At 46.8% G+C, this 61138-nt stretch overlaps 1 protein-coding gene across 4 annotated transcripts; it reads left to right on the top strand.

Annotated features, from left to right (window-relative positions):
• The first annotated feature begins 7858 nt into the window (after positions 1 to 7858).
• Positions 7859 to 31579, top strand: LOC144722959 (uncharacterized). 4 transcript variants are annotated; one of them, XM_078601413.1, is made up of 10 exons: positions 7859 to 8036; positions 16116 to 16281; positions 19484 to 19525; positions 20684 to 20834; positions 21736 to 21845; positions 23202 to 23368; positions 25808 to 25827; positions 26129 to 26265; positions 27645 to 27847; positions 29497 to 31579. In XM_078601413.1, exons 2-10 carry the CDS (start codon positions 16142 to 16144, stop codon positions 31443 to 31445), a joined length of 2919 nt encoding a protein of 972 aa, XP_078457539.1. In that variant the 5' UTR covers positions 7859 to 8036; positions 16116 to 16141; the 3' UTR covers positions 31446 to 31579. The 4 variants fall into 4 exon arrangements, with proteins under 4 accessions (XP_078457539.1, XP_078457537.1, XP_078457538.1 ...); XM_078601411.1 differs by having other exon boundaries at positions 7870 to 8109; XM_078601412.1 differs by having other exon boundaries at positions 7957 to 8109; positions 16119 to 16281.
• Positions 31580 to 61138: the final 29559 nt, after the last annotated feature.

Here is a 61138-nt window from a genome sequence, read left to right on the forward strand (position 1 = left end):
CATGTGTTGTGTTATTTAATTTTTCTACCTACGTGACCTTGCCGAACGAACCAAAGAGTATGGATTCCTGCGGTCACGAAAGCTTCAAATCAAGACCGAATAGGCATCATTGACGCAATTCGATGTGGCCTTAACGTTCGTAGAGCTACATCGTAATTAGAGCGGCAATTGAAGTCGCTGATCAAACAAAGGGAAGAAGATCTACAGCCAGATAGTGGGGATCTTGTACATATGCTGTTCATACTCTTATGTTTTTTCGGTAAAGTCACGTAGGTAAAAAATTAAATCACAACGTTTCGGAGGCAACACAAGTCTCCGTCATCAGGTGGGACCGTCACAGCTAGATTTAAGGCCAGCGTCTCGAGAAGCTGTGACTTCTTGTCTTGTTGTCTGTTAAAAACTCTAACAGATAGGTGAAATTCCTGGCCTTAAATCTAGCTGTGATGGTCCCACCTGATGACGGAGACTTGTGTTGCCTCCGAAACGTCGTGATTGTATTTTTTACCTACGTGACTTTACCGAAAAAACCTAAGAGTATGAATCCTTGCAGTCACGAAAGCTTCAAATCTAGAAACATATGCTGTTCACCAGATTGTGGTGATCTTGTACATATGCTGTGCACCAGCTTGCCAGATCTGTGACGGTGTGCGGTGACCTCGGCGTAATTGATCGCAATGAACTCTTGCTCACTATAGAGCAGTTGGTTCTCAACCGGGGGGTAAGTGGCAATGTCCCAGGGGGTACGTGAGCTGATTTATAAACGCGTGAAATCGCGTCATACACGAGAATCATTTGGCGCACATTCGCGTATGAATATGTCGATATAAAATAACTACGATAACATTTAAATCCAGATGGTAACCTCGGACGGTATAAAAGACCTTTCTAAACGCATTGATCGTAAACAATGCGGGTTTCCAAGAGGAACCATCGAGCGAGAATAAATGACGTCGTGCAGAGCGACCGTTGAATTTGTTTTTTTATTCGCTTGCAGCTACGAGCTAGATAGGATACCTCGCAAAATTGACATTTGATTAAATATTGACGTTCATTATTCATACATTTATTTCTCAGAACCATTTTGGGTCAGGCAGGGGGCTATTCGGTTTTAACAAAATTCAACAAGGGGTGGTACAGGAGCCAACAAATGTAGAGAACCTCCAATTAACACGGGTGGCTACGTACGGTGCGAAAGAAGTCCAACATACAAACATCTACAACAGCCATTCGCCACCAAGTGGCGGTAACGTCACCACGGCGCCTGTGCCAGGCCAGGTGCACTTCGAGGCCACGTGAAGTGTCGAAGGCTCGCTGACACGAGGTCACGGGGCAGACCTTGCAGGTGCTGTGGGTTGGCTGACTGAGATGACCGGCAGATGCGCCACCTGTGCCCCCCCCTGTGCCAATTTGCTGCATTTTATCTGCCCGGCTCTCCGCTCCGCTGTGTATACAGACGTGCATTGCGGTGTTAGCCAGGCAACCATCGCTCAGCTTGAATGGCCCAACTTACCCCAACCAATCCACCCCGGCATTTCATTGTTTCAAAATGCTTGGGGGATGGAAACATTTTGGCAACAAGCCCATGAGCTTGGAGAGGCAGGGGGTAAGTAAATATTGGCGCAGTGGCACTGTAAACTCGGATAAAACTGCTCAGTGGGGCTTACACCGATTGCTAAATCGCCTCCACCGCCACAACAACAACAATAACATGCTCCTGCACAGGGAAGCGCATGTTTTAAGTAAACTCTGGGGTTATCTATCACATTACCGGCTCTAACTGCACCATAGTTCAGCCGCAAAGATGTTTCATTTGCATGTGAAAATGCCCTCTCATCGTGATAGGTTTTTTACCCTTTCAACTGGTACAAAAACTGACACCTTTATATAAAGGTGTCAGGATGAGAGGGCATTTACACTATGAGACCTCCTTTACCAGTGGCAAAAATATAGTGATAGGTTTTTTACCCTTTCAACTGGTACAAAAACTGACACCTCTATACAAAAACTGACACCTTTATATAAAGGTGTCAGTTTTTGTATCAGTTGAAAGGGTAAAAAAACCTATCACTATATTTTGCCACTGGTAAAGGAGGTCTCAGTGTAAATGCCCTCTCATCGTTATGCAGATCCCACCAGTTCCAACAACAACAAAAACTGCACGTGTGGCAATCGACTCAACATTGAGAAAAAGTGGGCGACAATCAAAAGAGGTAGCAGGGAAACAGAGACACAAGTGTCGATTGCTTGTCATTCGTCAGGCACAGTCGTTCATATTCGCTGCTGCAATATTGCCCCCCGAGGAGCCTGCTTTTACACGACGGGCATCTGTTGCGGTGTGGTGCCGAAAGAGCCACGTGCTCTCGGAAGAGTGAGGCGGGTGAATGGTATTAAAGGTCAAGCATTGTCGTGTGGCGGCGTCCTTACACCTTGTGCAGTACGTCATACGGCCAGTGTCCCCTGCTCCAAATAGCAATGGTTGACGCTTATCTGCAACGGGCAGCACTGAACCAGTGAGTGACATCCCACACTCAAACGACAGCAGCCGTCCTCACTTGTGGATGATTGCAATTATAAACGCAGGGTGCTTCAAAAATGATGTCAACACTTCTGAGAATTTGCAACAATACCACAAGAAATGTACCTCCGAGCTCTGGAGAAGATTCCAGGCACGTGTTGACAATGATGGCGAACAAATGGAGACTGATTTTTTGAAGCTATTAACATGCATTTGTTTTCATGTTGCAGTGTGTTATCCGTTCTGTTTTCATTGAAAACGATAGTCCCATATAAGTGTTGGCATTTTTTTGAAGCAACCTGTATTTATTTTTTGTGACAAATTGGTACCCATTTTATTGACTCCGGATAGATAATGAGCTGAGTCGACCCACGACCAGGATTCGAACTCGCTTTCGTACAATTAAAGAGGCGAGTGCTCACCTTAGGGGCCGTCCATAAATGACGTCACGCACCTATGGGGGGGGGGGGTCAGACATTTGTGACGATGTGTGACGAGGGGGGGGGGGGTGAGAAATGTGACGTCACATCAAAATGCGCAACTTTAAATAAATATAGACAACACGTTCTACTTAATTAAATAGACTTTTTAATAAATGTTTTCTCCTACAACATCAGAGTTCAGCGCCACATTAAATACGCACTACAATGACAATAGTTTAAAGCGATATGAAGCATGTTTTATTTTCAAAATGCAAATATGGTTTGGGGGGGGGGGGGCAGAGCTTTGTGACGTCATATTTGAGGGGGGGGGGTCTGACTTTTTGTGACGCCGTGTGACGAGGTGGGGGGGGGGGTAAAAAATCGTCCAAAATCGCGTGACGTCATTTCTACACAGCCCCCTAACAGCGAGTGCCACCTGAGCCATTTCTCTGTGACGAGATGCTTGCGGTGCTGCTGCTGCTGCTGCTGGCGGAGTTTCTTGCCTGTGAGCCAAATGGCCAGGTGTGGGGTAATCCGGGTGTCGAAGGGGTCAGCGATGATGCATCAACGTCCACAGCTCAGTCGCGATTCCGGTTTGAGAATCCACTGCCTCAACGCATGGCGCTGCCAAAGAGTGTGCAACATTTGGGAATTGCCACTGATCCAAAGTTCTCGTTCTGTTCCCAGCTACTTCAATCCGTGTCATTGTGGAGAATGTAATTATGACTACTGTATATGGATTAGAGAATGTAGTTTTGCATCAAAATAGTGTCCATATCAGTTGAATACGTGGAAGCGTATTATTAAGTAATACATCTCGCAATTAACATTTCCTTATAGAGGAAACACAATAGTTAATTGATTGTCACTGGGTAGTAAGTTTTATTTCGTAATTGCTTATGCCTAAAAAGTATAGAAAATGGCTATTATTCCCCACAAACTTTGCTTTTGTGACCAAGACAGTGATATTTAGAAATGTACCTATTTTCAATGAGAAAACAGGCGAATTTGTGTCTTTTCGTTCACATAAAGTCAGAAAAAAACAACATATTAATCAAAATTAACATGTATTTCTACGAAAGTAATACAAAAATGACTACAAAAGATTTAGAAGTGAGTCGTTTTTCGAGATTTTTGATTATACTGTAAATCGCTTTTACGAACCAGCCCCCAAATGTAGTCTCCCATCATGTTCTCGTTTTACTGTCCTTGGTAGTGGCGTTCAAAGTCCAGTATATCCTGGTGGAAGCGCTCGCCTTGCTCCTCCGAGTACGCTCCCATGATCTCCTTGAATTTATCAAGATGAGCATCAAGGATGTGGACTTTGAGGGACATCCTACAGCCCATTGTGCCGTAGTTCTTCACCAGTCTCAACCAGCTCCACATAGTTATCGACCTTGTGATTGCCCATGAAGCCACGAACCACTGCAACAAAGTTGTCCCAAGCCGCTTTCTCCTTACTAGTGAGCTTCTTGGGGAATTCATTTCACTCCAGAATCTTCTTTATCTGTGGTCCGACAAAGACACCGGCTTTGACCTTTGCCTCAGACAGCTTAGGGAAGAAGTCTTGAAGGTACTTAAAGGCTGCCAACTCCTTATCTACAGCTCTGAAAAATTGTTTCATAAGGCCCAATTTGATGTGCAGTGGTGGCATCAGCACCTTCCGGGGGTCCACCAGTGGCTCCCACTTGACGTTGTTCCTCCCCACATATAACTCGGTCCGCTGTGGCCAGTCCCGCCTGTGGTAGTGCGCCTTAGTGTCCCTGCTGTCCCAAAGGCAAAGATAGCAGAGAAACTTGGTAAAACCACCTTGGAGACCCATCAGGAATGCCACCATTTTGAAGTCTCCGATGACCTCCCAGCCGTACTCATCATACTTCAAGGCGTCAAACAAGGTATTGATGCTGTTGTAATCCTCTTTGAGGAGCACCGAGTGAGCCAGGGGAAGAGACGGGTACTTTTTACAATTATGGAGCAGCACGGCTTTGAGGTTCCTGGACGAGCTGTCAATGAAGAGGCGCCACTCATTCTAGTTACAGGCGATTCCGATTGCCTCGAACAGACTGGTCACATTGTTGCAGAAGCAGAGCCCATCTTGACGGGTGAAGAAGCTGCAAAAAGGTTGGTGACGCTTTCTCTGATCTGCGACTTGCACACTTTCATCCAACAAGTTCCACTGCTTGAGCCTAGACGTCAAAAGCTCGGCATTGCACTTGGTGAGACCAAGAGCTCTGATCAAGTCGTTGAGGTAGTTTTGATTGGGGTAGTGTGGGTTTCTCTATTCAGCTCCACCTCTGAAATTGTCATTTGGTTATACAACGACTTCCTCGCTCTCTGACTTGCTGCTCTCATCGAAAGACGGCTGCTCTCTCTCCGGAGGAGTGTGTACGGGGAGTTCATGGCAGTGTGGCACCGGGGCGATGGATGAAGGAAGGTCCGGATACGTGATAGCAGGTTCATTCTTGCCAGTCCTACGTTTGGAAGGGTCCACCATGCAGAAGTAGCAGTTGTTTGAGCGGTCAGTGGGTTAGCCAAATTCTTGGGATAGCGAACTTCATGGCTCTCTTTTCCCCTCTGTACCATCCTACAAAAATACATTTATCTCACCCATGACTAATGTGTAAGAGATTCTCGCAACATGTTTCATATATGATAAATTTTTTCAATAACATTGAAAATTGTAAAACATTTCAAATTTCAAACTTTTACAATTTAAATCTTTTTTACAAATTTTATAACATAAAATTCCGAGCAACAATTGTCCATCTAACCTTCCAGAGTTTGTTTGCATTGCTCGCAGGTGAAATGGGGTGCCTAGGGTTTGTCTTGATCCCTGACAGGCATGCTTCCACAGAGTACTTTTTCGCTCTTGTCTTGATAAATTGGCCGCAGACATAGCAAAATGCGTCTGCCGGATGCTTGCAGCCTCTTGATGCCATCTCAGAAAAATGCAGATATGTATCCACTTAGGCAGCTGGAACTAAACTGAACTGGTGGGCTTAAGGCCCCTGTATTTATACTATTTATATTACTGGAAAGTTCTAGAATGTTCGAGAGATTACTCCAAGTTTACTCAGCACTGAATCTATCTGGAATGTTCTGGAAAATAGGTAAATTTCAAAATATCACTGTCCTGGTCACAAAAGCAAAGTTTATGGGGAATAATAGCCATTTTCTGTACTTTTGAGGCAAATGCAATTATGAAATAACACTTACGACCCAGGAAAAAAAATTGTTACAGTGTTACTAATCTTACCTATAAAATTCATTTTTGACTGTCTGTCTGTCTGCGCATGCGCGCTTGCGAGGGATTTGGCTCTCAAATGGTGGGGTATACGTAAACAAAAAAATTCAAGCTACCACGCCGTAAGGCCCGCGGTGGGCCTGAATCAATGCTGTTGAGATGATGCACTCTTCGAAGGTCAAGTAGCTGATGAGATGTGAAAAATGCTTTTATTTTGAGTATGGAGAGACAGATAACAGTACGTGCAGGAGGTGTATTGTCTGCTTATTAATATTGTAGTGGGATAAATTCAGGCACACAACTGGACTTTGGAGGCAACACTATTCATTATCTCAACACAATTGGCAACTCTGAACATTAACAGGATAACGACATAGGGTGGTAACCACCGTTCCTAACTTAGCGAACACACGGGGATACTACATTTCTGGACCAGAGACCGAGGATCGTAGATGGTAGCTTCATCCCAGAGTTGACCCAGCAGAACAGCAGAAACCAGTAGGGCTAATAATTAATAGGTAAGGAGTTTGCTTGGACTGAATTAATACTGCTGAAATTATGCCCTCCCAGAAGGTCGTTGGGCTCAATGAGTGTGTGTAACAATTACTTTTATCTTTACGCAGGAAAAAAACAAATACAGGGACTCCTCTACTTATGAACGAGTTAGGTTCCAGAGGTCTGTTCGTAAGTTGATTTGTCCGTAAGTCCAACTTTACTCCTGTCGATTCCAAACATGTTGTACGGCATGTACACTAAACACGTGGAGTGGCTTTAAAAGTTGTATAATCTCTTGTAGATGTTAATCCCACCGGTCTTCACGTTCTGCAGATGTTGATGCCACTGGTTCTTCACATTCTGCAGATGTAGATGTCACTGGTTCTTCACGTTCTGCAGCTGTAGATGCCACTGGTTCTTCACGTTCTGCAGCTGTAGATGTCACTGGCTCTTCAAGTCCTGAAGATGTAGATGCCACTGGCTCTTCGCGTTCTGCAGATGTAGATGCCACTGGCTCTTCACGTTCTGCAGATGTAGATGCCACTGGTTCTTCACGTTCTGCAGATGTAGATGCCACTGGCTCTTCACGTTCTGCAGATGTTGATGCCACTGGTTCTTCACGTTCTGCAGATGTAGATGCCACTGGTTCTTCACGTTCTGCAGATGTAGATGCCACTGGCTCTTCACGTTCTACAGATGTAGATGCAACTGGTTATTCACGTTCTGCAGATGTAGATGCCACTGGCTCTTCACGTTCTACAGATGTAGATGCCACTGGCTCTTCACGTTCTGCAGATGTAGATGCCACTGGCTCTTCACGTTCTGCAGATGTAGATGCCACCACCGCCATCTATTGCGCGGCGGTTGAACTTACGACTCTCAGTGCAAACGGGCAACTGGACATAACGGACAGGTTTGTTCGCATCTCTGAAAGTTCGTAAGTTGAACGTTCGTAAGTCGAATGTTCGTAAGTAGAGGAGTCCGTGGACAGAGTCTTTGGGAAGGCGGTTGTGTCATTGACGAATGTGCTGAGCTGTTCTCTTTTCAAGAGGTAAGGGGCGGGGCTATAATGAGGAGGGCGGGGCTTATGGAGACTGGGCGGGGCTTCGGTGGACTGGGCGGGGCTAGCGGCCGCAGACGATAACCACCTAACCGTATCCCTCCGACGCTACAGCCACTTCACTCACTACACAGCGTCCGACGACGTCGAAATCGCACGCCGAACGCCTCGAAATAGCGCCGGCCGACGCGAGCGGCTCACGCTCGTGCAAAAGCGGCGCGATGACAGCGACTATATTCGCTCCCAACGGCCCGTAAAGGCGCCCGAAGTCGGGACTATTTTCAAGTATCGGAGCGAAAGGTAGTGAACGAGCGGGGCGCCGCCATGTTGCGTCAGGCCTCGGCTTCTCGCGCCTCCCCTCGGCTACTCGCAGGTCGGGCCCTCGCTCCCCGCGATTCCCCTCCTCAGTGCGTCGCGAATCTGCGTCCGAGCGAGCTTGAGACGACGGCGGTGCCGCGGGTGTGCTGCGAGGATGAGCTTGGCTCGAGGTTGCGTCTCGGAGGGCGGGGGTGGTGGGGGGAGGCCCTCCAGCCTGGTCGCCGCAGCGAGGTTGTGTGTCGCTCCCGCCCGCAGGGGAATTAGGAAAGTTCGTAGGCTCCAAGCTGGTGTTAGGCCGCAGTTGGTGTTACTACCAGGAGGTGATGGGTTTCTTAGTTTGCGCTTCTTCAATGTTTAGTGAAATGCATCGCCTCTTGGATGATTGTGCATTCATTTTAGCCAGTGTTAAGGACGGCATTAAGGAGGGTTGGTTCTGTTTCAATGCCATGCAGTGGGTTGCGATTCGTGGTGTTTACGTGTGGAGTGCGTTGTGGTATTGTGTGTGTGTGCCGTATATTGTATTGTGTATGTTGTGTTTGTGTATGGAGTATTGTGTGATCCTGAAATCTATGTAGTGTGGTTTGTGGTATGTAATTGTATGTATTGTCTATTTTCTGGGTTCACTTGGATACGCTGTTGTATTGCGTATTTTACGTCTGTGTATGGAGTACTTGTACTGCGGTATGTTGTGTTCGTTGGTGAATATTATGCTTGTATAATGTATACTTGTAGTGTGTTTTGTAAAGTCTGTATATGTGCTCTGTAGTATGTATTATGTTTGTTTATGGAAAACGCTGGGGGGGTGTCTTGTAGTGTGAAAAGGCGCTTTTTCGCTCCTCTGATTCCTCCAGTATACATACGTATTCTGATTCTGCGTGTATTTGATGTGACTTTATTCTGGTGTGAGTGGGTTATTTTTATATTTTATTTATTATTTTATTTACCTACGTGACTTTACCGAAAGAACCAAGAGTATGGGTTATGTATGTATGTAGAGTGATCTGTGCAGTGTAATGTATTTAATGTGTGATGAGTTTTTTTATGCGTGTATTGTGTGTTTATGTATTTGCGTGCTGTTGTGCATAGCGTGTATTTTTGTACCTTTTTGTGTGTGCTCAGTGCATGCGTGATGCATGTTGCGTGTAGTGAACTTTCTCACACTGCCCAATTCAGATTCAGAAATGCAAAAATACGTTACGGGCGCGTGTCTTTGCATCTAATCTTCGAAAGGCTTTTCCACAATCACCGTTCATCCAGTTAATTGCATCCCCACAGGATTCCTGTCACCGAAACGCAACCCCCCACTATGACCCGACGCCACCCACGTTTTCCCGATAGACGTTACGTGCTCCATCTGAGATGGCCCCACACCTCAGTGCTGTACTTTTTCTCAAGGCTAGTCGTCTCAAACGTGCTTCGTCACAGTGAAGATCCTCGTGTATTTGTGCTCACCCTGCTGATGTACTCTTCGGTGTTTTATTCGTACACGCCGTGTATGACCACGAAGTACATGACGAATGTGTATAATGGACGTGAATGTAGTGCGTTGTGTTGAATTCTATATTCTGATTTATATGTTATGCATTTTGAGTATGCATATAGCATGTGCAGTCTTTATAGCGTGTTGAAACTGCAGAGCTACTAATATATTTATAATACGTTGTATAATGTGTGCATAATGCAGTGCGCGTATAAAATGTGTATCGTTTACACCAAGAATAGTGTTGATTGTGTATATTTTGTGTTCTCAATGTGCACTGTACACCATATATAATTAGTGTGTTCTTTTGCGTGCATAAAGTGCCCAGTACAATGCGTGTATGGTGTATCTAGCACCCTTTCTAGCCTCACGTTGAATGTGTGATGTGTATGGAGCTCTACCTGCTGTCTGCCCGTGGTACTGCACCTTGCCCACGTGGCTCTGTTGTCATGTGAGGCACGTTCTGTTTGCGTCCCACGCGTGGTGGACAACACCGCCTTGCAGTAAGCGCAGTGAGCGGGGGACACGCCTTATTCACCTTGTGGGGATTAGATTAACGCGGCCAATTTGTCCCCAGAGCTCATTGTGCAGGTGGTGCTTTTGTTGTGGGTTTTTTTCTCCTCTTGAGAAGTTGCTCCGTGGTCAAGTTGTTTACCTACCCCACCCATGTGTGTGGCGAGATGTTAACTGCCTCGCCTGGCATACAAGGAGGTCGTGGGTTCGATCCAGATCCTCACGCCTGCGGTTTATTTGGAGTTGACATGTTGTCTCCCCGTGGTCGTGTGGATTTTTCTCCGAGTTCTCTTGTTTTTTCCCCTCCACATTTAGAAACGTGCGATTCAGAGTATTTGGCTACTATATATTTCCACGCGATAAGCCACTTCGTTGAGGTATCATTTGTGGCGAGGTCGTTTCTGAAAAATCTCAGTAGGCCTTTCCTAGTAAAATACAATAAAAAGTTTAATAGTATTTAGTTTTTGACTGATGCTTGGGGTTAAATTCTGAATCAAGAGTCTTCTTGTGAATAAACAATGGGGTGGCATTCTTCTGCATTAGCAGCCCACACTCATTGGTGTAAATTCCACAGTACAATGGTGGTAGCCAGTCTCTCCTAGCATGGTGGCCAGTACTGACTTGGCACAAAGTGAGTTATGTCCTCTTAGCAAAATTAGCTTTAACTATACTACTTTATAAATGTGCACCTTGTGCGATTTGTCGGTGTCTTTATGTGCAAACACATCTTTTGTAATCTTGAGCTTGTGGTGAAGATTTCACATTCATATGGGAGGAGCAGTCTGTCCACAGCATTGTCACAGTTCAACTCCCTGCACCAAGTGACGCAGGCTCACAGCGTGTTGCACTCATTGGTACTGACCCTTGAGGAATGAGGATGTTTTGACTGGGAGCCTGCTTGTCTTCCAGCTTCACGGGATCCAAATTAATTAGACACATTGTTGTTTGCAAATGTTCTTTATGCCTTTAAACATATCATGTGCATTGTTGTAAACATATTCTATCATTATTTTCCTTATTGCTTTATAATATATAACTACAGTTAAATAATGTTTTTATTTTCTCAGGAAACTTGTGACAACTTTTTTCACTTTCGAATGTCAGCATGATTTTTCTTTTTTCCCGGTCATGATCCTTTTCTGTGATTGAAATGCAAAGTGAATGTTTGGATTAGGAGGTCATGTAAGAAGTATATTACACTGCAATTTCATAAACCACCAAATACCCTTGTAATGGTTTTTAGACTAATGGCAGCTTGTCAGAAATTATGATTCACCAACTGCCCTTGTTTACATAGGACACCAATAAACAAATTCATGGTGATGTACTTTTATACACTTAATAAAATTGCACAATTTTCAAACGAATATTTTTAAAATTGTATTTCTATGTTGTTAAGTTACATGTGATTTTCAAATATTTGAATATTGCTATGACTGACAACACGGCCGTTTTTTGCAAGCACCACATCACAGGGTCTTTAACGTTTTTGTTTAGCCTGCTGAGGTCACACTTTGATAAGCATTCCTGTACACTTTCTGCGATTGAAATGACGTTAACAGATTCATTGAAACCACCACTCTTGACAAATTGCTAAGCGTAAGGGGTCCAAAACCCCTGCGTTCCCAAACATTCACTACCAGAATATTTAATCTTGCACAAAAGCAAATCTCATTCATTTTAAAAGCATGGTCCTCCTACAGACAACAATGTGGGCGTGCATTTTACGCTGCAAACCACACACACATTTAATGTGGTGTGTAGGACATCACGTAGAGTATTATCACTTATCGCGCTTGCCCCTACACTTTAAACGGTTAAGGAAGAGAGTTTTTTCCAGTTATTGTCCAAATATTAACATTGCAGCCTTTCAGGCGAGTAACGATTCACTCTGCAAATATCATGAATTGTCACAGTTCAGCTTTGCATTTCTCATTAACAATCGATTCTTATTTGTCCATGAAAGTAAATGCAGCACATTTAGTTGGTGCAGAGTTTGTTAAGCAGTTATAATCTTCAAATTCATTCATATTCTTTCCTACATGCCCAATTAGATGCATAAGAAACTTTCTTTTCATGAATTGGTAATGTAATATCCCAGCTTTCTTCCCATTCTTCACTTGCTGAGCTGGTACTGTAGTAACATCTAAAGTGGTCATTAGCTGGCTAATTGTAATGTCTCCTTTTGTTCACTGCTATTAGTTCGTATTTTAAGTTGACACTGCTTTTCCACAGTTTGAATATCAATAGTGGAGTGTTTTGTTTAAATGCATTCTTGTGTTGTGTGTACAGCCTTAATGCGTCATGAGAACTGCTCTCTTGGGTTCTCCAGTTTCCTTCCATACGCAAATCACCCAGTGAAGGAATTGGCAAAACATAATATTGCAGCATCCTTCTGAAAAGGCGTGTAGCGAGTCTTTCTTGAAAACGTCACTGCTTATTGCGGCGGCGTAAACGTCCGCTGTACGCAAGCATCAATTCTGTCTTCTTCAGGGCAATGAAGGGCTGTGGAATCAACCCTGTAGTGTTTAACAATTGGAGGGTTGTAACATTTGTGACCTTAAATGGACATGTGTGTTGAAGAGAAGGTTAAAGGAAGCAGTTGTGTTTTTTACACCACTTGGTACACGTGACCTGGTCAAACGTCGAATTATCTCTGGTCATATGAGCTTTGCAGTGGCATTTTATCTTGGTATGCAGCCCAGAACCAAGCGTTGGAAATGTCATGATACTGTGCTAGGATTTAGCCTCGACATAAGACAACTAATGTTGACTTCCCACAAATTTGTAATTATTTTATGGACCCCGGAGGTGTCTTATTGAAATTTTTACTCGCAGCTTTCCCATTCCGAGTCAAGCTCTGTAGCCAGAGCATCGCTTCATGATGCCCGTGGACCACCGTATTAGTGCCCAGAATACTTAGTATATTGATGGTGAATGTAAGGGTGTGTTTATGCTGAAAATAGTGTTTTATTGGCATTACAGTCCGTCGGGGATTCAGAAGAATTGTATTGCTCCCAAGTGGAATGGTGACGCAAAACTTTTGCAGACAGAGGCAGTACATGCAGACATTTCTTAATCTTTCCACACACATGTTCACACATCTGTAAACAGATGTGGGATATTCATATTCTTGGTTCTTTCGGTAAAGTCACGTAGAAGGGAAATAATAAAACAATAAAAATAAAAGATAATAACATGAAATTCTCACGACGTTTCGGCCACAACGCAAGCAGCGGTCCTCAGATCTTAAGACGCTGTCTTTCCGACAGCACTGTTTCTTCACCTGAGGACGGCTGCTTGCGTTGTGGCCGAAACGTCGTGAGAATTTCATTTTATTATGTTTTATTTTTATTTTATTATTTCCCTTCTACGTGACTTTACCGAAAGAACCAAAAATATGAATCCCTGCAGTCACGAAAAGCTTTAAATCGAAATTCAGATATAGCATGTTAGGGGGAACTTGGAGAACGCATTGTTGTAAAGAGTATCACATTGCGTTTACAGAGGTATTCAATCATTGCTGGAATTTGGCATAGGTATGGTCGAGTCTGCTTATAACTTGTAAATCTGAGGACCCAACATTCTTTAAGTTGTGGCTGGAAAAATTATTGCTGGAGGTTAATTGGTGGCTTGTACCAGACATTTACCTTGGATTTCATTGGTTTGCTGGACTTGTGATTGTTATTTTTGCCATATGTTTGGGTGTCTGTGGGTTTGTTAAGATGTAGCTGCACGATTATCTGTATTTGTTGCCATTTATTTTGTTATTTCTCGAGATATTTCCTCGTTTTTGTATTTCCTGTTTGTGGTTTTAAGTGCTTTGAGATGCTGTTTTCGTGATTTAAGTGATCAAAATATACTGGAATCCTTGTGGTTATTTGAGTTTACAAAGCATCTAAATACGGGAACATTTCCAACATATGCTGTTAAATGAGACGCAAACACTTGGATGCGTCTCCCTGGCCAAAGCAGAGTAACTTGGCTATGTTAATCTCCTGTTGGTCAGCATTGAGCTAGGGCCGAAGATATTCCACATTCCCATGACCAGTCTCCCAATAATACATCCACTGTTGACTTTCCACAGCGGCACGAATATTTTTCAACAACGGAGAATTTACAATGGGCTCGAGGTGGTTTGTCCAATTCCTTAATGAGTCCTTTACATGTGGGAGGAAACCAGAGCCCCTCGAAGTCACACATATGAGAGGATACGGCCTTAAATGTCTTTCACCGATGGATCAGGAACCCACTTGCTGTACTGCAATATGTCGCCTGGCTTGAAGCTCAGTGGGTTGAGTCTCTCAGCTCATTACTTTGTGGCTGACCACCCGTTTGCATCACATGTGTATAGTCAAACTAGTTCATGAAGCCCGTCTTTGCCAGAAAAAAAGTTTTCAATATAAGAATTAACCTGATAGGATTTTTTTTTTATCCACGATCAGACACTAACAACTACTAAAATTTGTATTGTTCCGCAAAAAAACTGTTGTTGACGACTTGATTCAGCTTGTTATATTTAAAGACGTACCCATCGGAAACCGCTCAATTCAAAGAGTCCGTTATTTTTTATTGGAAAGAACACAAATTTATGAACTTAATACTCTGAGGAGAACCTCTTATCTTTTACCGTTTTCGAATTATTCAGATTTTAACGTACTAAAATGTGTATTTTTTTTGTTTCAAAACCGTTTGAATCCGAAATATCTCAAAAATGAAAATATTGAATGATGGTTCATGTTTATGAGGCACTTAAAATCGAGATTTGGGTGCATTGAAATGGAAATCTCGGATTTCCAGATTGTTCCTGTTGTTTGCGTCCTCAAAGCTACAAACGTACTAAATTTCAGCTTTCTACCTTGTCGGGAAGTACCCAACAGGTTTTTGAGACCTACATGAAGGTCTTTATTTATATCGATGACTAGCTTTCCTACCCGTGGAAAGTACCCACATGGCAAATTTAAAGTTTGTAGCATGTCGGGAAGTATGCTAAGCATTTTGAACAGACACAAAATCACAACTTTGCCTTTTATATATGGAGATGAGAATACGCGTCTTGAGTGGATGTTGTGCAATAAGCGAGCGGTAGGTGGCGCCTTTAGCACACAGATGACTGTTACGTTGCAGGATCCTCCCCTGCCTCTGACACGCTTGCTGCACTCTCCACAGCACTACGCGTCGACCAGTTCACTCGCTCTCACACACAATTCAATGAATTGTCTTGCTTTGGGTTTGCATTTCCTTAAAAAATGTCTCGTATAATTGTTATTGCCTCATTTGAATAGTGTTTGCTTAATTTGTCTAACTGCAACCGCATTTAATTTTTTGCTATTTAAAAATGGAAATTCTTGGATTATTAGCAGAATAATTTATTTTAATTAATTGATGAATCAGTACTCGAGGGTTCTTGACAAGCTAAACTTTCATAGATCCAGCTTGTAGCTCAGGTGGATCTTTATCTGTTATTCCTTTTGAATTCTGTTTTCCAATAATGTGAATTGTTCTGTACAAGGTCTAGTAATACTTTTTATTCAAAGGCACAATGTAAATTTGAGCTATTATTACTGTGTGTGAATCAATACGTTATTGGTAGCTCTTTAAATGTATATATGTGTGTGCTCGTTCATGTTTAGGGGCAGTTGTCCCGGGCCTTCCAAAGGTAAAATCACACTTAACATGAGTACCGTGTGCAGTGTGTGTAAATATACACACAGGGGAGACAATAGCAGCTAGGAATGGATGGTGGAAGCTACACCACACCCTCTTGCACCATACTGGCCTTTATAGGTGCTTGCTCACAGCATTTTGCTCCATCAGTCTACGTAGTGTACACCGGGAATCTTCGTATTTTGCATATGTGTGTCCGTGTGTCTTGACGTGTTAGTTGTATGTGCCTGTGTGTGTGCATTCCTCAAAATATGGCCTGTTGTGTAGGTGTACCTGTCTATAGTTGTCAGCTTGTTTCCATGTGCACACATGCCTGTCCATCTATACAAGTCAGGATCTTTGTGTAAAACAACGTGTGTGTGTGTGTGTGTTCATGCTCATGTGCCTATGTGTGGTGACAGCAGTGGGGTCCGGCGCGTGGGACAGGATGTGCTCGGAGGGCCACGGCTCCCGACTGACTCCCAGCACTGGCATGTCGGCCAAGGAGCTCTGCGAGACCGACGACCTGGCCACCTCGCTTGTGCTCGACCAGTACCTGGGCTTCCAGACGCACAAGATGAACACGCGGTGCGTGTGTGAATGTGTACACGTGTGTGTGTGTTCAACCCATTGCACCTGGTTCTTTTGCGTGACCTCCTTCCAACGGGCCTTCGACACTTCACGTCGTCTCAAAGAGCACCTATAACATATGCACAATTGCCATGGTGACGTCACCCCGTCACTGAGTGGTGAACGGCGATTGTTGTTACGTGTGTGTGAATTATGGGGAGCTGTTGCGCCATGATTAGCTAACTGCTGCCAACATGGGTGAAAACTATCTGAACTGGTTGTGGTCCTCCTCTACGTCGATTCAGGCTTACAAGTATATCCATGCGCATTGTGTATTAAACATCAGCATTGGTGGAGACAAAGGCATCCGGGCGTGGTTCTGGCCTCGCCACCCCCTCAGGTGCCATGCTGACATTCATAGGTGCTCAATAACAGCATCTGTCCCTACAGCTTGTGTAAGCTGCACAGGTTATCGTTTGTCTTTATTGTATGAAAGTGTTTGTTTGTGTGCTAGGTGATACCCCAGAACTAATTTAATGTTAAAACGGTCTCTTGATTCTCGGGCATTAACACGGAACTCGAAGAATCCTAAACTTACCTTAGTTTCTATTATGTATGTTGAACTTCTTTCGCATTTTTCGTGGCCAACCGTGCTTATTGGGAGGTGCGGGGGAAGGGCACAAACTAAACATGCAAAAAAATAGCTCAAAAATAATAATGTCTGCTGTGCACAAGGTCCCACATGCCATCACCGACTTGTTGAAAAATGCAAATTATCGACGTTGACGTAGTGGTACAGTCGTGCACGTACTGCACGACAATTTGTTTCAACTCCCGACCCTGCACATCATCAGTGACCAGAAAGTATATGAACCTGTACCGGTCAAATTTAAGTTGACTTTACCTATAACGGAAGCATGGTGAAGTGAGAACCGTGGGGAGATGGGCAGTAGTTGGGCATGGGAACTGGCCACACTGCCCTGCCAACCTCGTGTCTTACTTTGCCCTATTCAGCACAGGCAAACATCACCTTCCCCCACAGTCTGTGTAACCGATACGGAGGATCTTTGTCTTTGTATGTATGTATGTGGGGAGGGTAGTGTAGCGGTTCGCGCGTTGCACTACGAACCCAGCAACCCGAGTTCGATTCCCGCTCTTGGCCAACATTGCTAACGAATATCTGAACTGGTCCTGGGACTCCCCTTAGTCGACTCAGCCTCAAATGAGTACCTGGTGCGATGTATAAACATCACTGGGGACTCAAAGGCATCCAGGCCTGGTGCTGGCCACCCACCCCCTCCTGTGGCGTGTCCCTCCTTCACAGGTGCTCGCTAATAGCACTCGCTCTCCCGCAGTCTGTTAAGGCTTTTGTGTGATTCAGTGCATTAGTACATTTTTCAAAAAGCCTATGAGTGGTGAGTGCATATATGCATATGAGAGCGTGACTGTTCGTGAAAGTATCTGTCTGTGTGCACAGCACAAATCCATGCACTCCAGGTCAAGCTAATACAACAGAGCCATCGTTCACTTCTGCGATTGTGAATTTCACACGTTCCCGTCAGCAGTGGTGCTCACTGAGACAGGATTCTATTTATATCAGAAATGTCATCAGTGCCTGGCAGGCAAATTCTGCAGCCAATTAATGTTTGTGCTCTCCTCACAGTGTCAGTGTCATATGCAGTTTGGCGCCCATGCTCTCAATCGTCTTATCAACGGGCAGTTGGTTCTATTATTAGGAAGTACCTTTATTACACACATCCTTTCACAGTGTACAGGCGGATATCAATGTTATCCGTGTATAACTATAAAAGTTGAACTCACAATATTCAAAAATCAATAAGCCATGTATATTGTATAATTGTTAATTCAAATAAATTTTTTACCAAAATAATACATAAAGCGCATTAAACTTAATTCAGGTGTTCTTTAGGATTGTTTTTATTTGTGCCTATTTTAGGCAAAAAAAGTCCGGTATCTGTATTAATAGCAATGGGGAAATTGACCCATGCGATGCGTTACAACAATTTCGCTAAGATGCAAAAATCTGGCCCGGAGCTTTTTTGCTGAGTTTTTAACCGTTAAACGTTCATACATTCATATGCCTTGATGCAGGTATATCATCACTGATAACCTTCTGCTTTTAAAACAAATTGAAGGTCTCATACTGCTATTGTCAAGGAGGCGACCTGACATTGCTGTGAATCGGTGAATGCTGCCTTTGCAGTTAAAGTTCTCTTAGCGAATATTACTATCTGGAGCTCCGGATGAATTTGCTTAAACTACAAATCTCCTGATCCACAAACCGATTCTTCTGATTTTTCACAGTTTTTTTTGTAGCTCAGAGAATTCACTCAGAAGTGGTCACACAACCAATACATTCACCTTATTGTCTAAGTTTATTCAAAACTAGGGGTAGTCATAATAAAAAGTCTGCTATTATTTGCATTTGTTTGTGCATAAAAACACCGTCCCTCTCGCATAACTGCAGTGTTGCACTGTTTGTCTATCTGTGTAACCCATGGAGACATAGCATGTGCTATCGTCATTGAGTCTACGTGACAGAAATGTCGCATTGGCAGCCCGCAGTTTTTCGGGGACATAGCACTGTGGTGTCTCTCCAGCCGAAGTGCTGGCTGGCATTATCTTGTCATGTTTTGTAAATTACCCTTCCGTCACAGGCATTTTTAACCCGAGCACAGGCTGGGTGGCAATTATCTATTTAAACCACAATTCCACGAAACAAACATCCAACCTGAAATACAAAAATACCCTTTCTTGTAGGTTGTTTGTCCTGGGCTGTCTGGCACAAGATTGAGGTTTTGTTTATGCAAAAAAATATAGATTTAGCATAACAATTTGTCCCTTAAAATGTGTTCTTTCATTGATGATACATGGACTCTGAATTATACATATAAGATCTATCAACTATTTACGCAAATTGCACACAGTTATGCATGCATGCTAACATTACATTTAAACAACTGTACAAATCAGAAACAATACAAAGGAGATGTAAAAAATGAGTCAAAATTGATTGTCAAATTGACTTGCGACTTGAAATTGTGACAATTCATGACGGGTTATACAGGCCTACTTTAAAGTCACAGTTGAGCATGCCATTATTGCACTCGAGTGAAGTCACTTTAATACATCATTAGAGTGCTGCAGTGGTTTGCCTCGCCGTAACTTTTACAATATTTTTTTGTTCCCTCATTAACAGAGCTTCAAACTCGTGTCACGCTCTCCGGGACACACAACCTAGGTATGTATCTCCGAGGAAAGAGCCGTCTTGTTTTTATTGGCTTGTACCCCTTTCAATGCGAGTGCTCACATTAGCTTTTATGCGCTTTATAGGTGTATTTAAATCACCTTTCATTGACCTACCCCTTAAGTGTGTGTGTGTTTTAGATGTAGCCCCTCTACATTACATATTATACCTAAAGTAGCTTGCCAACCTGTTTGCCATCTTTGGTTTGCCGAGGCAAATCCAGTTTCTTGTGCCAAGTTTAATTGATTATTCTGAAGGCTGACCATGGGGTACATTTCTGCTATTTCGTTGTTGGTGTGCGCTTGAGTATATATGTTCCAATGTTTGATGCTTGTATGCACGTATATCATAATGCACATCAACGACAAGTGGAATCTGAACCTTTATTCTTTATTAACTTAAATGAGTACCTGGTGCTGTGTGAACATCAGCACGGGGGAGGCAATGGCACGCTCTTTGGACATGAGTCCTCCCCACGCTAACCTCCCCCACCCCCCATATGCCATGCCTGCCTTCGTAGATGCCTTATAAAAGCCATAACTCACAAGGACGCTTGTCACTGGCATTAATATTGACTGGCAATAGTCGCTGCACTATTTTCGACATACCTCCATCACGCTTTGTTGTTTTCCTACAAGTTTCCATCGTTGCATGCAGTAAATGTGTTAAAGATTGCATTTGATGATTGCCCAAAGAGTGCCCAGTGTATCACGGCTGTACGGGTAAACTTGGTGGTGATCTTTATCCTCATGTATGTACATGTGTGTTGGGGAGTGGTAGTGTAGTCGATTGCGCACTGCACTCTGAACCCGGCGACCCGAGTTCGATTCCCGTGCATGGCTAACCTCAATGGTGAATCTAAACTGTTCCTGGGGCTCCCTCCCCTAGGTCGACTCAGCCTGCAATGAGTACCTGTTACAGTGCATGAACGTCCCAACGAGGGAGACAAAGCCAGTCCGGCATGGTGCTAACCCATAGCCCTTCGGTGCTCGTTTACAGCAAGTGTCCCCAACAGCCTGTGCATACTACATGGGATTAGGGCTATCTTTGTCACTGTTATATAAATACACACATCTTTCTGGCTGCCAACCTTAGTATGCCATACCGATGTCCTAATTAAGCTGACCTTTCTGTGTGTATGGTGCGAGGCAGGTTCCGGCCGGTGAAGGGCCGCCGCGAGGAGCTGCGCAAGGTGGCGGAGCAGCTGCGTGTGGACGGTGACGTTGAGAAAGCGTACCGCGCGCTCAGCGCCCGGGAGTGGCCGCGCAACCACCTGCTGCACAAGAGCATCTTCAAGGAGCACGTACGGCATGCAGGGCCACGCATGCACGCAGCCTGCTCGCCGGAGCAGGGGGCCCGATCCTCCTCGGGTCGATCCTAGCCCGGATCGACCACGATCTTTATAGCGAGTACTAGAGCTGGGAGTGGGGGGGGCGGCGGTCCGTGCCTTGCCAGCGGTTCCCATGAAGGGCGTTGCTGTCCAGCCTAGGACCACTCGCTGTGGGTGTCACTAGGCCTAAACATTTTAATGTATGATATGCCCTCTTAATGTTCCCCAATCTAGCCAACTAAATCCCTAACCCCAAAGGTATAAAATGGGTGCAGCAGGTTAGCACGGTTGGCGACGTACGGTGCGGAAGAAGTTCGACATACTTACATGCATAAAAGACCTCGCCTGCTCATTGAAGGTCTCTCGTGACGAAGCCATGTGAGCCGAGCCGTGTGTGTTACGAGGCTTGCAGTCACACACAAAGCCTCGGGTCACCGGTAACTATAGGAAGGTCGCAAGTTAAAATCCTTGTTTGGGTTCACTCGGGTCACCACCCCTCTGGGCTCGATAAAGTCGGTACCGCTTTGTGGAAAAGTCAACAGTGATTGCCCTATGAATAGGTGAAAGTGACGATTTTTCTTACAATGGCTCAGGATTTTAAATGGGAGATGAGGTTCACTTCAATGCTCAATTGAGTGAGAAATCACTTTGGCACATGTACACATACGGAGGCTTTTCTTCAGAGCAGAGAGAGGGCTGAAAGACTGACTGGCCAAATCTGGCCTCAAACTATAAAAATGCGTTCATTCTGCCTATTCCCTACTGAGAAGGTGGGACTGACCGTAACGTTTACATCTACGAGTCCCGTGAGCAAACAGGAGCGTTCCTCATCTTGACAGCGCCACTTAATCTCTCTCCTCTTTGCCAACTGCAGGTTCTCCGCTACCTCCGCATATTCACGGCGGAGAGCGGCTTTGAGATCCAGCAGTGCACGCGATACTCGTCGGAGAAAAACGGCGCCAAGGTGGTGGCCACGCGAGAATGGTTCGTTCAACCGTGGAGAGTTTTTGTGTGCACGCTTTTACACAGAGCACACACAACGCCTCGCAATCATCACTGTTTGCACCGGATAACAAATCAACAGGGAAGGGTGTTTGTCCATCCTCAAAATAGAGCAGCATTTAGTGCTAATTATACAAGAGCAAACCATTGTGTAGCTGTGTCATTGCTAGATTTATTTTATCTTCCTTCTGATATTTGGAAACCACTGGAGCTACGCACTTGTGAATTTAGATTGAGAACTTATTTCTTTCGAACTGCTTTTTGTGTTTAGTTTGTTATCCTTCCCCCACACCTCCGATTACCATGGTTGGCTACATATGGTGCGAATAAAGTTCTACATACATAAGTATTTATTATTTTTGTGCTGTTAATGCATTCGAATGCAATAATTAAATGAACGCAGCGCTGCATACCTATGGGGTTCGTGAAGCAAGCATCACTTTGTGAAAAGCCAACACGAGATGTCCAGTATTGTGTGCCGTATGACTGTGTAATTCCCTCCGCCTGTTTAAGGTCAGAAATGTCGATGAGAGCACTACCTCGTTCTCTCGGGTGGGGTGGTAACACGTGTTTTTGAATAGCGCATTTGTGGTGTTACTCCATTGATAGTAAAACCTGCCAGTGCTTGGTAAAAGCATTCTGTGCTACGAAGACTGCCAAATGAGTGGCTCTTACAAAGGTATATTGAGTGTCTGTGGTGTCGAATTGTATATTGAAGCCTTTTTTTTTTTAAACACGCACATACACAGCAACTTTTATTTGGTGAGATTAACATGTGCTCGATAGCTTGCGCAGTGAAAAAATGTCCCGTGCTGCACGTTGTGTGAGCGTTGGTCTCTGAACGTTTGGTTCTGACTTGATGCCAACAGCGATATTTCTTGTTAAGCAACGGAAAGCATTGCAGTTCTACTTCACGAGCCAGCATTTAAATAAATTGCTCGTTTAATTCATTATTAAGTGGAGCACCGTTTTCGTGCCATGGAACCAAGAATTATGTTTTGGATGTGGTCTATAAGTGCATATGCCCTTTTATCAATTATCAGCTATTTGGGTCCTGGGGGTGCCCTCCACCAGCAGTGGATTTACCAAAGGTCTGTACATATACATGTTTTTAGGAAACGCATATCAGTGGCATATGTAGTATCTTAAACTGTATTTTGCTTTCATTAGCTTGCCTTTTATTCTCCCCAGGTTGAGCATCGGCACGGAGATTAAAGCAACTGGCCGTGCGTGGTGCTGAGTCACAGCCTTGTTGGCCTTAGGGCTCGCCAACAGCGCTTGTCCCTTGGGACGAATTTAGTCTTAACCTCATGCTGGATTCTTCGTCTTCGCTCGCAGGAAGAAAAACGAGAAAATGGAGCTGCTGGTCGGCTGCATCGCAGAGATGACGCCCGAGGAGGAGGCGCTGCTTCTACGGCACGGCGAGAACGACTTCAGCGTCATGTACTCGACGCGCAAGAACTGCGCACAGCTCTGGCTGGGCCCAGCCGCCTTCATCAATCACGGTGTGTGTGGCGCTTTGTCCCTCGAGGGAGCGGACTGGGGCGTCCATTTCTTCCACCCAGCGGTCACGTCACTTGTTGGTTTCGACTATAAGTCATCGTCCCTTCCAGCGACATGTCTTTCCCAAGCCCAGTTGCTTGTCTTAACAGGCAATTTGATGTTCAGGTCAATGTTATTTTTGTTTACATACTTGTGGTGCCTTTATTGCTCTCTGATCCATGTGTTCTACTTTACGTCTCCTAAGTATCATTCCAAGCATGCACCATCTGCATGCTCTTTTTTGTGCACTTTTCAACTTTTGTTCCAATTATTTTGCCATTGTTTTTGTTTCTGATCCAGATGACCTCGATGGCAATATTTCAGTTATGTTTACTTGATCAAACAAAATCATATTAAAGTCAACAAGATTATTATTTTTGTCCATAATAAATAAAACAGTTCATACTCATAACTGGGATATAAAATACGTTTTTTTTCCTTGATGTGTTTTCAAATGTATTGGTTTACTCTGCATTGATGGAGAAATAATACATCTACATATAACAATCTTCCATCAGGGACATCAGCTCTAATAATAATGCTAATGTGAAAACAACACATAAATCACATTACAGTAAAACCAAGTGCCTATTGCAGAGAAACAAATCTGTTTTGTAAATTGACCAGTTACTGAAGTCGCGTGACTTAAAATAGGACATTTATATTTTTAAAAATTTTCCCGCCACTTAATGGAAGTCCAGTGAATACAACCTCGCAGAGCTTGTACAATTCTGAAGTAGCTTTGGATGGTTTGCTTGGGGAAATATACAGTGGAAGAAAACCCTAATAGTAATGTTTAAATCAGGCCATGTGTAGCTGTGCTTGGAGCACTCAACTCTCAAACGTGTCAAAATCCTCGTCCGTCAGGGATTGACCCGGCCCATCATTCCTCCAGGGTCGATAAAATACGTTGAACTTACTGGGAAGTTAAACAGTGGCTTGCCCTGTTTTGAGATTAGGCCCCCACGATCGGAATGCGGAATTTTCATCACCAGCTTATTTCCACCACTGTAGATGAGACCTGGCTCATTGCTTGCTCGAGCAGGGATACACTTTAGCTTAAGTCCTAAAAGCCTCGTGTTCCATCAGCTGGGATTGTGGCACCCTCTCACGTGGAACTAAAATGTGAAGCTTAAAAATTGGGACGTGTCCCCATAGCTCTATGCACACCCTGTTCCTATTTCAAAGAAGATGAGCAGGCATGAAGCTGTGTGACGATAAGCAGATTAGTGTGCATTAAATTTATTATTTTAATAAGATTGTCCTTGTCTTCCCGAGCTTTCTGTTTTCACTTTAATGTGTCGGAGTGACATAGCCTCGTTGTGGCGACGCTAGCAGCAATGGCAATGAAAAAATGCATTGTCTCGGAGAAGAAGGTCATCTGCATGATTTACAGAAGCTGGCTCGCACAGCCGAAAATCGATGCATTGTTCTAGGCCACAGAGTCGTTACAATTTTCCATACGGCGTGCATTCACATTTATTTTCAGCAACGCTCTGTTCCTATCCATGTTCGACATCGATTGTTAAAATAACTTTTGAAAATATCAACGCTGCCTTGAGTTGACTTTTGAGTGGCCAGCAAAATTAAGCCTTGTGCCGGAATCCCTCGACACGCGTGGTTGTATTGCATGTATCCTACTGTCCGAACTACACACGCGTTTGATAGGAAAGCCAACCACGCGTGTGGCCTTACTCACAGGGTCTGCTGGATGAATGTGTAAATGCTGCGATGTTAATTGGTATTGACTTTTCGATTTTGCTTGGTCAGGATTAATATGACACGGGGGTTGGCTGCACATTGCTCATCAGTTTTATCCAACAGCACAAACAAGCCCCATGCAGGCCAGCTTGGGACACTGCTTCCCCTACCTTTACATGTCTAGATCAGTTGGGCTCTTGAGTTGTAAGCACTGCCATTGAATCCTTGGAATGTACATGTGATTCATATAGGCTTAGAAGTTTGTGGCAGCCCAACACTATTAAAGCGCACCAGTTGTGAAGTTATTTCTTGTTCATAACATTGATTAAATATAATTATTTAAGTGCATGCATGGTGTATTATTTACTGCCTGCGCTTTGCGTTGTTGAGTGTAACCCCAGAACAATTGTTCTTAACCATCAGCTTTCACTTCTCATCGGTAATTTTATTTGGCTCTTGCTAAAAAGGTGCCGTGGTAGCGATTAAGACTTTCTCTAAGGAACAACGAGTTGCAGTTAGCTGCCTGGTTGGTGTCACCTATACTGACATGCTTTGTTGTTGCACCACTCCCATATCAGATGCAAACCTTTCTCTCAAGCCTCTGACATTTATCTGTGACCCACGGTAATGATGTGTAATTGAAGCTAACCAATCTTTCCTGTTTCTCTCCATGTTTTATACTGCCACGCTGTGTGCTGCAGATTGCAGGCCAAGTTGCAAAGTGAGTAAACGGAGCACATTTTTCAATTTCCATTCTCGGTTTTAACATCTTGACGATATCAACGTTTGCGGCGATTTAAGCGATTGAGTAATTTGCATCGTTTGAAGCGCCATATTTAAATTCTCAGCAGCTCTCCCGCTATATTTTTCACCTGATGACGATTACTTGTGTTACGATCGAAACGTTATTTTTATCATTTGTTCTATCTACGTGGCCTCATCAACAGACCCAAAGAATATGAGATGATTGTTGTTATAGAAGGAAGTGTCTGTCGTCGTTGTTGTGCTGCGCGCGTGCTCAGTTTGTGTCGACGGGACGCGACGCGGCGTGCGTGCAAGTGCTGCGTGATGTGGATCCCGGAGAGGAGATCACGTGCTACTATGGTGACGGCTTCTTCGGGGAGAACAACGAGCTGTGCGAGTGTCACACGTGCGAGAGGTAAGGCGCGATGCGGTGCCACGCAGTACCACGCATGTGTGCATTGCTTCATCAGCAACGCTCAATTATCCACAATTATGTCAGGCTGGTTGGCCCTTTGAATAGGACGAAAAATGTTCTTCATCTCCATAGAAATAAAAGGCAAAGTTGTGAATGTGTGTCTGTTCAAAATGTTTAGCGTACTTCCTGACATGCAACAAACTGGAAATTTGCTATGTGGGTACTTGTCAGACTGTACACCATGCAAACATTATAAAAATACTTTTTTTGGGGAGGGGGGAGCTCAAAAATGCATATCTCTTTTTGCACAGCAAGTGAGCTGTGACGTCAAATCTGTCACGTGACCCGCGCATGTGGAAGCGTAACGCATTGTAGTGTAGTGGTTAGCACGCTGCGCTACGAACCCGGCGACCCGAGTTCGATTCCCGCTCACGGCCACTACTGGTGATAATTATTTGAACCGGTCCTGGGCCTCCCCTAGGTTGGCTCAGCCTCAAACGATTAACTGCTGTGGTGTGTGAACATCGCCACTGGGGAGACAAAGGCGGCCGTGCGTGGTGAATCCAAGTCCCGGGTGAAGCCGGGTAGTAAAGCTAGTATGTAATAAGTTAAAGGTTCATTGGTCAGGTAGCAAAAAAGTTTTTCATATTTTTTCGTTCTTATGGCTGAAGTAGATGCAGACCAAAAACTACAAGTTCATATTCAACTGGTCAAGATGGACGATATTGGAGAGACGAGTTCCCATTGTAGTAATATGGAATGACCACCACTGGCTCAGAACAGCCAATCGAGATGAACGCTGCCATTACTAAAGTGACCAGGAAAACACAACTTGGGTCAGATTAACATGTTGTGTAATATTTGTGATCACTACAAAATCAACAAGGGGGCAAATCAATAAAGTAATGTGTTGTGACCTTCTCATCAACATGTGCAGGGGTCGGGCAACCAAAATTACAAGGGACATTTTTTTCGAATTCGTTAAAACAATTCATAATTTCTAAAGCCGCAATGAATGTGAATACAAGACGGTCCTTAATAATTTACCTGAAGAAGCGGTCTTTAAAGAGCCGCATATGTCTCCCAGAGCCGCAGGTTGTTTCCCCTGAACATGTGAATCTGCCAGTTTTTTTAAATTCTAAAATGCATAGCTTTGTCATAAATCGGTGATGACACAAAAAATAACAAGTGGACACTGAAACATGCGTAATGGAACTTTGTATCCACCTGCCAATTCTAGCAGCCACTTGGCTAAGCAACACACACCTCCACCTTGCTGAGAGCTGAGCCCAACAGAAGGGGGGGGGGGGGGGACACACGTTCCACGCGAAACTGACAGCCGCGCTCCGTGTGTGGTCGCTCTGCTTGCGCATTTGCAGGCGAAGCCAGGGCGCCTTCAAGCCCAAGGACGGCTCATCGGAGGCGCCGTCGAGCGGCCTCAACAGCGCGTACCGCCTGCGCGAGACCGACAAGCGGCTGCACCGCCTCAAGAAGAGCTGCGTGGGCGGCAGGGATTCTGCCGGGAGATATTCCAGGATGCCCGGCGGCACCGACACCCAGCGCAGCGCGCGCCGCCTTCTCTGTACGCCGTTCGCTCCCGTCAATACCGAGCGGCCACCAGTTTTGGCTCGTGAACATCAGTCGTGCGCGCGCGCGATCGCCAATCATTTTCCGGTCTTGTTATCGTACCGTGTATTCTTCTGAAGCTTTCGGTACATGTACGGTGCCTGTGTCCATCCACCGCCGGATGAGGGCCTCCCCACGCTGTGTACGGCTAGTGTGGGTTATTTCACTGTGCTTGATGCTGGACAGTGTGGGGATGTTCATCGTAATAAAAATAATTTCATTTGCAAAATTACAATTTTTTCAAATTTATTTGACATGTACGTAACACTTTTATTAAAGGCGCAGTAAATGCACTTGAAAATGTAGACCGTTTATATTGACGTTCTTCCTAATTTGAAAAATGTTTTCCACCTGTCCCCAGTGTCTGCTTGTCTCAGTCACTAGCCACCACTTAATTTGGTTTCTTCCAATACAAAAGTTTGGCATTTGCCTAAAAGCATTTATAGTATTCATATTCTTAGGTTTTTTCGGTAAAGTCACGTAGGTAAAACATTAAAATTAATAAAAGTAAAATAAAAATCACGACGTTTCGGAGGCAACACAAGTTTCCGTGGCTGTGACGGTTCCACCTGCAGACGGAAGCTTGTGTTGCCTCCGAAACGTCGTGATTTTTATTTTATTTTACTTTTATTAATTTTAATGTTTTACCTACGTGACTTTACCGAAAAAACCTAAGAATATGAATCCTTGCAGTCACGAAAGCTTCAAATCTAGAATTTATAGTATTTTCATGTTTACTTGGTGTCATTTTAACCATTACACATGTTACTATTTTTTTATTCTAATAACTTCTGCCAACACAGCTAAATAATAAAAATCTGCAAACCCCTCTAAGTTTTATAACAGTGCATGCCAGAGCCTGAATTCACTTTTTCTAAAACTGCTACATTCCAAAATCAGCAAGTTCTTCACGATTGGTGGTAAAAACTATTCTCAGCTGCTATACAAAACCCATGGTCCCCTCATCATAGTGAGCAATGTCCTGAGAGTCAAAGCAGCAACAACAACCACATATACCGCTGATTAAAACTATAGTAATGAAGGCGGTGGAATCTAAGGGAGTTCTACTGTATGGATACAGTACTTACCATTACAGATCCTTAATCACTGCAAATTCTTTACCCAGCAATAAGACGCTCTCAATATGGCCCATGCTCCCACAGGCGACTTGAGACGCAAGTTGAGAACCCCTGCTAAGAAAGCATTTGCTAACAGGATTATGGCAGTGGCAGCACAAGTATATGATAACCATACAAGTTTCTAAACTTGCCTGTGTCTCATTGCATATAGTGCACAAGTATGTATGAGATGCACACCTCAGGAGCTAGGGGGAAGATTAGGAATTATTAGGTCGAGTAGACCTCTGATTTCTGACCATCAATAGCAAGTTTTATCTGAGCTGTTCCTGGGACTCTCTGCGACCTCCCAATGGTCTGGCCAAACAATCCCCAATACCAATGGAGTATGGGGACACCTCCATCCGGCAGGGAATTGACCCAAAGGGGCTGTGCATTATTCTTTCAGCTTAACCCGGTGATGCAACATCCTTAAGAGAGAAGCTTAACCACTGGTCTTGCCCCATCTTCTCTCCCTCTCAACCCGCAGCCAATGCCAAGAACGCGTGCACGCCCAAGAAGACGACACATAAGGCGCGGGCATCGGCGAACAGCAGCCACCACGGCAGCCACCACGGCGGCCGACTGGCATTCCTCCCCTCCGGAGAGCACTTGACCTTCGACGCTGTGGAGCTGCTGGCCACCGCCATTCGCCTGCGCCAGCCGAGCCGGCTCGTGCCTCGTGACGGGCGACCGGCGCCGCCGTACCGCTCGCCCGCCGGCCTGCGCGCCCCCACGGCACCGTGCGACGAGTTCTTCCCGTGCGTGCTGCTCGCCACGGCGTCGCCTGCCGGCCCCGCCGTGCCCCCGCGTTCGCTCAAGCGCTGGCTCTCGGGCGGCGGAGGCGGCGGGGGCAGAAGCGACGGCAGGGAGCGGCCGAGGAACGGCCTGAACGGGCTGGCGACGGTCGGCACCGCTCGGCTGAAGGCGCTGCTGCAGCAGGCGCTCCTGCGACAGCCCAAGGTGGTGCTGATTAAAGACCCGGCCGTTGAGCGGCTGTGCCGCGGCGGGCGGCGGGCGCGCGACCCCGCCGCGAGGCCGGCTCGCGTCGGGGAGCCCGGCGGCCGTGGCAACGGCGCCGACGACGGCCGTCCCGTGCCTTCGCCGGCGTGCGGGGCTCTGGCCGGGTGCAGCGAGGTGCTGGCCGACGCCGCCGACGCGCTCAGCCTGTGCAAGGCGCCGTTGCAGGCGACCGAGGCGAGCGACGCGGCCGGGGGCCGCTTGCCCCCGTCGCCGGCGTGCGGCACCAGCACGGGCTTCGGCGCCGGAGGGCGAGCGGGTGCGCTGCCCGCCGAGCCGGCGGTCTCGAATGCGCGCGAGTGCAAGGCGAGGGCGGGCGAGGCGTACGGCACCTCCGTGACTCCGCCACCCAAGCGCTTCCCGCTGCTGCGCATCCCCCCCGCGGGGCCCGGCTCGGGCTCCCGGAACGTCGCCTGGGAGCCGCCCGGCAGCACCGCCGCCGCCGTAGCTGCGGCCCCCTTTTCCAGCAATCTGGTGGCCGACATCGAGAACTGGATCCTGGAGGGCGACCCGGACTTCGACTCGGATCTCCTCAAAATTGTGGCCGGCGCGGGGGCGGCCACCCCACGCTCGAGTGTCGGCCGGAGCACGCCAAGACCGGACGGCGATTGTGACGGCGGCGGCGGTGGCGACGGCGGCGACGACGACGTCGATGGCGGCGACGCCAGGCGGAGGAAGCGCTCGTCGGGGAGACCGGTGCGGGGAGACGGAAAGCTTTTGCGGCTCTCGCCCCTGAAACGAAACGCGTGCGGCGGCGGCAGGAGGGGCAGCCTCGGCACCGCCAAATCTCCCACGCCCTCGCCACCGGCGGCAGCAGATTTGCAGACGGGTGGCATCGCCCCAGAGAGGCGAGGGAACTCCAAGAGGCGGCACAGCGCGGACGAGTACCAGGCGGTGCTGGTGAAGAGCGATGGTGTCGTCTCCACCGCTACCACCACCACTGCCACCGCCGCTACCACCCAGCACCTGGAGGGCATTGACTCTAGCACGGTCGTTCGCGCACAGTTGCCCAAAGTGCGCATTGTGCGGCTCAGCGGAGGCTTGCACAGCGCTGCCAGCTACGGAAAACGAGGCCGTGGCTGCAAAAAGGTGTTGGTGTACAAGTCGATCGGACCGACGGGCCCCACGCAGCTACGGCTGCGGTTGCAGAAGCGCAAGATCCGCAAGCACAGCTCCACGCGCAAAGACGTGCCGGAAGCGGAAGCCACCATCGCCGCTCCCGTGAGCGCCGCCGGACAGGCGGCAGCGGCGGTGGGGGCACAGGCTCACAGGCGGGGTGGATCCTCACAGAAGAGGGGAACCGCTGGGGTGGACGTGCCTGCGTTCCTGCCGTTCTCACAGCCCAAGCGGCTGCGCCTCATCCTGGGCAAGGAGTCGATTGACATTGACATTATGGCACGCTGCCAGGCGGGGATTTAGTACAGCAGCGGTGGGAGAGAGTGAGAGAGACATGAGGACTTGTTCAATAATAGATGCTGCTTTCTGTTTGCAGACATTGTCAAGCGTCTGTGAATATGGCTGAGCTACATGTCGTCACCGTGTTTTGGGATAAAGCTGACCACATTCATCATGGTCGCTGCAAAATCTTACTGCAGTAAACACATATATCATATAGAAACGCCCAACCATCCATCATATTCAAGGACACTATTAACTTCTCAGAGTAATTTCCACTTTTTTTTCTAAACAACCCCTGTTCCACACATTTTCAGCAAGTCATTGTCACACAATACATTGGCTGAGTTGGGCTCCATTCACACAGGGCTGGCAAAACTTGCACTATGACCGGCTCGGTTTATTCAAGCCCTGCAGGAGACACTTTGCTTTTGTTTGTGAAAAATAGAGGGTCGGTGGCCCAATGAGAGCAGTGTGGGCGTGGCACAGATGGAGGATGGTGTGTATTTTCACAACGTGTTGTGTTTTATTGTTTGTTATTGCTCCTTGAATCTAAGTGCAAGGTCACCTCCATATCACAAGCATTTGAAGTCAGGATTGTCCTATTTCAAGGCACATTGATCAGTTGGCTTTTTAAAAGACATGCAGTGTTCTCAGAATGCCGTGTCTTAATGGCTAGTGCCCTTCACAACCCTGCTCAGAAATGTCACTTTTTAATTTCTCCAAAAGGTCACGTGCTTGAAGCTAATCTTGAGTCAACAATTGCCTTTTCCCCCCCTCATCTTTGTCTGCAAACATGTGGCAGTAATAGCAATTCTCCATTGACATGGTGGTGCTTAGGACAACCAATGTTGACTGCCCCCAAAGTGGTGCTCCTTTTATTGACTGGGGAGGGATAATGGGTGACCGAGTTGATCAAACTAGAATTTAAACTCCGTAACCCGATTGCTGGTCAGTCATTTTAGCAACAGCACAAAGGCACACCTAATGTTAAACTACATCACTTTTGGTGCTCCGTGGTTATGACAAAATTGAGACAAACAATTTAATAATTTTAAGCAGCAGCTAATCATGTTATGGATGTAGATGCAAAAATGGTCAGTAATTTTCGGTGCCATTTTATTTCTTTATGGCATTAAAGTGACCTCTCTAGTGTTCCCGTGGGCCCCCACAGTGACAGATTTGACTTGCATTGAGTTCAGACCACACACGGAGTGCCATCACCTCTGACTGGGCACTCTTCGCGTAAAGCAGAGCAACTTTGCTTCACTTGATTGCCAATTATGATTTAATCTTTTACAGCATTTTCAAACGCCCCTTGCACGTGAACCAAAATAATTAAATTGAAGTTTAAACACAGAAATTTTACTTGCTTTGATTTTACTTGAAAGAGCGTTGGCCATGGTGGCCATATACCGTATTTGGTTACTGGTTTAATGATGTTACGATTGTTAATTTAAATGTTTTTATAGTTTTTGTCGGTGTGCAGGGTTGATCTTGTGAGTATCCACCAAGGCTGTTGTAAGCCTTTCCAGTGGCAATGCGGTGTGAGTGGTTACTGTGCATGCATCCACCTGCGTTCAAATGAGAGGTGCTTTGACGTTTGACGAGTTACAACTTGCAGCAATCTGCTATCCGTGCAGAAGGATTAGCCAATTGTTCATGTAAGAAGTGTCCTGGAAAATATTGATCGCACAAAATATAATTTTCCAGAAAGTTGAGTTTCATCCAGATTAGGTGGATTGAGCGAATGAACAGAGTGAATTATGTGAGGAGATGCAATAAAAACTGGCAAAAAGTGAGTTTAACAAGGTGTTAAGATGTTCAAACACCAAATATAAACCTTTTGCAAGGAATCAAGTTCGCGCTAACCACACGTACTTGTGGTTAACATGCAAACCAACATGTTCTGATAATATATGCATTGTCTTTGAAACTGATTGGCCTACACCAGTGACAGCCTTCTATAGGGCCTAGCCTCACCAGTGTCAGAACGGAGAAAACTTCATATATTACCACAGTTTGCATGTTCACCACAAGTACGTGTGGTGAATGCTGACTTGATTCCTTGCGAAAGGTTTCTATTTGGTTCCAATGAGGTTAGTGTGGGGTATATTAAAATGAGTGTCGACTTTTTCCAGGACGATCCTCATGTGAGTATATTTTGTTCCTTTTGCTTATGGATTGCCTTGTTTTGTTTGTTATACTAAAGTGTGCCCAGCCAAATGAAAAGGTAAAATTATGTATGGCTTAATCCTTTACGTAGCAGCAATGGGGTCTGTACATTGACTCTACAAATCGAGCCTCTTACCAACACCGTTATTGTCGTCGTGGTTTTGACTGTGCGATACTCTAGCTGTCATTGTGGTTTATTTGCAACATTCAATATCTTGATACTGGCAAAAGGGTACCGGACTGCAGGTGTTCTAACGCGTGACGTCATTCGAAAAGAATAGGCCCATTTGTGTGGCGTGGGTTAAGGTCCAAATTTTACATTTTAAAAATTACCTGCAAATAATTCAATTGGGATTCCACTGAGAAGCATTGCCCTCTACTGTGAAACTACTGCCAACTGTGAAACATAGCACCTTCACAGTAGTCTTGAACTATAAGAATCGTGCAATTACCAAATGTTCTCATTCCTCAATTTTTATTATGCCCCCTGCCATCTAAATAATTATTTTCTGTCATCGTTTTGTAAGCTGTACCAAGCGCCCTTGGGTGAAGGCACTCTATAAATTAGATTATATCATAGTGCAGTGCAGCAGGGCAGGTGCAGCACTTTGACCAATCACGTGAAAAAGTCTACAGTCAATCGGAGGTGAAACCAAATGTTATACATCACCATCAAAACCTTCTCTGTTAATACATGAGCACTGATAATACATGTACGATAGCATTGTTTACCATAGCGACATGCCAATGCATAGTTGCTCCAGTCGATAATTCGGAACGTAAAGGAATGCAAAGGACAATGTGGTGTCGTCAAGTTTGTTAAATGACGCATTTGGCTGTGCTTGTTCCAACCTGCAAAGGGCCTGTTAAACGTGGTGGCACAATCGTTACACGACGGCTTTCTCAGATTACAGTGATGCGCTTAATCCGCTGCATAATTGCACCTGGGAAACTTCTGTTTTGTTCGAGAGGCCCTCTGTGTTTTTTTACACACTCTGGAGCCATACGATGAGGTGACTGGCAGGAGTTTGTGAATGATTCATAGGGCTGTACCAATACTGCTCAAGTCGCAAATCTATTGCGGGAACTTTTCATACCGCCACAACCAATATTGGTGTGAACCAGGGGTGTTTCGCGTTGTTTCCATCGTAACGAATGCCTTACTCATTAGCAGTGTCTGAACTCTGCTGTGGTAAAGGTGATGCATTTAGGTAGTCAAGTGGTTTTGAGGCAGGGTGGATGAATCGCACGCAGATGGAGTCCTCGGTTGCATTAGATGCGCATCAGCGGGTGCCCTTAGCAGACAGGAGAAGACAATGCAGGAAGTATATTTGCTGACCCATCTCCATTTTTATTATCTCCTTGTACACATTGGGTTTGTTTATGCACTCCAGTTTCCTCCCACGCACAAAAATACTCGAAATAAGCCAAACATCCAAAGCAGCATCCTGAGAGCGAGTCATAATTATATATTTTTAAAAATATCAGAGATAACCCTGGATTTTTTTTCAGTGACCCAAGTATTGCCTGTGTCATCACCACAGCGATTAGGAAAATAACATCACGGAGTGAACGGTGGCATACGAATAGAGATCGCCTGTGTAAAGCAGGCACACTGGAATGCCAAGGCATTCAGTGCATCATGCAAGTTGACTTAAGCGCTAAAGTGTCCAACAAATGTTGCCGCTGCTTGGCAAGTTTAAATATAAAATGTAGATCTACTTATGGGCTGTATTTTGCATCTCCTTGGATACGAGAGCCTGCTTTGGATTCGGGGTTTAATAGGGATGGTGGTGCATGACTGCTACATGCTACAGGTGCGGCCACACATTTGGTTGTACGAACAAACATGATCGCTTAAGGCTGAATGCTCCCACCATTCAGTTCTTCAGTGTCGCAGCTCGCTTGTCATCAACACACAGTACCTCTCCTCCTGCCTTTCTCATCATGGCTGCATGTCTAGGGTGGCGCTGTGGTTGGACCACTCGACTTGTATTTTAAATTACAGATTCATTTTAGTTTGGGGTGGGGGGGAAGACTCAGCCCATTCTATAAGATGAGTACCACTTTGAGGGTAGTTAACAGTGGTCATCCTCTGGCCCCTGCCAGGGTTATGTGGCATTTCTACCCAGGCTCAATGTCATCAAATTAGAGATCAGTTCCATGCCATTACTCTGTTGAGCAAGAAGGCACTTCAGTTTTGACGTTGTGTGTGAGAGCAAAACATTAATTCTATTGTTGTTTTGCCTTGTGTCCATAGCTCATCCTGTGATTGATTATGCACCTCCGAATAGCATGGTTGGCTACTTACGGTGCGAAAGAAGGTCAAGGTCAACGTGAAAATATGGAATTGCCACTTTCTGAACGCTTATGTAAAACATGGCTCCGAGCAAGCAGAGACGTCGCGCCAAAGTGTCCCTATTCCAGTGTCCTTCACTGCAAAGCCCGAGCAGGCCACTGGTGGCCTTTAGTGCGTCCCCTGACATGCAGCCCCCGACTACGCAACGAGTGACAATACCCCCCCTCCCCCCCATCATCGTGCTGTCAAATCCCAATTGTGTCCAACGTGTGGCGGCCCTCACACTGATGATGTCTTATCGGCTAAAGTGCCCCCCCTCTGAAAATGAGTGAAGAACACTGCCTTATTCAAACTAACGTGGGGTGGTGCTCGTAGGCCGAACGCTGTCGATTCTACGCCGTTGGTAGTCATCTGCGGCGGAGGGATGATGGTTTGATTCGGCTCTTGGCCACGGTCTTGACTTGCAGCCTTGCCATCGGAAGCTCTGACCCTCTGCAATACCCAGCCATGGTATCGGACAAAGTCAACACTTACTGGGGGGTTTTGGTCGTTTACAAGTGGCATTCGATTCAGAGAGTAATAAATGGCCACTTGGCAAAATGTCTATAAATTGCAAGTCTATCGTGGCAGAGGACATTGACAAATACCATAATTTATGACACCATATACAATGAACGTAATTTTGTCCATAGTACAAATGCAATTACAGAATGAAACGCCAACGTGTAAAATTACACTTAAATTACACTTGATCCAAAAATAAAACGCATTCATAGTTCACACTTTTTTTTATTAGCTGTCGTAAAAGGCATGCTTTGGTATGTGCTTCAGTGTTCGTTATGCTTTGATGACTGCTGAAGCTAAAGTGCGTTGAGGTGGACACACTTTGAATTGCATTCCTACAAATTGATTCTGACGTCCATAAATATGCAAACTGTTGCATCTCCGGCTTTGCTTTACCGTAGCATGTTTCTGCTGATGAACGCACAATAAGCACCCAGAAGTATATTAAGTTTGTGTTGCTGGATAATCCAGGCATTACTGCGTTGGTCTGTATATGAGTGTGCACCGCTGTACATATAAAACATTTCTATATTTTGTATAATTAGCAGTTTTAATATTGTGACGTAACAAAAATACAATTCAAAAACATATCTGTAGATAAGGCCACGACTGAAACGTCAATGTAATACTTTATCAGAGACAATCATTACAACCTATGTTACTTGGTTTTATCAATACTTGTTTTAACAGTGAGCATGAGTACCCACTTGCTGATGCCACAGCTTGTATATTGAGGTGTACATAATTGGTTCTAGAACCTTGCATGCACGTCCCAAGAATATAATCTTCAAACTACCTACTTGTCATAGATTCACTTTAATTCCTTTAATAATAATAAAAAAATGTACAGAGAAAAACTAAAAGAGCATGGCCAAGGCTTTTTAGAGGTCGTGGCTCGTATTTTTCAATTTGCGGTGTCTGTCTGCAGGGCAGGTTTTTCCATGAGGCTATGCCTAAGTTGTTTGAAATCGAGTGGGGGTGGTGTTAAGTGTTTGCGCTTCTGACTTGAAACCGATATTCGCATGTGAGCAAAAACCCAGTTTGATGTTTTTTTTATTATTGAGGCCAGACTTCCAGCTAACATTGAAGTGTTTCAACATCAGGGGCAGCAAACATTAAAAATGCCTCTTTGCAATACAACTCTCCGGTTGATTCCGAAAAATTGGAAATTTAATCACAACAGACTTTAATTGTAGTTTAAACTTAGGCAGTACCGAGCACATGGTCAATTAATATATTTTGGGGATCCCCAAGCACTTGTGAGCAGATGTGGCTGGTGAGTGGGACCGAGTGTTATCTCTGCCCATGCCCTCCACAAGATTTGGGGGAGGAATGTTGAGTGGGTTTCATAACATCTTCAACCCTTTCGCTTCCTACGATTCTATTGTCATGATTCAAGGTCATCATTGGTTCAAGGGATTTGTTTTCTGTCACACAGTCTTGTCGTTATCGTTTCGCATTGACTGGCTTTGTCAGTGTTGCATCACACTGTCACATTTGTAGTTGTGGCTTCGATATGCACTGCCTGGTTTGTCTCGGACAGTGCCGTCACGTTTGCAATGTTTTTTTCCCCGGTGCTGATTTGTTCCTACCGTTGACCTAAAGAAAAAAATAAATTAACTTACTTGAACCGTTAAACAATAGATCCGTCAATGCATTTTGCACACGAGTCATCGTGTACGAGTTTTCACCTTTAATTTCAAATATTTTCTACACAAATCTTTAAAAAAAAAACATTTCCCTTTTTAAATAGCAGCGTGTTGCTGTTGTAAATATACAGCAGTGTGCCTTCATTTTCAGCGAGATACAAACACTTTCTGCATCGGTGTCACCCCTTAAGTTCACAAGAGCTGCAGTTAATCACACGTGTGAGAATTGCACTGTGTTTGTGTATGTTGCATGTCATGAGTTTACCCCCTCCAACCACCAGCACTCACTACAATCACCGGTTGCATTATATTTTTGTAATTTAATCCCAATCGTGAACCAGAAAACTTATTGAATCGTTCCACCCCGAATTAACAGCGAATCCAATTATGCTGAATTGTAACAAACTTACAAATCTTATTACAAATATGGTAACTACTATTGTTAATTAAATTAATCTAAAAAATTTAATTTGGTGCAAAGGGTGTTTACCTGCTCACGAAGGAATCAATCATGGATAATGTATTTGCTCTTGGCAGAGTTTATTCGATTTGTTGATTAGTTGCAACTGTAAATCAAATGTAAACATTTCTCTCTTTAGCTTCGTGAATTCCATTTGCTTTATCCAGATCGGGAAGCCGATTCCTATTTATTTCTCTTCTCGCAGCAATCCTCCGCACGACCTTAATTGCCACGAGTTGAGGTCTGGTTCTTTCAGTCACTCGTGGAATCCATCGAGTCTGCTGAACACGACACACACGCCTTAGCCCCCTCGCGCGTCCTTCAGCGTAGCTCTCTGATGATGCGTTTTCGGGTTGTTACCGCGTGTTGTTTTTGGGAACGATGTCCGACGTTTCGCGCCGCGTGCTGGTGGGAGCTTCTTTTTCGGTACTGGATTTCAGGAACCGGAGCGTCCCCCAGCATGCGGAGCGAGGCGTCAAAAAGACGTCGTTCCGAACCAACACCTGAAAACGCACCGAACAAAGCTGTCCAGCGCAAACCACAACCACCTCCGCAGTGGGCTCTGTAGCATGCTTGTGTGTGTGTGTGCCCCGTGCCCTTGCTTGGTTGGGCTTGCCACGTTCCCTCTGCGCCGCTGTCGTCGCAGAGGTTTGTTTTTCTCACGTTTTTTGCTCACGTTTTTTTTTCTCCCTCTTGTCCAAAAAGCATTTGGCACGCAGGCCCCGGTGGGGGGTGGGGAAATGAGCATCATTTCAATCGATGGTTGGGGTGTGTTTTTTTTTACTTGATGTACAGCGTAACGGTAACAAGAGTTCTCATTTTGTCGGTATTTTTTAAGGAAACTGCTTGTTGTAGGCGGTGTACAAAGAAGGTATTTAGCAGTGTGGAAGTGTAATCTGTTGGTGCGTTTGATAATTAAAGCTGTTATGCGATCTTATGCGCTGTCACCTGCAATTGATTGCACGGACATTCTCAAGATAGTTTTGATCCTCGCGTTATGTAACAGCACTTTAGTTTTTGAGGTCTTTTCTTTGCTTGGGGAAATGAGGAAACCATCTGCGTGTGCTGTGGAATACATGGTGCAAAGCTGTCGATATCATTCAAGTGCTCTCCAGTCCTCGATGAGTTCATTATTATATCATAAATATATTATTTATTAGTCCGCACCTCCGATTAGCACGGTTGGCTACGTACGGTGCGAAAGAAGTTCAACGCACACACATACATTATCCATTTTCCACAGTTACGCTCACTATGTGATTTGGCACTGTTATGCGCACCTCCAATCTGCTCGTGTTTAAACAGCTATGAGAAGCTGCTTTTTGCATGGAAAATAAACAAAAAACTACTCCCAAGAACACATCTGCACGCAGATCTCAATCGGTTACCAAATAGAATTACACCTTCGTGTTAATAGCGGTGTGACAATCGTCAAACACAGAATTTGTTTTGTAGGTTTGTGGAAAAAATATATAATTATGGAACATTTTGTAGTTACATTTAACTGACAAACGGGAGTTAAGAACATTCATTCATATGTAAAATTGAAAAAATAACATTTCCAATTCATACTTATTCCCACAAAATGAAAACGTTGAAAATCAGCCTAGTCATACTTCAAGTAAATACAAATTACATTTAGGGCTTAAATAAATGTTGGGGCGATACGGTGGCAAGATGTTAACGCCCTCGCCTGATATACAGGAGGTCGTGGGTTTGATTCTGACACCTGCATATTTGGAGTCGCGTGGATCTTTCTCCGGTTCCTCCGGGGTTTCCCTCCACATTTAGAAACACGTGATTCAGATTATTTGGCTGCTATAAAAACTTTGTTGAGCTATCATTTGTGGCCAGGTCGCGTCTGAAAAATAGCTATATAGCTCAGTGGGCCTCACCTGGTAACATTTTAAAAATAGTTAATAAACCCTATTATTATAGTCAATAAACAGTTATTGACTTGCAAACTACGAGTGGTGTTTTTATTCCCGTGACGTTCTACTGAAATACAATTCTCCATGGCCTCTTTTTGGCTGACGTGTCACTTCGTGTCGACTGAACTTCCTCCAAAAGCTCCATCGGAACGTATGACCGTCGGGCCTGAAACGGTGAGCGAAATAACGCAGTCACGTTGCAAAATGGTAATTTGCCCAGAAAAGCTTCAACTGAGTCTCAACACCCATAGACCAAGGGGGGTCCTGTTTTTATAACGTGTGGCCAATTCTATTGTTGGGTAGGGAACATTTCGCTGATTTCTACAATTGCAACAAAACAATGCCCCAAAGCATGATGGGCCAAAGGTTGACATGGCGGGAGAGACCTCTGCGTGCTTACACCTTTCTTGGCTGTGGGGAGATGCACTGCTCTTGTATGGACCAAGCTTAGTGTTCCGGCACAGCGCTAGAATGTGATACTCTGTACGAAGTGTCATGTTCAGGCGTGTTGAACTTCTAGTCCTCTGTGTGGTAGATATGTTATCGCATTGCTGCAGACCTTTATAACGTCGTGTGTGTCTTAGCAATGTTTTCAATTTTCATCCTGATTCGCAAAGATCATCCCACGATACTGAGACAGTGATCAGTGTCGATTGTGGTCAACAATTGTTTTCGTGTGCTGTAGCGGCCAGTGATGGAGTGGTACATTAGACGGTGGTGTGGCCAACATCACTCCAACCTAACTTGGACTTCAGGGTCCACCTCGCTGGTAAACAACCTCAAAATAACTATGAACAATGGCCTCCCTCAAGGCCCGGGTCGAGCACCGTCACTCTAACATAAGTGATCTGCCATGCATATCATCTTACAAGTTAATAATATGCGGATGATATAGCCCTTGCTGAACCGGACCCAAACGTCGAGAACAATAACAATAACAACCGCGGTTCACCACTCAGTGGCGGTGACGTCACCACGATGCTTGTGCCAGTTTAGGTGCACTTTGAGGCCACGTGAAGTGTCGAAGGCCCGCTGGCAGGAGGACATGGAACAGACCATTGCCAATACGCTTAACAGCTGATATATATCTTTATTTGATGAATATTTGTCGCTGGAGGCTGACCAAATCCTTATAAAACCACAGGTACTTTACACCTGAAAAACCATGCAACATATCCCACAATTGATGTGTCCTGTGACAGCCCAGTGGACTATGACTCAACTCCCAAGATATTAAATGGGGGTTAGAAATTTGTGAAAGGATCAAGATTCGCCCCGCTACAGAAACGTGCAGGAATGATTGTGAAGTGCCTCCGCTGCGAGCTGCCGCGCGATCACCGATCTACTCAGTGGTAGAGTCACTGCGCTCCAGCCTCGTCGATGAGCTTGTACACAACACTGCTCGATGCATTATTAAATAATGCAATGCGCATCATAGCCTGAACACACTGAAACCGACAGCAAGCCCCTGGCAGAATGTTTACCAGGAGAGCAAGCCCCTGGCGTGCTGTTCTGGTAAACATTCTGACATTATATATCCGCAGACACATGCGAACTGCGCGGAGATTTACAGGTTTTCTTGCCAACGACAGCCACCTACCCATCAACCAAGACCTCAACTGTGTACCTCGCCACCGACTCATGTCCCGATCCCCCTTCTGGGATCACTCTGCCACCATCCTAGATTCTCACCCAGTTCCAGGAGAACGCTGGCGAACAGAGTGGAACAACGCAGACGTCTTGCACGAACACCCCCATTCGCGAGACCCAAACATCGCACTCCCCTTGCTTTGACATTTTACTGATAAGAACCTCCTGGTTACACCAGCCCACAGGGGATTATTGTGTCCGTCCGTCCGTCGTGCAGGGAGGGGCTGGGTAGGGTGGGGAGGGTGGGGAGGGGCTGGGTGGGGAGGATGGGGAGGGGCTGGGTGGGGAGGGTCGGGAGGGGCTGGGTGGGGAGGGTCGGGAGGGGCTGGGTGGGGAGGGTCGGGAGGGGCTGGGTGGGGAGGGTCGGGAGGGGCTGGGTGGGGAGGGTCGGGAGGGGCTGGGTGGGGAGGGTCGGGAGGGGCTGGGTGGGGAGGGTCGGGAGGGGCTGGGTGGGGAGGCGCTGGGTGGGGCTGGGTGGGGAGGGTCGGGAGGGGCTGGGTGGGGAGGGTCGGGAGGGGCTGGGTGGGGAGGGGCTGGTCACCCCGTGGTGCCCTAATAAAACTCAACGTTTAACCTCCTCACGCCGGCTTGTGCCCGCCCTCACAGTCGGGCATATTTGCGGAATACACCACGCCGCCGTTGACCTTGTCCATTGACCGAGCAACCCAACGTTCCTACCAGCTCCCTCCGCAGGAATGTGTTTTGTTTAAAGACACCGGGTAGTGCAATTATCAAACGCATCTGAACATCAACAGGCCGATGCGTACAAGCTACAGTGCGACTGTGACCATGAAACCCAAACTTAGGACCATTTAGTAAACCACTGTCGTCTGCGCTCCTTCAACAGGAAGGAGAGCAACACATTCATTATCTCCGAGAACTTTCTCGTGGCTATAAGACCTCGACATTGGCATTTATCTCCGGAACATAGTTTCAAACGCAATGATAGAACACAACCGCCTTTGTCTCACCAGTGCTGACGTTTAAACCCCGTGTCAGGTCCTCATTTTAGGCTGAGTGGATCTGCGATTTTAAAATTACATTCAGATACCACTTGTGACTTCACGTCGTGTTTTAATAGACGGAATAGTGTTATCACCGAAAGTGTGAAGATTTGGGGGTGTAGAGTTAACATGCCATAGCAATGAATACAGAATTCTCATTCAGATCGTTGAGGGAAAACCATTTGTACGAACTGGCAAAGTAAACATAGCAACAACAACAGCATCATATGATCGTGTCGGTGTTGTTTTGACCACATTGATTCATTATTTTTGCATGTGACTCATGGTTGCGGAATGTACACATGATGTCATGCCACCCAATTCAGGGCTAACATCGGCTAAAATATGCAACGATACGAAAACAGATTGGTCCATCTTATAAATTAACAACAATTTGTAAAAAAAAAGCCTTAAATACACGTGCGAATTATTTGCCTCACGTCAAACAGAGGGGGTTGGATAAGAGAAGTGATCACGTTACACTGCATGTGGAAAGATCGTGGAGGGTGGTGAGGTTAGCATTGCACGGGCTACACAGGTATCCAAAAGTGGACAGATTTGAGAAGCAAATACCGTATAATCAAAACTCTGTTCTGCATCTCCACACAAATAAAAAAAATTGCTTCAAGTCCCGTTCGCCCAGGGATTGGCTATCACATTAACAAGAAGGGCCATTATTTCTAATTCGGTTAAAAAAAGCTCTTATATTTTAAAGAGCCGTAATACGAGGCGGTGGTGGCCCTTAATACCGTCACGAAAGCAGCCCGTTAATGAGCCACATGCAGGATGCCGATCCCTGCATTAGCCCATTTTGCCCCTCGAGACCGGAATTATCAAGCCACGGTTTTTTGTTTTCTCCAAGCAAGCACAACTCTTGATCGGTGGGGGGTTTTTGTTTGTTGCCATCCTGAGTTCGGCTTGTCAAACAAATGTTGCCGTCATTGGCCAGAGTACTTTCGCTGTTAAACCGTGGGACTTGCTTCAATAAAAAACAAGCACACTCGCGCGCATCAACACGCTGTGCGTTGCGATAATCAAACAACGGTCCTGTCACCGCATGTAAACACAGACATCGCTTAGTCCATCGGCCCATTGGTCCTGCAGGGTTCGGGGAGGTGTGGTGTGGCGAGGTGCATGGGGCGTACTGCACCTGTGGTGCCACGACCACGAAGCAACTCCTCAAGCCCCGCGATTCCCTGTGTGTCTGCGTGTGTGTGTGCGTGTGTGCGTGTGTGTGTGCGTGTGTGCGTGTGTGTGTGCGTGTGTGTGTGCGCGTGTGTGTGTGCGTGTGTGTGTGCGTGTGTGTGTGTGGTGTGTGTATGTGTGTGCGTGCGTGTGTGCGTGTGTCTGTGTGTGTGCGTGTGTGTGCGTGTGTGTGTGTGCGTGTGTGCGTGTGTGCGTGCGTGTGTGTGTGCGTGTGCGTGTGTGTGCGTGTGTGCGTGTGTGTGCGTGTGTTTGTGTGTGTGCGTGTGTCTGTGTGCGTGTGTGTGTGCGTGCGTGCGTGTGTGTGCGTGTGTCTGTGTGTGTGCGTGCGTGTGTGCGTGTGTCTGTGTGTGTGCGTGTGTCTGTGTGTGTGCGTGTGTGTCTGCGTGCGTGTGTGTGTGCGTGTGTGTCCGTGTGTGGGTGGTGGTCGCGGGTTGCTGAGGAGATGGAGTCTGCCTCAGTGGCCCGCGATCACAAATCACTATTTAACTCCATCAAAAAAGTAACCTGCAGCGCCACACCTATTACCATCATTAGAGGAAAAACGGTGATCCAATCTCCGACCCCCAGGAACAGGTTTGCAGATTTGCTGAGCATTTCTGTGAGGTCCTGGGGGAGGGAAAATCTCTCAGCCAGGAAAACATCATGGCACAAAGTGGGGATAACCCTGCTGAGGCTGCGGTGCCTCAAATATTGGAAGAGGTCACCCCCTGTGAGTGGCTGGCTGAGGTACCAGCTGTTGAGGAAGTACTGAGGGCGATCCGGAGTCTGAGACCAGGGAAGGCACCGGGCAGAGATGATCTCCCAAGCGAAATGCTGAGGGAGGGTGGCGTTTGTGCACAGACTGCCCTATATGACATCATAACAACAGTCTGGACCACTGCAGGGGCATCTCACTCCTCAGTGTGCCGGGAAAGGTCCTGGCAAGGATTATTCAACATCGCCTTGCTAGGCACGCTGAGGAGAGGCTTGCGGAGCCCCAATGCGGTTTCAGGAAAGGGCGGTCCTGCACAGATGCCATATTTTCTGTCCGTCTGCTACAGCAGAGGTGTAGGGAATTCCTAAAAGACCTACATCTCTGCTTTATTGACCTGGTCAAGGCCTATGATACCATCAGTAGGACTGGGCTCTGGGTTGTTCTTCGTGCTTTCGGAGTCCCTGACCCTCTGCTCACGATCATTAAGGACCTTCATGATGGTGAGCGGGCCCGGGTAAAACTACGTGGCCGGGAGTCGGAGCCTTTCCCTGTACACCTTGGGGTGCGACAGGGATGTCCTCTGGCTCCCACATTATTTAACATCTATTTCGACTGCGTAGTTCGTGAAGCCTTCAATAGCTGTACCGGGGGAATTACCATTTGGTACAGATATAATGGGAGGCTGATCGACGCCCGGGTGCGATCAAGGGATGGCTCCCTATTGGTCAACCACGTTATGTATGCCGATGATTTGGTAATAGCTGCTCATTCAGAAGAGGAGTTGGAGACGCTGCTGCTGAGACTGGAGCGTGCCACTAAGAGGTGGGGCCTTACCATCAGCCCCACCAAAGCTAAGCACCTGCCTGGGTATTTTGTAACATCGGGCACTCCGCCCCCACAACTCCCAATCGGTGATGGGGCAGTTGTGGAGAGAGTGGAGAGTTTCCCATACCTCGGCAGTGTGCTTATGACCGGCTCCAGTTTATCAGCAGAGGTCTCACTCCGAATCAGTCGAGCGGCAATATCTTTTCATCGGTTGCGTAACGCTGTGTGGAAGCTACCTGGTCTGTCGCTCCGCACGAAGCTTCAGGTCTTCTCGGCCACGGTCATTCCCTCCCTTCTCTACGCTTGCGAAACGTGGACCCCCCTAGTGGAGCATCTTCGCCGGTTGGAAACATTTAGGCTGGCCTGCCTACGATCCATCCTGGGTTTAACCAGGCTGGATTGTGTGAGGAGCTCACAAGTCCTTGAAAGATCTGGGCAAAGTCCCATCAGTGAGCTCCTCCGGCAGGCAAGGCTGCGTTGGCTGGGTCATGTAGCCCGCATGCCCAGCCACCGCATGCCTAAACAGCTTTTGTTCGGCCGGATCGAGGGGGCTAAACGGGCGCGGCACGGGCTAGAGAAGAGATGGAGTGATGTGGTACAGGAGGACGTGGAGCTGAGTGGACTTGCCGATGACTGGTACCAGCGGTGTCAAGATCGGCCTCAGTGGAGGAGGCTCGTGAAGGACGCTACTGGGCAGTTGGAGGCAGTCGCCCTCCAACAACAACGGAGGGCGGAGGAGCGACGCTCACAACAACGAGCGGAGCGCCGGGTGGCTAAAGCACAGCAAGTTGGCACAGCAGGGGGCACAGGTGGTGCATCAGCCAGTCATCTCAGTCATCTCGGTCAGTCGACCCGTGGCACCTGGGTCTGCCCCGTGACCTCCTGCCAGCGGGCGTTCGACACTTCACGTGGCCTCAGGGTGCACATGGCCTGGCACAAGCGTCGTGGTGACGTCACCGCCACTTAGTGGCGAATGGCGGTTGTTGTTGTTGTTGTGCGTGTGTGCGTGTGTTTGTGTGTGTGCGTGTGTGTTTGTGTCTGCGTGTGTGCGTGTGTCTGTGTGTGTGTGTCTGGGTGTGTGTGTGTCTGCGTGTGTGTGTGTGCGTGTGTCTGTGTGTGCGTGTGTGTGTCTGTGTGTGTCTGCGTGTGTGTGTGTGTGCGTGTGTCTGTGTGCGTGTGTGTGTGTGTGTCTGCGTGTGTGTGTGTGTCTGCGTGTGTGTGTGTGCGTGTGTGTGTGTCTGCGTGTGTGTGTGTGCGTGTGTGTGTGTGCGTGTGGAGTAACCCCGTGCGACGGTGAGCCAGCGATTTAGCGATGTCTCTCAGAGGGGGCGCTCACGCGGAAGGGGGGGGATCACCCGATCGGCGGGGGCCGATCGACACGGTGGAGGAGGGAGTGGGGGGGGAGTGGGGGGGGAGTGGAGGGGGGGGAGTGGAGGGAGGGGGGGAGTGGAGAGAGGGAGGGAGTGTACAGAGAGGGGGGAGTGGAGGGAGGGGGGAGTGGAAGGGGGAGTGGAGGGAGGGGGGAGTGGAGGGAGGGGGGAGTGGAGGAAGGGGGGTGGAGGGAGGGGGGAGTGGAGGGGGGTGGAGGGAGGGGGGAGTGGAGGGAGGGGGGAGTGGAGGGAGGGGGGTGGAGGGAGGGGGGAGTGGAGGGAGGGGGATGGAGGGAGGGGGAAGTGGAGGGAGGGGGGTGGAGGGAGGGGGGAGTGGAGGGGGGTGGAGGGAGGGGGGAGTGGAGGAAGGGGGGTGGAGGGAGGGGGGAGTGGAGGGAGGGTGGAGTGGAGGGAGGGGGGTGGAGGGAGGGGGAAGTGGAGGGAGGGGGGTGGAGGGAGAGGGGAGTGGAGGGGGGTGGAGGGAGGGGGGAGTGGAGGGAGGGGGGGTGGAGGGAGGGGGGAGTGGAGGGGGGTGGAGGGAGGGGGGAGTGGAGGGAGGGGGGAGTGGAGGGAGGGGGGTGGAGGGAGGGGGGGAGTGGAGGGAGGGGGGTTAGGGAGGGGGAAGTGGAGGGAGGGGGGTGGAGGGAGGGGGGTGGAGGGAGGGGGGGAGTGGAGGGGGGTGGAGGGAGGGGGGAGTGGAGGGAGGGGGGAGTGGAGGGTGGAGGGGTGGAGGGAGGGGGGAGTGGAGGGGGGTGGAGGGAGGGGGGAGTGGAGGGAGGGGGGTGGAGGGAGGGGGGGAGTGGAGGGAGGGGGGTGGAGGGAGGGGGGAGTGGAGGGGGGTGGAGGGAGGGGGGAGTGGAGGGAGGGGGGAGTGGAGGGTGGAGGGGTGGAGGGAGGGGGGAGTGGGTTAAAATATTTACGTTCATTTTTCGTCGCATTTATTTCCTCAGAGCGGCGTTGGGTCACGCAAGGGGGATGAGGGGGGGGGTACTCGTTTGAAACTAAACTCTACAAGGTGGTGGTACGGAATTTGTCTGCTTTTAAAACCCATCTCTTTAATGTGGCTCGGCCTTGGCAAGGTAAGGTAAAAGGTAAAAACAACGAGCCTACATTTAACACGTAGGCTTTCGCGACCAATATTATTCATAATCAACGTTTTTTGGGTTTAGATCGCGTTATTTATAAATGTGTCGTAACCCTCCACCACCCGACACGGCCAATCAGCAAAAAAGTGTCACGTTGACAAAAGACAAATAGTTCACTGCTTTAGCCCACCGGTGTGTTGACGCGTGAAACCACAACATTTACAATTTTTTAGTACTATTTGTCTTTTGTCAACGTGACACTTTTTTGCTGATTGGCCGTGTCGGGTGGTGGAGGGTTACGACACATTTATAAATAACGCGATCTAAACCCAAAAAACGTTGATTATGAGCCTACATTTACCCTACGTTTTACCTTACAACAATACAATCACTCTACCCTTACCTTTTACCCTTTAGCAAGGTAAGATAAAAGGTAAAAGGTCAAAAGCAACGAGCCTACCTTTACCCTTAGCCCATACAAATTACCCGATTACAGTGTAATTACTGGGGTACTACTACACATGAACAAGGTTTGTAACAGGTGAATGTTAGGTAGAGCGCTTTATTCGTGTAGAATATTCTCGATGATTCCAATTTGAAATGGAGGCCACGGACTGCGCCACGGAGCTTTGAGCGAGCGGTAAACAAGATATCTACCGGCTAATACTTTGCGCTACCATTACCCTACCCTTTACCTTACCCCTTGGCATGTCGACACCTTTACCTTTTACCCGGTAAAAAGGGTAAATTACCTTACCTTGCCGGGGCCTAAATGTGGCCTTCCCTCTTTCGTTTGGTCGGTTGCCCCTGGTTCTGTTTTTGTTTCCTGATTTCCATGCATTGCGCATTTGGGATCTTAGGATGGAATCCGCATAATACATTTGAATTATTATTATGACGGTAGCCAAAACAAGACTGAGAACCACTGGTCTAAGAGACTGCGGGTTCCCAGGTGCATTCGAATAAAACGCCGTGGCCTGTGGCCACATCTGCCGGCACTACAGCTATGCTGTCTGCCGGACGTAATTGATTATATGATTTTTCATCTTGGTTCTTTCGGTAAAGTCACGTAGAAGGGAAGTTGTGGCCGAAACGTCGTGATAATTATTTTATTATGTTTTATATTCATTTTTATTATTGTATTACTTCCCTTCTACGTGACTTTACCGAAAGAACCAAGAAGATGAATCCCTGCAGTCACGAAAGCTTTAAATCGAAATATATGATTTTTATTACCTTAAATCAACGGGGGAAGTTCCACCTTTGCATGTGCTCAGCCCCTTCCTCTTTAAGACCCGCCTCTGTTGTTGCTGTTGTGGCCATGTTGCTGTTATTGTGGCCATGTAACCCAAATTACGGGGCGTATGTCGTCAAGCCAATGCGGTCTGCACTCATTAAACGCAGAAAGGTCAAAGAACGTCGCGAACTTATCTCCCGAAAGCCCTCTCGTGGCAAGCAGACCTCGGACATTGGCATTTAGCCCATGAACTTAATGCCCACACGCAAGAAGAGACCAGAGAAGGGCGAAGGTGCAGCCGCGTAATTTGCTTGGTCACGTCACCGCTGGCAGAAGGGCCAACGAAAGAGGGAGCTCTAGAGAGCCCCTGCTAGAGGGTGCTTGGCCTACTCTTCCACGCTGGCCAGGCGTCTTGAAAGCTATTACTAAACTATTTTATTTTACCAGGTAAGGCCCACTGAGCTGTATCGGTTTTTTTTCAGAAGCGACCTGGCCACTAATCATAGCTCAACGAGGTGGATTATGTGGACATTGAGAACAGCCAAATACTTTAAACGCATATTTCTAAATGCCGAGGGAAAAAACCAGAGGGCCCGGAGAAAAATCTACGCGACCATGGGGAGAGAGACACGCAAGCTCCAAATATACAGCAGCAGGCGTCAGGGTGGAGATCGAACCCACGACCTCCTGTGTACCAGGCGAGGTAGTTAACATCGCGCCACGGTGGTGCCTACATTTTACCCCACCACCACACGCGATACCTATGGTGAACCCATTTGTACTGCTGGGCGGTCAAAGACAGGCGGAGGGGGAGGGGTTAAGAAACGTGCCCATTGTTTCAACTGTCGTGCCAGGAGATCGAATCGAACTGGTGACCTCTGGATTGCAAGTCCAGTGCGCTAACCCCTTACACCTCGGCATTAAAATTGCGCACGGTATTATTGGCAGTCAAGCCTCCAGCAGCTATGTGAATCAAAGCCTGTAATTAATGCAGATGTGACTTAAGGCAGCGCCCATCTCACTTGTTTAAGTTTTGGTTTAGTTTACATCGTTCCGTCATCGTTCATGCAGAGGGCATCTCTTACAATCGCTGAAGAACTACAGGTGAGGTGATAGGCGGCAGCCAGGGGGGTGAGCCGGCGCTACCCACAATTGCCCAAGCTCTGCAGTCCTGTCTATATACAGGGTGCTTCAAAAAATTGTTAACACTTCCGAGAATTTGCAACAATGCCACAAGAAATGTGCCTTCGGGCTCAGGAGACCACCTGGAGAAGATTCCAGGCACGTGTTGACAATGATGGCGAACAAGTGGAGACTCTTTGACTTTTTGAAGTTACTAACATACATTTGTTATCATGTTACAATGTATTATCCGTTCTTTTTCTATTAAAACGATTGTCCCATATAAGTGTTAAAAATTGTTTTAAGCACCCTGTATATGAATGTGTTTTCAGTCAATGAGTCGTTATTGATGCAGGAGGAAGCCCAAGCACCCAGAGAATACCCACGCATGCGATGGGGCACACTCTATCCCATAATACATAAGGGATAGATGATATTGTTCCACACTGCTGTACTGCCTTCGCATCACAAGCCAGGGAATGCAACATCGACACCCACGGCAAGAGAGTTGGAACAGATGGGGATTAGTCCGCACCTCGCTGTACCGCCTTCTCCTGGCAAGTCAAGGTATGCAACATCGACACCCACGGCAAGGGAGTTGGAACAGATGGGGATTAGTCCGCACCTCGCTGTACCGCCTTCTCCTGGCAAGCCAAGTTATGCAACATCGACACCCACGGTAAGGGAGTTGGAACAGATGGAGATTAGTCCGCACCTCGCTGTACCGCCTTCTCCTGGCAAGCCAGGGAATGCAACATCGACACCCAGGGCAAGGGAGTTGGAACAGATGGGGATTAGTCCGCACCTCGCTGTACCTCCTTCTCCTGGGAAGCCAGGGTATGGCACATCAACACCCACGGCAAGGGAGTTGGAACAGATGGAGATTAGTCCACACGTCGCTGTACCGCCTTCTCCTGGAAAGCCAGGGTAGTTCATCTCCTCGGCGCCCACTGGGAGGGAGTTTCCGCAACGTTCGCGCGGCGATCCACCGAACCCAGCGCTGGATCACAGGCGACGTGGATCCGTCACGGCGCGGGAGGTTTCGCCGTGGCACTGCGAGGCAACGAGTGAGCGTCGTGGTGGTTGGATGTGGGTCAAGGTAACGGCGGCACTGAGCGCTCAGTCAAGCATTGCTGTAAGGCGATTACGATCGGCTCATGTGACACCCTTTTAGGGGCCATACATAAATGACGTCATGCACCTGGGGGGGTGGGGGGGGGGGTCAGATATTTGTGACGATGTGTGATGATGGGGGGGGGGGGAGTTTGAGAAATGTGACGTCACATCAAAATGCGTAACTTTAAATAAATATAGACAACACGTTCTACTTAATTAGACTTTTTTTTATAAATGTTTTCTCCTACAATATCAGAGTGCAGCGCCACATTAAATACGCACTACAATGACAATAGTTTAAAGCTATTTGAAGCATGTTTTATTTTTTTGGGGGGTGGGGGGCAGAGCTTTGTGACGTCATATTTGAGGGGGGGTCTGACTTTTTGTGACGCCGTGTGACGAGGGTGGGGGGGGGGATCAAAAATCGTCAAAAATCGCGTGACGTCATTTATGGACGGCCCCTTAGGGTCGCGCGTGTGATCTCTCCCGAACGGCGTAAATATTTCTCTCCGCCGAGGCCCCGTCGTAATAAAAGTACAAAAGCATTTGAGGGAGATAAACTCACCTGAACAATACTATGGGGACCTCATTTGCCAGTAAAAATATGATTATTGTTTTTTTACCCTTCTATCTGGCAACAGAACTGACACCTTTTTACAAGGAGTCATGTTTGCATAGACCGCAATACCTGCAGTCATAATACAAACAAAAGACATAACTCTGATAATGTGCACTGTCCTTGAAGTTGATTGGTCCACACCCGAGACAGCTTTCATTAGAGCCTAGTCTCACATGGATTGGACCAGATGACGCCAAAAGGCGCTGAACAATGTTTTGTTCTTATTTTACCAGGCGAGTTCTACTGAGCTATGTAGCTCTTTTTCAGAAGCAACCTGGCCACAAATGATAGCTCAACGAAGTGGCTTATCACGTGCAAATGTATTGAAGCCAATTACTCTAAACGTGTATTTTGAAATGTGGAGGGGAAAACCGGAGGGACCCGGAGAAAAATCCACGCGATCACGGGGAGAGAGACACCCAGACACCAAATATGCAGCAGCAGCCGTCAGGGTCGGGATCGGGATCGGGATCGAACCCATGACCTCCTGTACACCAGGCGAGGTAGTTAACATCTCGCCACCAAGGCGCCCATAAGGCAGGAAGAGGCTTCACATTGGTATGCTCCAAATGATGCTTAGATTATTATGACTTAAATATATAAATATTTTATAGTGCAGCATTCACGAGAAGCCACAACGTACCCTTGCACTGCCTGCATGAACAATGCAATCCTTTGTCACGGATTAGGATTAATTCGCGCTGAGATTCGTGTTTAGTAAATTTGCTGTGGGTTCCGTTTTGTCGAATCGCCTCGGTTGAAACCGGCTCAGGTGCCGTGTGCGGTGTCACAGAGGCTTCGGCGCTCATGTGCATACCGCCGACTCAGAATTTTTATTTCACCTTCATGCCAAACGCGTAGCGTGAGATATCAAACACTGCCTCCAGCAATGCGAGCCACGTGATCTTAAAACTCACGTTGTTACATCACTCGTCACCTGCTTGGCAGCCGCACCTAATGCCACGGTTCAATCGCCGTGTTACGAGTAACACCATGAACTTATTTCGTACCGTACCTAGCCAACCGCGCTATTCGGATGTGCAGGGGAAGGAAAACAAACTAAACACAAACAGCTGTTCTAAAGAAATACCTTTTATAGATTTGAAAGTGCATCGCTCCAGTGGCTTCCTTAATATCGGGGTGCGATTTGCTTGCTCACAGAAGATTCACAACCACTCAACATAACACCGTAAGCTTTGATATTCCACCGTGTGTTGCCGCTACAAAGTAATTTGTTTTGTGTGTGTGTGTGGCTTTTTTCGCTTGTGTAACGGGCCAATGCCCTTGTTGAATAACAGCGGATTCCATTTGATCAAGAACAGCGCAACCATCGAGGGCGGACAGGCGAGGCACAAATGCGTGAGTCAATGGTGCGGTCCAGGTTGGGTGGCCGGCACAAACATGTTTGTGTGACCTTCAAGCGGGTTAAAGGTTGAGCGAGGCGACTAATCGGTGTTGGAAGCGCGCGCGCTCTCTCCTCGCACGTGGTCTCAGTTAGCCGCAGAGATAAAGCGGCGGCTCGCGCTCTCGAAACGAAGGGAGCTCCCACACTCTCGCCCAACGGTGACATCTGTCGCGAATTGTGCCGCCGATGTGGAATTCGCCGGGCAGGAGTCATCTGAGGAACGCCGCGGTTCTGCGAAGTTTGGACTGTGCCTCTCTCACTCCTGCGCCCAGCCACGTTTGCGTTCCTTCTCCCTGCTTGCTCCCATCCACTGGAACCAACTCTCACTGCACATGAAATAGTCATCTTCACCAAAACAACCTGCTTCCATTCCTCCCTGAAAACAATCTCCCCCCCCCTCTCCCTCTCTCTCTATTTAAGGCCGCGACACAGAAGCATTGTGTCTCTGTGTGTCTATGTTGTGTGTCTCTCTCTCTGTGTGTCTCTGTGTTGTCTCTCTCTCTCTCTGCTTGTGTGTCTGTCTGTGTGTCTATGTTGTGTCTCTGTGTTGTCTCTCTCTCTGTGTCTATGTCCGTGTCTATGTTGTGTTTCTGTGATATATCTCTCTGCTTGTGTGTCTGTGTGTCTGCGTGTCTCTCTCTCAAATTTAGTTCTACCTGATGACGGTTGCTTGTGTTGCAATCGAAACGTCGCACTCTATTATTACATTTTCTTTTCTTTCTACGTGACTTTACCGAAAGAACCAAAGAGTAACCCCCATCTCGTTTTCCCTGGCCCATCTTCATCCTGCCACTGCTACTCCCTGCCCCCGCCCCCCAGAAACGATCAGGCCTGGCCCTATCACTAACCCAACCCCTATCACCACTCCTACCCCTCCTTAACCACTCCCGCCTGTCCTCCTGTCACTATAACTACACCACCGCATTTAATAACCCTTACTCTTTATTCCATCCACTCTCAATATTATGTACAATTGCATAATTGTCGTTCAAGCGCCTCCTTATAATTATAATCTATGCAGGGTAACATGGCCCCAGCGGGCAGCGCTACCGCGTCTTCATGTTTCGGTTGCAGAGTTTCACGGTTCGATATCGAGTGGCCGCGCTACATGCACGCGGCGTGCATCGTATGAGTCATAACGATGCACGCCACGTGCCTCATCGTCGACACGCTGAAGATGCCTCTGACGTCATTGACAAGAGTAGGCCCATTGTGTCCGGGCATCACGGTCCGCATTTGCAAAAAGAAATGTTTTATTAGACCGCAAATTACTCAATTGGAATATACATAGCAATAATAATCGCCTCCCGCACATCACGTCACAAACACTTGGCAGAACCCTCTTGAAGGAGAGTCACGAGTTAAGCGTGAATTCAACGTCCGCTTCGAAGTGAAGTCCCACATTTATTTGTACCACGCGCATGAGTTATTAAATCCTTTATATTAAGTTCGCTTGCTTGCTTGCGCGCTTACGACCGTGCAAATCTTTCGGTCGTTTTTTAACCCACTTCCCGTGATCCAATCGAGCTGACATTTTCCACACAGACTCGTGCGTGACAATTTATTTTCGTGAAATTTTTTTTCCATAACTTTACACTTTTTAGGAAAAAAAATTCTATTTAATTACCAATTGCTTAATGGTGGCAGGCAATCATCTGACCCATAGGTGGCAGGCAATCATCTGACCCATAGGTGGCAGCCATCTCAAGCCAGAGGACGAGAGGACTCTAGCCGCCACGCATATAAAGGATGTATAGTGAAAAACTTTGTTTTTACGGGTAAAAAAATTTTTTGGTTGACAATGTTCATATACAGGCAGACCTCGCTGAGCGTATCGAGGGTGTGCGCTCCTGGGGAAGTGACCACGAAGCGAATCGACGTTCTACGGGATCGCGCTAAACGGGGATCTGCCTGTATCTGTGAACAGTGGGGCGGCAATTCGCTGGTGGGGCGTGACGTACGCATGCCGCCATACACGAAACGCTCGGGCTAAGGGCACCTTCCCTTGGGATTAAAGTGTGCAGGATAAACACATGTCCCCCCCCCCCATACCCCCAAAGCTGTTCGGCAAACTGAACGTATATATTTACTTTACATCTTATCCACTTAATCTCTTTGGCAGACGAACTTCAATCCCATGTACGGCAAACACTTTCGACAAGATGAAAAATAAGCATAGGTGTTACCCTTTTTGACAATAAAGCAGGCGTTAAGATGTTCAAACACCAAATAGACACCTTTTTCAAGGAATCAAATCTGCATTAACCGCACGCGTTTGTGGTGAACATGCAAACTCCGATAAGGGGCATTGTTTCTAGATTTGAAGTTTTCGTGACTGCAAGGGTCCATACTCTTTGTTTTTTTCGGTAAAGTCACGTAGGTAAAAAGGAAATTAAATCACGACGTTTCGGAAGCAACACAAGCAACCGTTATCAGGTGTTTACTGCTCCAGCAAAATGACTGAGGCGTGTGAAGGAATTTTTCTGGAGCAGTCAACACCTGATGACGGTTGCTTGTGTTGCTTCCGAAACGTCGTGATTTAATTTTGCTTTTACCTCCGTGACTTTACCGAAAAAAACAAAGAGTAAAGAGACATCGTCTTTGAAACTGATTGACCTACACCAGAGACACTGTGAGACTAGGCCCTAAAGAAAGCTGTCTCTGGTGTAGGCCAATCAGTTTCAAAGACACTGAGTAGATTATGAGAGCTTGTTTGCATATTCACCAGTACGTGTGGTTCACGCAGATTTGGTTCCTTGCAAAAGGTTTCTATTTTGTATTTGAACATCTTAACACCTTTTTTATTGCCAGAAAGGGTTACCACCTAATCGTATTGTTCGTACTTTGATACTGGCAAACAGGCCCCATGGTACGTCCGACAATAAACCGTCAAATCACACAGAAGCACTGGCTGTCCCCACGCGAGCAAGGTCACAGTCTTTTTAAATCGTACAGATTCATAGCAGCGGATTAAAGATGTAATTTTAGATTTGTTATCCACTCAATTGCCTGTTCAGACGCAGAGTGGATCCCGCCCGTATCAAGACTTTCTTTTTTTGTCAAAAGGGTCCTTCTGCTTTGGGATGTTTGGCCATTTTTTTGTCATAATTATTGTGCAATGCGCGGAGAAAACTGGAGTACCTGGACTAAACCACACGTAAGAGGGGATAACACTTACAAGTTTTACGTTTTAAAAGAGTTTTAAGCGCTATCCCCTTTTTAGTCAAGGCATTGACATTGGGGCTATAGATATGGATGTTGAACTTCTTTCGCATCGTACGTCGCCAACAGTGCTAATCGGAGGTTTGCGGGGGAAGAACAACAAACTGAACACAAACACACTTAAAACAGTATTAAGTGTTAAAAAGAGTCTTAAGTGGTATCCCCAATGTCAGTGCCTCCGTCTTTATGCCACCTAGCAGACCTCAGCGGGTTGTGGGGGAGTTCCGCAAAATCTCCGTGAACCACCAACCCCTTGCCACTGTAGTTCCCGAGTCCGAGGCTGTGCACTTGCACACCCTCGTGCCCCCCCCCCACCTGTTGCGGGCCTGACTATGTAGGCGGTGTCCTGGTTGAGAAACATGAATCACCGATTGTCATTCTTGGGCGATGAGCGCACGCCCGCAACTCGTTTCAGCTCAGCGCGAGATGGCACAGGAACGTGGAGGGGGGTGATCATTCGGCGACTCCCACACAGCTCTTGCGTAAGTTTATTTGAGGGGAGCCAACGCAAATAACGATTCCCTTGTTGCTGTTGTTTTATCAATTTATTTTACCTGGATATGACCTCAATGACCTCAACCCAATGGCAAACATGATGTAAGCATCGCCTCTTTTTTTCAAAGGCGGCCTGGGTTACATTAAGAACAATTTAAGAAAACGATATTTAGATAAATAATTTGTTTACATTTTACAAATGCAGAGTGCTGTAAATTGAACAACAAATTACGACGGTACAAATGTGAAAGGACGAAGAAAAAAAACTACATTTGATTGCACTTAAAATTATAAATGTATAAGAATAAAAAAAAGAACTCGAGGCAAGGAAGGCGACTCGATTGTTACACGTGACGAATCGGGGTTGGTGGATTGCAAAGAGAATAAACCTTCACTTGCACGAGATGCCCATCAGCAAGGGGAAACGAGAAGGCAGGCAGATGGGCAGCACAGCGAGTGGGATTCTGGCCATAATTGTGTAGCGTTTAAGGTGTTCTTCACTTGAATGTGTGTGTTTTCTTCAAGCAAAAAAACAAACATGTTGACAATGTGGTCAAGTATCGGAAGCCATGACCCTCTTTAGAATGAGCCTTCAGACTGAGTGTGGCATTGCGGGGTAAATACCTTACATATGGGTTGCACTGCCATTTAGAAATTTGCATGAGGCAGAACCCCTCTGAGTTTACAACGGAGGACGTGTTACTGTGGCAGGCCTTGGTGGAATTTGGTAAATTAGTAAACGTGGGAAAGACTAAATTTTTTTAATAATTCGAGCACTCCACGACACTACGACAGTCAAGCTCGGACTAGTTGATAATTTTTTTTTACCCTTCTATCTGGCAACAAAACTGACACCTTTTTTTATTTTATTTTTATTTTTACAAGGAGTCATGTTTGCATAGACCACAATACCTGCAGTCATAATGCAAACAAAAAACATAACTCTGATAATGTATGCACTGCCCTTGAAGTTGATTGGTCCACACCCGAGACAGCTTTCCTTAGAGCCTAGTCTCACATGGGTTGGACCAGATGACGCCAAAAGGCGCACAACCCAAAGACAATGCACCATCAGAGTATGAGAGCTCGGGGTAAGCATTTACACCATTGGAACCTCCTTTGCCAGTAAAAAAATATGATAATAGTTTTTTTACCGTTCTATCTGGCAACAAAACTGACACCTTTTTTGTCCAACAATTAACTGAAGATGCAACCGATCAAGTCGTTTATTTATTTATTAGTGACGTTTTCATTACGTGGGTCTCTTGAAAATAGCAACCCCCTCCCCACTTCTTGCCTCCCGAAGGCTGGAAACCCCCCTCCCGACATTGCGAGGTTAAGGGGCGGGGCTTGTAGGGCAACACGTGGGAACAGCGGTGAGAATTTTTGGTTGAGTAAGCGGACTGGTAATCGGTAATCGATACCTAAACAATCGGATATCCCAGCTCCTGAATCAGAATCTTTATTTCGACCGGAGGAGGAATCCGATGAGCTATGAAGCTCTTCTTCCACGGTTTCCCATGTAGGTATTTTAATGTCAGGATCGAGCTCCACACGAGAGCCTGCGATTAAAATGGCTTGAGAATATTTTCAAAAGAGTCAGCAATCTCCCTGCTCAATCGCTCAAGGAGCTGTCCCGACCCGACCTCCTTTGGTGGGTCTGAGAGAATTGTGGAAATTCCATGTTTCTATGGTAGGGGCCCAGCATGTTCGAATCTTGTAAACGTTGTTTGTTTGTTTGATGACGGCACAAAAACACAGATCCGCCGTAAAGCCTTAACAGACTGTTGGGGCAAGTGCTGTTAGCGAGCACCTATGAAGGCACGCTGGGGGGGCGGGTGGCCAGCACCACGCACGACCGCCTTTGTCTCTCTCGTTGCAATGTTTACACATTGTTTCAAGACAAGCAAACTTTGGATCGGGTTTTCAGCATGCAGTGTCGCATCAGCAGCGTCAGGCTTGCTGCTGATATTCTGCACTCCTAGAAGGCCGTGCGGCTAATGGGTTGTGAAATACTTGTATATGTTTGTATGTGGAGAGACGACAGCATTGTTAGAGTGTATCCAAGTTATGTCTGCTATTACGGTAAATGCTACTGATGGCATGGATGCCATGGTGGCGAGATCTTAACAACCTCGCCTGGTATACATGAGGGTCGTCGGTTCCATCCCGACTCTGACGTCTGCTGTATATTTTGAATCAACACGTGTTTGGTACTTAAGAGCTTACATCTTGAATCCCTCCCTCACTTGATGCAGCAAATCTGGCTGTGACGGTCCCACCTGATGACGGAGACTTGTGTTGCCTCCGAAACGTCGTGATTTTTATTGTTTTATTTTAATTAATTTTAATTTCATTTTTTGCCTACGTGACTTTACCGAAATAACTAATAGTACGTGTTTGGAGTATTTGGCTGCTATACATTTCCACGTGATCAGCCACTTTGTTGAGGTATCGTTTGTGGCGAGGTCTCTTCTGAAAAAAGAGCTGTATCGCTCAGTGGGTCCTACCTGGCAAAAAACAAATACAATCACGTCTTGTCACGTCTTCACAGCTTGTTCTGGCTTTTAGTGGCCTTTCGTGTCACAGTTACCACCTCCGGCGTCTATTATAATATACGAGAATTTTGCCCGCCCAAGGACGGGTGTATTGCTGAAACTTGCAAATCTGAAACTTGCAAACGAAAAGCAGACCGCGACGTGATATTCATTGCATCCATTCGTGCGAAATTTGTAAGGGCGCGGTGACACAGACCTATTTCGTTTAAAGGTTATAATCCATTGTTCATCATGACGTCATTTTTACTTCGATGTCTCAACAGCGTGACTGAGATCGCGTGACGTGAGGGTTCTGCCTTTGTAGTGAGGGTTGTGAGTTGACGCCGAGGAGGGGGGAGGAGGCGCCTCGCCCCCCATGTGGAGTGACGTCACCCGCGAATTTCAATCAATGAGGGGGGGGGGGTGTCCATTTGGAGAACGTCACCTATTCATGATTATTAATGAGGGGGGCTGTTCGATGTGGGGTGACGTAACTTGCTCATGATTATTAATGAGGGGGGCTGGCCGACGTGGAGTGACGTCACGCGCGGGACACACAGACATTCTTGGCTCATTACAGTAGTAAACTAGATCATTATATCTATCCGACCATGGTGGGGTTGACTCATTCCACTATCCCTCCCTCTTCTGAACGTTCCGTACGACGAGCTTGTCGGTCGGGGTCTCTGAAGCGTGCAGGAGATGAGCAGCAGCAACAGCGTTTGTCAACAGTTGCCAGCAAAGTATGTCCACCGGGCTTCCCCATGAAGCTGTCCACTTGCTCACTTACCAACCTCAATATGAACACGTTGCTGATCAACTCCCGGCCAACGTGCAAAAGAGAAAACGATTCCTTGTGCTCGATGGCACGCGGGCTCTTGCAGAGTCCTCAACCCTCCTCCAAGGGCCACTCTTAGAGGACTCACCGTCATCACAATCTGGCTCTTGGTCTACTCCGCTGGGTGCCGTTTCCAATGCCTGCACACAGTCGCATCGTAACTACATTATCAGCTCAGGGGGTGCGGCAATCGACCAGGTGGGAGCCTCATTAA

Source organism: Lampetra planeri, chromosome 16 (assembly GCF_965212315.1).
Source record: "Lampetra planeri chromosome 16, kcLamPlan1.2.h2, whole genome shotgun sequence".
Classification (NCBI taxonomy): Eukaryota; Metazoa; Chordata; class Hyperoartia; order Petromyzontiformes; family Petromyzontidae; genus Lampetra; species Lampetra planeri.

Bases quoted from the DNA above. Each gene is read 5' to 3' on its own strand.
- LOC144722959 (XM_078601409.1), top strand. From the start codon at position 15,649: ATGTATATATGTGTGTGCTCGTTCATGTTTAGGGGCAGTTGTCCCGGG. The intron at 19,526-20,683 runs GTATGTATCTCC...GGTGCGAGGCAG, and splicing joins CTCCGGGACACACAACCTAG to GTTCCGGCCGGTGAAGGGCC. The intron at 26,266-27,644 runs GTAAGGCGCGAT...GCGCATTTGCAG, and splicing joins GAGTGTCACACGTGCGAGAG to GCGAAGCCAGGGCGCCTTCA.